Source organism: Cyprinus carpio, chromosome A14, assembly GCF_018340385.1.
Source record: "Cyprinus carpio isolate SPL01 chromosome A14, ASM1834038v1, whole genome shotgun sequence".
NCBI lineage: Eukaryota > Metazoa > Chordata > Actinopteri > Cypriniformes > Cyprinidae > Cyprinus > Cyprinus carpio.
In genome coordinates, this window is record NC_056585.1 from 20,872,926 (window position 1) to 20,945,014 (window position 72,089).

A 72,089-nucleotide genomic window follows, 5' to 3' on the forward strand; every position below is an offset into this window, starting at 1 on the left:
ATTTTGCACTTTTATTAATTGATTTTGTGGTCAGCAATGAAGAGCGGGTGTATGTTCTTACCCATCTCCATCTAGGTAAAACCTGTGCTGTCACTCCATCTTGGCCCCCCCCCCCCGTCCAATAGGCCCCTCCCCCCCACTGAGAGCACGAGAGAGAGCGCTTTGAGCGGATGAGCGAGACGAGAATGAGTGAGAGACCGCTTCTGACAGGCTTAAATATAATGCCCTGATTACAAAATCTGCCTACAATGTTATCTTTTCACAAGAACTCACCCAAAATAATCATCAAAACAAAACAAGCGCAAAATACATTTAGAAACCTGTACTCGCCATTTTTTTGTCAACCTATACAACAAACTCACGGACCCACCATTATCCCACCCCAATTATTTTTTTCTTGCTCTGCACAGAAGCAAATCAAGTAATGCAGGCTTTGGCTTGGCATGATATCCTGTTAAGGTACAACTGACAACAGATTTCATTTTTGGCTGAATTATACCTCTGAGAATGCTACATACACACCCATGAACACCCCATTTGCCCAAATATCTCTGCACACTCCCCCATTTCCAAAAAGTAGAATGTTAACCATAAATACAGTCGTCCTTGATTTCATAGCTGTGTGTTGTGAACAGGATGATACGAAAAAAATCTGGCAGGGGTTTAGGCTGCTAAGCCAACTAGATTATCAGGTATACCACACATACAGTTGAATATTTCTAGATTTATCTCTTAAAATCTGCTTATGATGACTTAATAATTTGGTTCACTTAGTTTATAAAGATGTGTTTGATGTTTGAGGTTTGTGAGTATATGTAGACTCTCCTGTTTTTTGATAAGTGTGCCACCTGTTTGAGAAAATATCTCACTCTGACTGGGCTCACCGACTCCAAACCTTGCTTACAGCCCTAAGGCAGGGAGAAGAAATTCCAGTTGCACTGCAAATGAATCAGACACAGAAGTCTGAGCTGGATTCATTAGGAGCACCATGCATGTTGTTCCAACACATATGCTGTTTTCTAATACACATTAAGTGTATTGTGTGTAACTGTATTCTTAAAGACAAAAGCAAAGCTATTGTGCGTTTCTACATAGCAGAAGATGGAACAAACTAAAGTGTCTCCAGAAACCACATCATAAGAACATGTGATGTATACATGCATAAAACATTGTCTCAATATACACAGGCAGCAAGTGCAAACACTTCCATAAATCTCACACAGACAATAAATAAATGCAAATGCATGGAATATTTTCACACCCATTATTTTTCAATACACTTGTGATTATAAACATTTATTTAGTAGAGGCTTTTGTTTCATTTAAGGAGTTTACCATGACCATGGCAATCCCTAAACATAGAAAGGCAGTGCAGTTAAACAAGAGTGGGTTGAGAAATCCTAGCCAGTTTGACTGTGTCCTCGGTCGTAGTAATGCTTGAAATCATTGCATGCAAATGTCTGTGTTGAGTGTCAGAGGCTCGGCCTCCTTGTCTAGGACCCTACTTGAGAGAAGTCACGGTTTCTTCATGTAATCCATCCCTCTCTCCCTCTCCCCGCACCAGGAGCACTGGGGCCCCCTTAACCAGGGGCGAAACTTTCTCTGGGGTGCGGAATAAAAAAATTAATCAGTTCCAGTACGCATTTCTGGAGGGCGAAACACTATAAAACTAAAAATCCACATGCATGATTAAAACGGTCTCACAAACAATCCCTTTTCTGCAGTCCTGCCTCTTCTTGGAATAGTCTCATCCTTGAAAAAATAAAATTAAGCTGATTACAATTTATTGAATTAGAAGTTACAGGAAATTATCACTCTAAAGATCTACCCAGAAGAGAATGGTAATGGAAAAAATGGGTGGTGGGTGAATTGATTATGTGATGCACTTAATTGCAAACCAGACACCGGTAGATTCTGCTTGACTCCTCCTGGATCATCTGACCAGTAAGTGCTATTTGCCAAAACAGCGGAATAAAAACTTCCACCTGGTGGACAACGGGGCTTTGTTATCTTTTTTTTCTCACCCAATTAAATCCAACTCTGCAGATAGTGACTGGGTAAAAAAAAACAAAAGGGGGGGGAAAGGGGAAACCTGTACACACAATGACAAAGCGCGTTTGGGAGCAAATAACAATTGGCAGCTGTATGCAGTGACAGTATGATAAGACACTGAGGAAAGCTCATACTAAAGACGACAAGCAGCGTGAGAGAGAGAGGAAGACAGAGAGAAAAGGACACCAAAGGGCTGTTATCAGTGCTTCTATGGAATGAAAGAGGAGACCAGTAACATTACCTGTTATGTGACTGACGTGTCCAACGAGAACAAGAAAAACGCAGAGAGGGTGTGGAAGGAGGGGCCATGAGGTTTTTAGGTTAAAGCTCCAGTGAGACTTTACTCAAAATAGTCTGAACATAGTGTTTTATAGAAGTATACACAGTATGGCAGGGCTATGGTGAAAGGGATCTTTGGTTATAATAAATACAAAGCCTACAAGAACAGCAATAATTTATCAGGCATTTTGGCTCTTTAGCGAATCCTCCCATAATCCTGGGTCTTTTTTTTTGGAACGCAGCTGAAATTAATTCTCATTCAGATTCACAGCAAAATTTGGAAAACATTTGGAGCACTACCAAATTATACATAAACTTGTGTACAGAAAAAGGTGTAGAGTAACTGGACACACATGGAGGGAGTGGGAGTAGGGTGAAAGAATGCGTGGAGAACTGCAACCGACACACACAAAAAGTGCAGATTTTCTTCTGCTAGCATTTTAGAAATGCACATTTTCAATTAGAAACTGAAATAAAACTCACCGGTGTTGGCTGCCAAATAGACTGCGCTCTGTGCAAGGAGTCACAAAGCCATCCACAGCCAGTTATCCTGCTTTAACACCAGCAGATGAGTCTGAGCAGCTCAAAGCTCAGAATGCTTGCGCAAGTTTACTGGGTTGAGGGTAGTAAAAAACAAAAACAAAAAAAAATAATAAATATAAATAAAAAATACACAAACTGAACATGCAATACTAATCAAGATGTTCTAGTGCAACTAGACTGAATTATTTCAGATCCATCCTCAGAATTCTGAATAATATCGTCCACAACATTTTCTCCACCTAGTAATTTTATTTAAAAGTAAGAGAAAGGAGATGATTAACCTTCAAGAGTGTGTTTATCACCACCTCAGGCGTTCCAAATAAAAATTTTTATAAGAGCATTTTTATTTTCCATTCATTTCTCAGCGTTTCACCATATAAAGGAAACTTATACTTAACACTACAACTTCTGTACAATTCTAAAATAAAATAAAATTTTCTTGCAGAAAAATTAGAACACAAAAGTTGGGAGTCACGACATATGTTGATAATTAAAAACAAGTTATTGATATGAAGTAATACTAATTTTACTTTTAAAAAAAGTCAACTCAATTCATTGACGCCAAATTTTCATTTTTTAGATTATTTCCGATCCTAAGGTCAAAAGGTCAAGGCATCTGAAGTGGGATCAAAAATCTCAATTTTTAATCTGATATACATATAAAACTATATTAATAATAATTAAAAAACAAACTGATAGTGTAACAAGAAATCTATAACGGTGTCAAAACAACAAGAAAACTAATTTAATTTGTGCTTTTAATGTCTTAAGGTCAAAGAACCGCCAAGTGTATCGTGGTTAGTGTAACGTGCTATTAATTCACAACATAAATCACGTAAATGTAACAGATAGCCGAATTTAAACACCAAATGGGCTCTGCGGTCTAAGATGGAGAGACATTTGCCGTGTATTTCTTTCGCCATATCCATGCCACACACCTATAACAAAACGCGTAGCGATCCCCAACTACTCTGAATGTCAGCAGATATCAAATATGTGCTCGATGTGTTGAATATTATGGTGGATGAGGCTGTAAGACATCGAGGCTGTGCGCGTCATGTTTTTAATACGTTCTACAATTCCTCAGCTCGAGCATTTGCTGTTTTTACGAGACAAACTTGGAATCTATGCATGTTAGATCTTTTCGGTTTCATAGTAAAAAACGTCGCGACAGAGTATGCCACATACCTAATGTCCTGCTATTATGTCTGTAGGCTGATTGCTTTATGCTTATGTAGCTCCAACACAGCTGTGTGTTAGTTTTTTTGATCAACAGACTCGAGCCTTGCCATTTCCAGTTCATTAAGAAAAGCAAAGGAGGGCGACTAAACATGGATAGTGCGCTTACCTGATGCTTCTGAAACGTTGCGAAATTAAAAGGATTCCCTTCCTAACCAATAGAATGGTATAACTGAAATCTTCCTCGAGACATCCTGTTAGTTTCTTTTCTATGATCACAACTTTGGCATTGGTCCCAGAATCCATTTAAAGGGGAAGGCAGACTACTGTATCGTGATGAAACCAGGACGACTTATTCTCGGCCGAGAAAAGTACAATGTGACCTTAAATGGAAGCAGAGTCGGATCGGGGCGAGTACTTCTGTGTATTAAAGCAACAGAGACATACTCTTTATGGTCATTAGAGGTTGAGTCACGGTATGCCTTATAAAATGCCATTGGTACACTTTTTTAATAAACGTAATAAATGCTCCAGCCTTCATTTACAAAAATGAAAGATTAAAAACCATGCTTAAGTCAACGCAGTACAGGACACCAGGTTAAGAGCAGTTTAATATAAACCAACATGCAATGTTAAGGGAAATTTACGAGCCATATTATAAACACAAACTGCAATGTTAAGGACATTTAAGAGGAAATACTTATAAACAAAAGTGTAATGTTAAATAATAAAGGACAAAGGTTCGGATAAGACATTTAATTATTTATTGCAACTATTTACTTTAATTTAATTTCGTTGTGCTACCTAGGGAACTTGCCACATTGTACCGCAATGACGCCTACAACGAAATGCAATGTTATGAAATGTAATTGAAGGGAGGGACAACACAAAGAAGTGTTGACAGAACAATTATTGTTTTCACAATGGAAAACAAACTAATGGTATCTGCCTAACAATTGTGCATTGAGTAAATTTCCCACGCAGGGGTCTGAGGTGGCAAAAGTATTCTCTGCTGCATAGCAGGGAAGTCTTTGAAGTACGGTGTACATCAGTTATTTCAAGGTCTTGTATTTTTTTGACCGATTGCTACCTTTTTTTTCTACGTTACATAGTTACGCCAGTAGGCGGCGACCAGGGCTAAGCACGCACTAAACAACCGTCTAGTGAACAAATATTGACAGTGTACCGAATGGAAACACTACGAACACTTAACACAAGAATTATACTTCATACACAAAATATATTAACATGAGGCTTTACAAACACAGGACACATTTCACACACAACGAATGAACGACGTGAGCCACTGAACTCACATTTGAAGGTGTTTTTCTGTAGCGTAAGAAGTTGACAACATCTACGACCGCTCCCTCCGCGACTCGAGCCGGTAAACACGCCCCTTCCGCTACGTATCAGGGCACGTTGCGAACGTCGAGGGCAGCGTTCCACACTGTTTTTTGTTTTTTTCCGGTTCATAAGGGTTCGTCATACAGTTACACGAAATGCACCTTTGATTGCAGTTTTTCACTGTGAACACACTACCTACCATCTGATATATATATATATATTTGTTGAGTGATTAGATTATATATATTATATATATGATAGATATATTACGATATATATATTATATATTATTAAAATGTATATATATATCTATCCTATATATTATATATATACTATATATAATATATATATATTTGGTGTGTGTGTGTGTGGTGTGATGTGTGTGTGTGCTGTTCTGTGTGTTGAAATGAGGAAGCAATTTTTTTTTTTATCAAATGTAAATTCCTTATGCCTCCCAGTCAAACGTTTTTTGGTTAAATAAAACATTACTTACACTACCAATATACATATATTATATATATACTATATATATATGTACTATATATGATATATATATATATAGATATATATATATATATATATACTCTATATAATGTATAAGCATTAATGTAAATAGTATTTTGTATATATCGTACTATATATAATTTACATTTGTTCCAAAATAATAACTTCAATGGCAGTAACAATTTAAACCATATATATTTATTGTGAACTTTAAGATAATTATAGTGAGTGTGTGAGTTGTTTACCTTTTTAAACGCCCGTAAGCTCCCCATTAAAGACCAGGTCATATGATATTTTAAAGTGTCCTAATATTGGGTAGGAGTCCCCAACACCAGGTTTGATGCATGTATCTACGGTCAGGAGAAACATTGTAATATTCTTAGAATATACATTTAATATTAGAATCATTTTTTAATTATTTCGCATGGAACAATCACAGATTCATTTAGAATTTATCAAATGCGTGAATATGTGATTAGTAATGAGTGTTTCATTGTTTCAAACATCTTCAGTACTGCAGGATTAAGGATGTTTAAAATGTTTCGAAATGTATTCAATTCATTAAACTTTTTTCTTTTTTTCAAGTTTGAAGTTTCATGAATATATATATTTACCCTATAAATCGTTAAACTAATTTATTTGTCTTACCAACCCTGGTATATATTAGTTCTTTAATTATTCAATCTGGTTTTTATTGCTTTTGCTATTATGTAATACTTATCATCATTAGACCTTGTTTGTTTGGCCAGAGTTTCCAGAAAAACGATTATGAAGCAGCAGTGCCACCATCCGTCCAAGTGCTCATTACACAGAAGACTGAAGAAATTTTGTGCTGAGATTATACTGGTTGTTGAGACGCCAGTCGTTCGAAGGCTGCGTGGGATTCACATTCTTTTGGGACTATAACTCACTCTGTCAGAAATTAGTTATCCGAACGATTACTTTCGGTTATAGCCGAATATTAAGTAAAAACTGCATTTATAGTAATATTCCGCCTGACGTCCAATGCAATGAACAAATTTAATTTTAAATTGTTTGTTGAGTGTTGCATCATTTATCAGTCTCTGGGTGATTTTTTCACTGAGGGTAAGAGATCTTGATATATTCTCATGCTTTATGAAACTGCAGTCTTCACTGGAATTGAACAACGCAGGGTTTATTTTGTAGAGTACAGAATTGAAACTTTGTCGACTGGTGTTTCAGATGTGATTTTGTTTACCTTTGCACTGGAGTTACGGACTAAGATCTTAGTGGAGAAATTGAGATTTTATTAAATGTTTTTAAAAGAACGAATTGAATATAAAGACGTTCATAAATAATAGTATGCATGGCTACAAACTGACAGACCTGAGCAACTTTTAAACATTGTTTGGTAATACTGTGTTTAGTCGGTGCTCCTTTTCCCGCCAGCTGTGATTCCCAAAGCACCACTGTCATTCAATTGAGCCTAGTTAGTCTATTTGGCTAAATGAGCAGTTTTTACAAAACATAGACTTAAAGATACTTGTTTCATCCTTGTTCACTATTTGATGTATAATTTCCATGATGTTCTAAACAACAGTTTGTAATTATAAACCTATACCCAGTAAATGACTGACTGTGTGAGCTCACCATCTGTGTCAGAGCCCTAATTTAAACTACAAAATGAAGAACTTCACCTCTGTCGTCATTCTCTGGGTGGATTTTCCCACTGTGGGAGCCCAAACAAGCAAGCAAGAATAAATATCTTGCAATGTATATGCTATGCAAGGTGAATTGATTATTCAAAACAAATGGCTGTTCATAGGAGCTTGCATATTTATATAATTAAAAGAGCAATGAGGTTTGGTTTTCTGCACAGTTTCCAAATAGTTTGTGTAAATGAGAACATGTTCCACACACAAACAGGACAGCTGCATAATGTTTTCCAGGTATTGTAAAGCAGTGTGGGTATTGACAAATGTTGAGTCACAGTCTTGGTATGCTACAACTCTAGACTGTAGACAGCTGCAGTCAGTCTCTATGAGTAGGAATTCTACATTTATATATTTAAATGAATGTATTTAAAATCTGGCCATCTGCTGATGGCGATTCCTTGCCTAAAAACCAAGAATCTGGGTTAAGCTCCAGCATTCCCTGACCCTACATAAGACAAACGTTTTTGTAAATTGGATGGATATTTAAAATTAGATCCCTCTAGGCCTGGCAACATCTTTGCATACCGTTGTCTTATTTCCATTTCATTAGCTTAGATTCCAATCTCCTTTTGCTCAGACATGTCTCAGTTATTTTTTTTAAATAGTAAGAAATACTAGCCTCTATAAAATTATTTTTAAAGATCTTAATCCAGTAAACATGGACTTGAAAACCCTGACTTGGCTGGATCTTCAGTTTTCTGTGTGCTGAGAGCAGCACCTTTTGGCAAATGCGATTTTGGCATTGGTTAAAACAATTCTATCTTAGATTTGGCTGACGTTAATACAAACTGTACAGTATTGAACTTTGATTGTGTTTTTAAAGCTGCATTTAACAATCTTCTCAGTATATTTTTCCTGAAAGTATCCTTATTTTTTTAGGGAAAGCTCATGGTTATAAACTGAAGAGTTCCTCCAATGAGTATGTTAAGAGGTTTGTGTATGGTGAAACCAGAAAAACGTGTGAGAGGAAAAAAATGATGATGGTGGTTGTGCTGCTTGGAAACAAAAAACCAGGGTGGTTGGGGATCTTTTTTCTCTACTGCTGAGGCTGCAGGATACTATGATGCAGCTGATTTTTTGCTATGATGTGCCCGGCCAATATTTTGACTCAGGATGACTTTTTAGTAGACTTTTTTGAGATCAAAACTTCAGGCTTTATGTTTTTTCTTTTAGGCTCAGCGTCTTCTTACCATGACACCAATGAAGTTGTGGATGAGGACGAGATTTATTACACCCCCCAGTTGGACTGCAAACGTAAAAATACACAAACAAATTATACAGTATGACTTATTGCGAAATGCTACAGTTACTTAAAAAAAAAAAAAAACATTTTTCCATTTTTTGTCATCAGATCCGCAGTGGTGCCACATATTTAAGCTTACGTCCCATGGGGAAGTGTCCTGTTCTTCTCCCTCGAGGCGGGCACCACCGGGGCTCGCTCGGAACGCGCTGTTGCCTCTCCTGTGATCGAGGATATAAACGGCTGGGCCAAGCATCTGTGCAATGCATGCCCAACCGCCGCTGGTCTGGATCCGCTGTCTGTCGAAGTAAGTATACTTATAGGGTGTCACAATAATTGTCAGAGAAACTAGCTCTTTGATTCAGAAACATATATTAGGCAGCTGCTGCAGAATACTTGACAATCTATACTTACTTGAACCATGTGTTTATATTATGTCTGAATCTCAGAGATACGTTGCCATGTTCTGCCTCTGATTGACCACGGTATGTACAGTTGCACCCGTGGTTTTGTGGTAGACTCCAGGTGTGACTACAACTGCTATGAAGGCTACCAGATTGAGGGAGATCGCTACCGGATGTGCCAAGAAGAGGGAACGTGGAGCGGCACAGAACCGACGTGTGCAGGTACATTTGAAAAATGTAGTCATTCATTGATAGTTTGCAGATGCTATTATATCATTATTTCGGCCAGAGAGAAGATGCTGTAACAATGACTAAAAATTACATTGTTTTCAGATCATGACGCCCCCCCAAACTGAAATGTCCTTTGTCCAGAGTGAAAGTAGCAGAACCCAGGAAAAAAGTAACTGCTATGGTTTCATGGGAGCGTCCTGTTGCTAAAGATACCGCTGACAGAGCACTACAGTATGCGCATCACATTTTAGGAAAGCCTTCCAACTTCCTCTGTGTCAAAGAGGCAACTTGTAAACTGCATTTTTGTCATCCTTTATCAGGGTCTTGCGAAAATGGACCGGAGTCTGGATCCGACTTTCCTGAAGGAACACATGTAATTCGATATAAAGTCTCTGACCAGGCTCGCAACACAGCCACATGCAAATTTACAGTGCATGTTGAAGGTAAAGCTAGTATAAAATTTTGATTTGCTTCTGCTGGAAAGTGCTAAAGAGATACTTTACTCCAGAATGAAAACTGTGTCATCATTTACTCACGTTTATGTTGTTTTCGACTTTTATTGGACCCCACTGAACTTTCATTACATGGTCCAAAAGCACTGAGACATTTTTCAAAATATCTTCTTTTGCATTCCACAGAAAAATAAAGCCATGAGTAAATAATTACAGAATTTTCGTTTTTGGGTTATAATTTTTTATATTATTAAAATATTAATTAAGGTTTTATCTCCCTTCTCTACATCCAGTCAGCTGCACTTTCGTTGTACTATACAGTTGTATACTGTATATGTCTTAAACTGAAATGTTTTTTCCCCCTCAGTGAGGCGATGTCCAAAGCTAAAGCCGCCTATGCATGGCTATCTGATGTGCTCATCTGATGGCAATAATTATGGGGCTGTATGTGAGTACCATTGTGATCCTGGCTTCGAAAGGACAGGTTTTGCAACTCGCGTTTGTCAGCTCAACCGCAACTGGTCTGATGAAGCAGCTCGGTGTGTATGTGAGTATGTGCTTGAGGTTATGTGTATTTTTAATTGAAACTCATAAATTCTAATATCTTTCTCAAATTGTTGTTGTGAAACATTTGCTTTATCTTTTAGTGATGGACATAAAAACAGACGTCAGGTCTGCTGGTGCTCTGCTTGACCAGTTTTATGAAAAGAGAAGGCTTCTTGTTGTGGTCTACTCCAGAAAACGCTAACCAGAAGTACAGGCTTCAGAATATTATGCTACAGGTAATATAGATACTTCCTTCATAAAAGCAAAAATAATCTTAAGAAAGGAGAGTTACAGTCCCATTACGAAGCATAACTATATGACTGTGGGAATGTTCTGACACAGAAAGCTGAGTGTGGTCTGGATCTGCGACATGTGACAGTGATCGAGCTTTTAGGAACTCCACCTCGTGCAGTGGGCCGCATCAAACAACAACAACTAGAGCCTGAAGTCATAGAGGGACTTAGGTAACTTACGGAGTATCTACAGTAGTGTTTACATGATCAGTACTGTATATTTAACTGTTGTATTTAAGGTCTTGCGTGGAAGTCATACTGGCAGATGACAACGGCAATATTACAACAGTCAAGTCAACATGAAATTAACCATATTTACTTTTTTAATGTTTCCAATTGATAAAATCAAGCTTTCTCATTGTACTGTATATCAAATATCATGTGATGAAAACGGGATTTAATGCTGACTTTAAGTTCCAGTAGAGACATATTGACCAGGCTATTTTTTTTTTTTTTTAAAGCCACATGAAATTCTTGGACAAAATACTTTTATAAGGTTTTGCAATAACAGGGACTCTATACTGAAGGACAATGTTTTGTTGATTCTCTTCACTATGCATGTGTGTTTCCAATCTAAAAGTAGTAAATTATTGTTTGCATGTGTTTTTTGTTTGTATGTAACAGACAGGCACTGCATATATCTACAGCGTATTTCACCATGGTGCTGCTGGATGAGTATGGTGTGGATCGGGAGCGCTTTGTTACCCCCACCACCTCTGATGAGCTCTACTCATACGTAGACGAGTATCTCCTCACAGAGGAGGAGCTAGAGAGACTAGCGATTAACAGGGACTTCTGTGACTGACCTCGGTCTGATCAACTCCAGATCTGATGTTGTGGGTGGGAGTTTTTTTTATTTTTTATTATTATAGCGACAGGCACCTCAAGAGCCTGTTTTATAGAAAAAATATTATATAATGTGATATTGTTGCAGATATTAACGGAAAAATCACAGCTGGAAATGTGATTTAGTCTGGGACAGCTTTTAACCTGCAAGTGGAAAACTGCCAGGTGGGGTTGCACAAGATATACATATTCCTGAGCAAAATAATTTTAGCTATGTATAATTGAGTGCACAGCACACAATGTGGATTCTTAAAATATTTAATATTTATTAAATGCTGGTACTTTACTTTCGTGTAGCTCCTAAACAGAAGGTGCTCAAAACAGAGTAAATCAGCATTATGACATTAAACTACATTGTGTTTAAACGTGTACATTTTTCGGCCGTACATTAAGTGCACATTTTAAAACCAAAGTGTTTTCAACTAAAACCTTTAATGTCTCCAAACATTAATTTTTAAGAACAGCATTCAAATGATAAACATCAGTTCAACTGCAACATTTATAGAAAATAAATATAATTAACATATACACACTGCAACAGTTTCACATCATTATTTGTGAACTACCTTAAATGTTTAAAAATATAAAAGATGCATTAACCTAAAAAGACTTTAAAATATTACTGTGATGCATTAACGTTCTTATATTGCGCAGCTGTAACAGCAACATACAGATGTTGTGGAATGTTACCCCCCTGTCCTTATAATGGCTTTGGTGGGTGGGAGGGGGGGTATTGTGCAGCGTCCTTAATTGCCCTTTCCCATGGGACGAGCGCAGTGGAAGAGTGCCTTCTGCCCAAGAGTCGGGGTACTGCATCATCTTCTTCCACAGCAAGATCTCCTCCCCTGTGGAGTCTGCCACCCACTCTTCCTTTCCTTCCTTAATAGTCACTGTGCAAAAATAAGTTTAAAATGACTTGAATATCTTATCAGCCCCAGTTTTAAAAACATTAATAATATCAATAAAGCTTGACACATCTTCTGAATTTGGTGTCTGGAGTTAGTGAATCCAGTAATTAAATCAATGTTAAAGGCTTCTGAATTGATTTTAACTCAAAGGAATATGTAGCAGCAGATGCGCTTACCTCCTCCCAACTGAGGCGAACTCCTCCCAGGAAGTCGTTGCTGGACAGGGTCTCTCTGTCCCAGACAGTGAGCTCCAGACATACATCCTTCAGCTGCTCCAGACTCAGGTGGTTGTACACAAATGTGTGGTTGTAGTTTGGGTTCTTTGTCTTCTTCACAAGCGGAGTCTTCTTCTTTGAGGAAGACTTGCTCTTTGATGGCAGCAGATACCTGAAGGACAGAGTTAATAGTAGAAATAAACAAGGGCCTTTTAAAACAAAACAGATGTAATGAAATAGATGTTTGCAAACCCTTTCACAAAGGAATCACATGTGCCCTCAGCTTTCATGGCTGTCAAATTTTTGGCCTCTTTGATCAACACGTGCAGCTCAGCACCATCCGTGAGTTTGGTCTTTTTTTTTCCTTCATTAAAGAATAGAGGCATAATTTACTATGTTAAAGACATTTTATAGATGTGTAAATTGTGTTTTCCCTCACCTTTTCCATTAGAGTCCTCTGCATGTGTCTTATTTGCTGTGACATACTTCAGTGAAATCACCAGCTCTCCTTTGTACTGATCAAATGGAGATGCTGGCTGGGCAGCTGCCTATGAAGACAAATGAAAAATAAAAACTGTAATGGTACTACTAAACAAAACAACAACTTGAGTACAGTGGCATATTTATGTGGCATCAAAACATGTATATACACCTTTCCTCTAAGAGCCATGCACTCTTGATGTGCAGAGTCAATGTCATAGCTATCCATTGGTACCTCCACCTCACCCAGAAAGGCATTGTGGCCAAAACGGTCGTAGTGCCAAACTGAGAGTTGCAGTGTTCGAGTCATGAGCTGGGTGCGGCTGATGGAATACTAAAACAAACAAGCACAAGACAGGTTGTCAATATGAAATATATATTTAAGTAAGAGGTTACCATGTAGGAGCTTTGGCCAGTGTGTTTAGTCTGTTTGTATGAACTACGCATGTTGTTTGCTCTAGATTAAAATGGGGCAAGCATATGAACTAATATTTATCTGACTGTGACTCAGTGATATCAGTGTACTTATCTTCTCTGTCAATACCAAGCCCATTCGAAACCTGAAGTTAGTGTGCAGAGTTTTAATTACCAGACATAAAAGCGCAGCACTATATAATAGTGTTGCTATTATTACTCAATGGGATCAGTGTCTGATAGTATTTGTTGTTCCAAACCATGAAAAATTAGATATTTTGGGGAGTTTGATTTTGCTTAGAATCAATTTACTGAAAATTCTACTATTTATAAATAGGATCTTAAATTAATTAAAACTATACCTTCAGTGTTTCCTTAAAACTGGGGTTAATGTTCTGTTTGATTGAGGTTTTCTTCTTGCTCTTGTCTGGGAGGAGGTAAGCCTTGACATATCTGTGAAAAGGAATCAACCAATCGTGAGAGTTTAGCAGTGATTTTCTCTCTGTAATAGGGAAATCCAGTCGTATGATTCATGGGTGAAAAATTATTATTATTCTTGGAAGACAGTAAAGAACTTAAGACCCTCTCAAGAAACCACATGGAAATCACTTAGCATATGTTGTGTGGAGGCCCACTTACGGGTTGCACTTCTTTTTTGCTGCATCAGCATAAGCCAGTCCTTTACACTCATGGACCACAACAGACAGGCTCTGGCTCGGCTCATCATAGCTGAGAGAGAAGAGAATATCTCCACTAACTTCCACACGGTCGTAGTCTCCTGCTTCACTGTACACACTCATTGTACTACCAAGAGTGGCCTGTGGAATTAAATAATAATAACAGCTGCAAAGCATATTCATGTGTCTAATACTAAATTTTATTTAATTTGTGAATAAATTTAAACAAAAAATGTATATTTAAATACTGTTGTATTATTAGTAATAATTTATTTACAATTCAACCATTTGAATATTACTTCATTTTAATAATATTTTATTTTATTTTAATTAATAATATTAAGGTGGGTTACCCTTGAGTACCCTCCCAGACTTCCCGAACTATCACCGAATTTCTGCCTGTGTATATTCACCAAGTTATCAATATCTTCCTCTTCCTCCTCCTCCTCATCATCCTTATGAAATAAGTCAGACATTCAGAATAATACAGTGCAAGCTTGTTTGGAATAGTTTGAATTTGTTTGAAATTAACTCACAGCATTAAGGCCAGGAACTGACTGGCTTCTGTCTCCCATAGAGGGTGTAGCATTTTCTGTTCCATCTTTACTCAAGTCAAGTGTGGAGGCTGGTTTAATTTCTATGACAAAACAGTGTTTGCATCTTTAAAACCCAGAGTAAAATGATAATAATAATAAAATAAATGTATGTACACTTCCGTTCAAAAGTTTGGGGTCGGTAAGATTATGTATTGTTTTTGAAAAACAATTCTCTTATATTGACCAAGGCTGCATTACTTTGATCAAAAATATAGTCTCAAAACTGTAATTTTGTGAAATATGTCAATTCAAAATAATTTTATTCTATTTTAAAATGTCGCTTATTCCTGTGATGCAGTTGTGCTGATTAATATTTTGTGGAAAACTGTGATACATTTTCTCAGGATAATTTGAGAAATAGAAAGAACAGCTTTAGTTTGAAACAGAAATCTTTTGTAACATTATAAATGACTGAACGGTCGCTTTTGAACTTGATGATCCCAGACTTTTGAATAGTGTATTTTCCCAATATAATGTCACCTGATAGTTTGTGCACTCTTCTAACACTTTTCTTGAAAAGCCTATCCACATCACGCAATGAGTCAGAGCACGCATTCATGTGATGAATTAACGAGGCTAAATTGGAGAGATGATGGTGGAAAAAGCAAGATAATAGGTGACACATGAACAGAATTAGGACAGAAAAAAATATATGGCTAAACAGGGTGAACTATGAATTAACACTTACTGTCTCACTGGTAGATGGGCTTTCACTGTTAGCGGGGACCCTCAAAATGGACACTGCAGAGCCTGCTGGACTAGTCTTGGCTGTTGGTTCCTCTTTTCTAGGTGCAAATCAAGAGGCTTGCATCACAGTACTACATCATTAGTCATGGATTTCTGCGTCTCATACACAGATTTTACCTTTGCATTAGGGGGGTACTGTGGGATGATTCGGTCTCAGCAAGGCTGCTGCCCAGACTGGCTTTTTCTATTGATTCTGTGTCACTACGCTGTTGCACTCGCACATCAAGTCCCTCATAATTCTCAATGGGTGAGCTGAAAGAATGAGACGGATGAAGTATAGAGTGCTGGACAAAGATGTCAGCCTAATAAATCACATTAAACACCTGGAGGCTGGATAAATAGTACACTCTAAAATATAAATTTACTTTTATTACTCATCCAAACATCATTACAAACCTAACTGCATTTTTTTCCCCCAGTGAAACACAACAATGATAAGATCTCAAACAAACAGGTTGGACATTATTATCAAATGTATTTGCTTTTTTGTGTCTCGTAACCAAATACCATTAAGTCAAAATGGCACCTAGTGGGGCCTTGATAGCCTGTGAAGACTGTTGTTGTACAAAAATGTGAATTATATCAAAAATTATATACATGTATGTGTAGTGTATATAAAAAGGAATGAAATGTGAATTATCTAAAATGTTGGGTGAACTCTCTCTTTAACAAAAAATTGGGCCTGCGTGATGTTTAATAGAACAAAATGAAATTGTGACAATTAAAATGATAAAGAACATTACATTATTTTCATAGCAGAAACATGAGACTAAATAAGTGCTGATGATGACACACCTCTTATTTGCTAGTGCAATGTCTTTCAGTCTTGGCTTGGGCACAGGAACAGTTTGGCTGGAATTCAACTCAGCTCTGTTTAACAGCATTTCCCCAGCTGTCTCATGCTTTTTACCTAGAACAGAGAGATGCCATTTTTAAAAAGGGGAAGTAAGTGATGTATAATGATTAATCTTAAAACACTGCTAGCCATTTAACTCTAAAGTAAACAGGAGAATTATTCCTATGTCCTATTCTCTTGGTGAAAGCACACACACACACAAAAAAAAATCTACTTTCCACCCTTTATGAAAACAAAAATTTCAAGTTCACACTGCTTTATCAGACTGTCTGGCATCTGCTTCCTGTACTCACTCAGAGGCCTTTTCCTGAGGGAAACTCGGACTAAGTCGTGTCCAGGAGCTGTAGAATAGCGGTTAACCCTATCGTCATTAAACCAGTCACCAGTGCACATCTTCAGATCTCTGAAAGAAAAGAAAAGTTGAGTTTCTGTTGAACATTAACCTTTTCCATTAAGCAAGGGCCTCATTTTCCAGTCTAATGTGCCTCTTAACAATAGGGGTTTCTAAATGGACTGAGGCCAAAGAGAGGGAAGCTGGGAGGCATGGGGTACACACTCACATCTCTTTGGCACACACACGGTGCACATCCAAGATCCGTTGGGTCGAACAGATTGACATTTTCTGCAAACCTGATGTTTGCATACTCTGCACTGGCTACCGCTGCGGGTCAGAAGGCCCATAGGCTCCTGGCAGCGGCCACAGCTGCGCTCACTGTATTTCCCACTGCCACGTTTGCACCCTTTCTTTTTGATTTCCAGCAACTCAGCTTTCAGCTTCCTATGAGTACAAAAATTAGCTTTTATTCATTCCCCAGAATTTTTTGCCTGATAAACATCCTTTCCATGGTACGAAATAGAGTCTAATATGATACATGTTTTCAGGGTTTTTACTGCCCCCAAAATTTTTTTTAATGGTAGCATTAAAAAAAAAAAAATAAATAAATAGTGTAATGTGATGTGTAATGAAACTTGGTTATTTTTTTTTTTTTTTTTTATTTTTTTTTTATTATTAACATTTTATTTTATTAATTTATTAACAGTGACACTCACTTCACACGCAGCTCCTCCAAGCGTCTCAGCTCCTCATCTCGCCGAAGGACTTCTAGTATGAATTCTTGCTCTGACTCAGTCAGGAAGGATACGTTGATCTCCATGTTCTGCACCATCCTCAAGAGCCAAGCCCTGCTTCTAAGGAATATAAAAAACAAGCAAATGGCTCTGGATGCATTAAGTCAACAAAATATAATATATGTCAACACAAATGCAAATAACAGAAACCCGTAGAACCACATACAACCGCTTACTGAGTAACATAAATGTTGCTCACAGATAATAATAGAAGCTCACCCAACCAAGCAGAGGTCATTTGCTTTTCAGAGAAGACACTAACATATATAATGATTGTTACACAAATAAAGGAAGTCTTAATGTTTAAAAAAAGGGTAGAGATCTGGAGATAGGGCTGAACTGACAAATAAAGGGAGTGACCTTTCACAGTTCCTCCATGCAGTGTCTGTCAGTGTCAGTATGTCAGAGGCTCCTCATCACCTCCCTGCAGGAGCAGAGTAATTAAACAAGCACGAGGACACCCTGTGACATGCAGCTCCACATGCAAATTAGTTGGTTACCAATGGCTCGCAATGCCAATATCGCAGCAGGGAAGTAAATATATTCACTTCCCAGCATCTACAACATAAATCAAGTATAAGCATATTAGCAGTAATAAATCATTTAATAAATCAAGCCAAGCAAATGTACGTATTTTGCAAAAACATAGGTACGCCTGCTTATAAATGGGACAGCTTCTCACTGAAAGGACGAAAATGTTTTGACCAGAGAGCATGAGAACCTTGTTTTGATTTGTCGCTTGTAAAATTACGGACAGCATATCAATAAAAATTATGTTGTTTGAGAATAAATAACTAAAGGCCAGCAGAGCCTGGGAAAAGGGGCAGAGCACTGGAATGTCATCAGGAAAAGAGGAAAACAACATGCAGTCAGCGTATCACAAGTGTTACCGCCCTGTATGAGACACACAACCATGGGTGGAGGTCTTCAGCAAACCTTCTTCTTTTACTTTTTTTTACATTTACATTTAGTAATTTTGCAGACACTTTTATTCAAAGCGACTTACATAAAGCGATTCTTCTTAAAGAGGCAAACAGTCACAGGAGGTGCTTGTAATACCAAGTTTTAGAGAAAGAGAAGGAATAAATAGATTTTTTTTTTTTTATGATGAAGTCAAGTAGCTTCGATAGTCGATTAGCTTAATGAGGCATTTATGATGATTATTACTTAGTAGCATCCAAGAGCCTTGTAAAAGCCCTTTGAGATCAAATGGTGGTAAAAGTGTGAAAAAAAAAATAAAAAATCAATAACCTTCCATTAAGACTGGTTTGGTCTATATCCAAAACAAATGGACCTTCTGTGATAAACTTGTTCCTCATGTTTGAGGAAAACAGAAAGGATTAAAGTGAATGCCACAATGAATGCACTTTCTTCCAGCTACACTGATATAAGGATCTGTCCTGCTCTAACACATGGACAATAAACAACAACATTCAATTCACATTACTAAATTATCCAACATTACACATAAAAAGTTCAATATTGAACAGAAAAGTAACAGTTGACGTATAGGAAAATAAAAGGCAAAGCGTATAGGGAAATAAAATACAAATGTTTGCACACTTCAAGATCTTAAAAGAAAAGTGACTACATCGACGCATAATGACAACAACTGAGAAACTCGCGACTCGTTGTGTTTCACAGGGAAGCGTTATTCTAAACTAGAAATTTAAACGGTTTAGTACAGTTTGTCGTATGCCTAACATCTCTTAATAAAATCTCTTCGTATGTGCTTTAAATGTTTACTTACCAATAGCGCAGGATTTCCCCACACTTTTTCTCTCGTTCACTTCTTCCTGCGAGCTCACTGACTTCCAGCTTCGCCAAATAAACGTCGTCCCGGAACAAACGGAAACTTTTCAGTCTCCTAAGCTCGCGTCAAACACCGTGCAACAGGTGCGCGTCCACGATGCGCGCAGACGTCACCGTTTCCTCCATGGAATGGAGGTCAAATAGACAAAAATCAAATGCTGCTTTTTGGTCCTCAGTGTTTTAAGATTTGAATTGACGTGAAGCTTGGAGAACATCTTAAAATTTTGTCAAAAACAAAATAAAAGACGTTGCGTAGAATTTCTCTTTTGAAACATGCACTGGAAAGCGCTGTAGCAATGACAAAGAAACTTTTGTATATATGCAAAGCTGTTTTGGTTTTTGATTAACAAAAAGAAAAAAAAAAAGAAAAAAATATTCAACCGTGGCCCGGGTACAAACATACGGCTACCGTCCAAACGTTTGTGATCAGTGAGATTATTTTTTGTTATTATTATTATTATTAATAATAATAATAAAAATTATTATATATATATATATATATATATATATATATATATATATATATATATATATATATATATATATAGATATTCATATTTTTATTTAACAAGGATGCATTAAACTGATCAAAAGTGACAGTAAATACATTTATGTTACAAAATATTTCTGTGCTATATAAATGCTGTTCTTTTGAAATTTCTATTCATGAAAGTCTCCCGAAAATAAATTGTTTCATGATTTCCACAACAAAAATGTGCAACACAACTTCTAAGAAATGTTTCTTGAGCACCAAATCAGCACATTACAATGATTTCTGAAGGATCATGAGACTGGATGGCCACTAAAAATTCAGCCATTACTGTTTTTAAATGTATTTTGATCAAATCAGTTCAGCCTTGGTGAGCATAAAATACTTTTTTTCAAAAACATAAATAATAATAATAATAATAATAATAATAATAATTTAAATGGTAGTGTATATCATATAATAAATATTGATGGTTAGTTGTAAGATAATTGATGTTGCTCTTCATCTATCATTAGAGATAAAGTGAACTAATCTTCGCTGCTATCTTCCACAAATAAGTGTTCAGGGTTTGTAAGTGAAAAGTAACCAAAACCACAGCCAGATTTTTAATTACTTTAATTACTGTAGTATTTTTAATTTTTTTTAATTACTACAAAACACTAAAATCATTTTCCATTTCAAACACAAAAACAAAAAATGTGGAAAATTCAGCAATTAGAGGGTAAAACCTAGAGCTAATTATAGACAGGGGGCATAATTAGAACAACTTTATACATTATTGTTTTTTTTTCCAGAACTACATGACTAATATGTGGTGCGTATGTCTTAACATGCTCTATGTGCTTGATATTTGTCTTCCATTTGCTTCCAGTGATGTCTAATAAAAGTGCACATATTCCTGGGCCAGGTCTGAAGCCCAGGCAGTCCATTCTTGCATATCTCTCTGGATTCTTAGAGAACATTCTTTTATAGAAGAGCCTTTTTCAACATCTATAGCAGATGAATGTTTAGGTGGTTCATGATGCAAAGGTGTTGTGACATTTTGATGAATATGCAGTATTCCACCAGTGTCTCTCTTTAGTAGACGACATGCCTGCCATCCCTCCTCTGAACTTGGTATGAGGCCCAAATTCACTCGATCAGCAAGATCACTCAATGGAAGCTAAAAAAAAGGATGTCCAAAAGTGTATTAATTCAACTGACCAGTTGTGCAAAAATCAAAATGACATCAAAAAATCAAAATCAAAGTGTTTATTATTAAAACAAGAACACATATCTGCCAATGGAGTCAAAAAAATCAACTGATATTCAAAGGGAAAACAAATTTTCTGATACCACTGGCACATGTTTTAGGCATAACTTCACTTAATTTTGTTAAATTTCACAGAAAACAAGACTTCATATTTTCATTTTGCATCTCAAGTAAATGTTTCTAGATTTAAGGATGTTTAAATGTTTGAACTGGTAAATTCAATTACTGAGGAAGGTATTTATTTTATTCCAGAATATGCTAGATTTAATGCAGAATTTATGATTTTCTGCTCTGATTTATAGCTGCGTTTTAAGACCTTAATTTGTGGAAGAGCAAAGACCTAGAGAAACCCTGATTTGGAAATGTTCACATAATGAGAAAATTATCTTTACCCAATGAGCTGATTATCATCCACAACATTTTTTTTTTTCTCTCTGAAATACTAGTAAGTGAACTTAAGATAATGTCAGTCAGCACTACTGTATCCTGACCTGTCTGTTGTCTTCCTAATGGACAGTGCAGCAGTGTGTCACACCACTGATCTGCAGATTTCTCTGTAGGGCTTCTACTGCTTCTGGTTTCCATTCACATGCATGCACATGAGCAGCCTTAGCGTGTACAAGATATGGAAGAGTGAAGTAGCCAATGCCTGGACAGTGAAGCAAAAAATGATCATACATCTTGGGTGATAAAACCAGTCCAACTCTGAAATGGTAAACACACAGCACTGCTTTTACCTGCGTATAAATCAACCACAGTCTCTCCACTGCAGTCAAAGGAGGCTATTCTGAGCTTCTCTGTGATATTCCCAGAGCAGAACATGCACTTGGCGACATCAAACTCATACCTGAAATTTCAGCCAGACAGATTAATTCATGTTAATATTTGTTTAATATTAATATTAAGTTATTTTTTCCCCCTCAAATAACATGGCAGCTTATGAATTACCTAATGTGGTTATCACTGTGTGTTATATAGCTGCTGTCTCCTAAAAGCACTGTCACTATAGGTGTGCGATATTCATCCTGGGAGATGTTTTTTCATTTGTGCTATACGTTTCACTCCCAGTGTCAAGGCAAGTGCAGTCCAGAATTCAGATTCAGAAGATATATTGTGATATTATGAGTAACTATGAGATATTATTCTAGGATAAATTACATCTTAATAAAGGATATACAATCTAATTACTTTATATACAAAATTTGACCTAGAGAGGGTCTCAGATTCATTAATACCCACCAAAATCTTTCCACGTTGCATGAGAGAAGAATCCATCGGCTAGGAATGTCTCTCTCCAGATCCTTACTCCATGTTTCTCCTTTACATTCTTTGAATTGGGTGCAAATATATATCTTTAATAATTATGAATACTCACCTGGATATCAACAATTTCACAAAAGCTGTTCCGTGCGACATGTTTCATTAGTGCCACTAGATCAAGCTTTTCTGGAACAGATGCTACGACTGGAGGGGTTACAGTCCCATCTGAGTGTTTCTGTGCACAGTACTTGCGGTCCAGAACACCTTGTGACAGTAAGTATTTTTCTGCAAAACAGTTATACATAGTAATACACCAGCAAGTGCCCAAATGCAGAAACATGTAAAACCATTCAAGTTAACTAGTTTTAACATGACAGCAACTTTTTTTCTTATTTTTACCCACCTTTCATGGAACATTTCAGTATTAAGATAAAAGATACTTTGTGTTGATAATTCTAAATCATTCACACTCAAGAGGACGTTATCTAATAACTGGCCAACTAACACTTTTTAAGAGATCTATTTTGGAATATTAGAGGAATATTAAAACATTTAAATGTAAAAAAAAAAAAAAAAATAAAAATCATCAACAGATTGCTTACATAAATTAAACCTATTAAATTTACGAAAATCCAGGAAATTATGCCACACAGATTTAAATACCAACTATTTGTATGTATCCTACCTGTACAGTGTTTCATGTTTACTTTTTGAACCTACACAGGAAAAACGTACTTGAACGAGCTTTCGAGTAATATAGTTCCTAGTCGTTTCCGAGTTCCTAGTAGGAATATTATCAGTGTTGCACTAGTAGAGCGCCTGGAAATGCTGGAAATAGGAAATAGTTCGCTGTGATCATATGAGAAACATGTTATTATAAAGTTCTGTGTGTATCTGTTCATTTTTTATATACGTTGTAATTATAATAATAATACTTGTAATAACAATAATGTAAGAATGCTGTCTTTTTTCGAGTCATCATCCAGCGAAACGGTAGATGGCAGAATACTTGGATTTTACCGCGAAAAACATCCGCGTGGTGGTGAAGAAATACAGCACGCCCAATCATAGTAAACACAGCTGTCCCACGTGACATTATAAACAGTTCTGAAAACAAGCAAGGTAAGATATCTGCAGATGATAAAGAAATTTATACATCCGCTATACCGTACCCTTTTACAAATTTACAGAGGTTTAATTCTGATAGCGTTGATTTAAAATTATTATTTTTTTCTGCAATCTTCAGCGTTATATCAGTTGGGAAAAGATTCTGAGTACAATTTATTGTAGGAGACACGTCTTTAATTCAACTTCAGTTGTCACATTGTGTGTTTACATGTAACGGCGTTACATAATTTAATTACAAAATAAATTTAACTGTGATCATTTACAGTTACTGAGAAAAAAAAAAAAGTGGAATTAAGTTAGTTACTTATGAAAATGTTAACTATTACAAAGGGGGTTACATCTGAATATTTACACACACACACACACACTTCTTTCCCGAATTGCAAAAACTGCTGTAAAATGTGTGACTCCAGTGTTTCAGGAGTTTAGTGCAGAGAATAGTACACATGCTTATTTAATAACTGTTGTATTTCATATTTGGGTTTATGCATATGCTTTATTTCTTAAGATTTAAGAAATAAAGCATATGCCCAATAGCCATTGTTAGTTGGCAGTATTTCCTTGTCATATGGTTATGCTTTGATTGTAATCTTAATACAAGAATGAAGGGAATGGAATGAAAGTCTGATAGTAATCAGTGTTTAGTAGGCTACTACTGTTAGGTTAACCCTTCCCTGTTTGATAAATAGTTTGAAATCAGTCGTTAGAAATGTAGAAAAGTAATCAAATGTAATCAGTTACATGCTTAATAAAGTAACTGAATAGTTACAATACTTATTGCATTTTAAATAGTGTAACTTGCATTCTGTAACCTATTATTACATTTCCAAAGTAACCTTCCCAAACACTGCTCGTCACAATAGCCCTGGTCTCCCTTATATATTAATCAAATGACAGTGCTAGTAATTGTCACCTGTGCTTTACACACTTTGTTTTACTAGATGTCAGCGAACAGTTGTGTGACAGCAATCCGGCTTGATTCCCTCAAGCAAGCCGACAAACCACAGATCCACCTGCTGCCTTGTGAAATAGAGCATGACGGACCTGCTGAAGTCTTCAAGTTCTTTAATCCCACTGTGAAGGAACGCAAAACACGGTTAGTCAAATACCAGTACACCACCTCGAGAATGAAAACAAGTTGAAGGCGCTCCATCCGATGAACATAACACTGTTCTGCAGAAACGACAGTGTCATTCAGAGGTCGGGGGCTGAAGGGTCAGGAATTGCATTGCCCAAATGGATACACGGGCCTAGTGCTAAAAGAGGTCCAGAAGCCTGCATCTGATCAAGAGGTACCTGCACTATTCTTTTTCTTTGAATTCACTGACAAGTCCTTTTTAGAAACACTAATTCTTAAACATTGTTTTTTTTTTTTTTTTTAGGACAGAGTAGTAGTGAAAGTTTCTTCAGTGTTTCATAATTTCACATACTGGAATCTGGAGACGCCTCCCACATCCGATGATGGAGTTGTGATGGCGATGACATGGCCTCATCTAGCAGAGGCAGTGAGTTCCTTTTGATAATTATTAATCATTTACCATCATTAGAATCTGCTTTACTAAAAAACATTTCTCTCAATTCACTTAAAATTTCTCAAGTGTTAATTAACTTCTAAAACAAATGCTCTTTCTGCAGATGCATGGACCAGTGGACGACTGATAATGGACATTGTTTGTGGAGATCTGCTTCTCAAGTACATAGTTACAGTTAAACAAATGTGAAAATGATTCTTTGTTGGAAGACAGTATAAGTAACTTACTGTGTTGTGGTAGTAACCACCATTTTTACCAAATATATGTTATAGAATATCACAATGCAACATGACTAACTATTAAAAAGTCTTGTTTTATCGGTTTACCTTGTGCAGAATTTTAATTTAGACATATTTGGCCATTATTTAACAGTAACTGATACATTTTGATCTGATTAGCATTAGCATGATTAGCATCCAAACGTTTGGGGTTCTTTTTTTTAAATAAGTCTCTTATGCCCACCAAGGCTGCATTTAATTGATCAAAAATTTAGTAAAACATTAATATTGTGAATGATTTAAATTTAGAATGTAATTTATTGCTGCGATGGCAATGCTATTACTCCAGCCTTCAGTGTCACATGATCCTTCGGATATCATTGTAATATCAGCAAATCAGCATATTGAAATGTCTTTTATAATATAATGATCTACTCAAGAAACATTTCTTAATATCGGCATTTTGAAATCAGTTGTGCTCTTTATTTGTTTTTTTTATTGAAACCATGATACATTTTTTTCAGAATTATTTGATGAACAGAAAGCATTTATTCAAAATAGAAATCTTTTGTTACATTATAAATGTCTTTACTGTCTCTTTCTGAACAAAAGTATTAATTTAATTTAAAATAATGTTACTGGCCCCAAACTTTTGAACAGTAGTGTAGCTTTCTAAACATTTTACAACAAATAAATGGACCAATCCTAAAAGCTGATTGTAATTCATAGCACCTGTTTAAAAGTCTCACCATCTTTCACACTCACAAAAATGCACGGAACACATACACAGCAAAAACCTTCTTTAGTCATTTATCTGTTCTAGTGCATCTTAATGTTCAGTGCTTGGTATATCAGCTACAATATTCCATAAGAAACATAAACATGATATTTTAAATTGCAAAACACCACAATGAATGGGGATTACCTTTAAAAAGTCTGTGTGCTGGAACCACTCTTAGTCCAATTAAAATCTTTTATATAAAACCAATATACTTTAGCAATGAATATTAAAACCAGGTTGTGTAACATTACAAATCTCAACAATATGTATAGCTAATTCAATTAAAACCAAAACCTTTTTTTTTTCATTTACATCTTTTCTATTTGAAAATGGCATGGAGGCAGTCACATGTGTCAAGATTCCCTTTTAAAGCAGCACTTGCCATTTTGAGGCATGAGCCACAAAAGTACAGACGTGGCAATTCATGATTTTGTGACATTTGCAAAAGCCTTCAGCAGTATTTCATACAAGTTTCTGAAGGATTGAGCCACAGATCACGACTGCGTCTGGGGAGGTGGTGACGGTGGAAGGTCTGACTCCGCTCTGCTGCGTTTCACTGGTAAGCCGTGATCGTGTGCCTTTCTGATGTGCCTGTACAAGTCTCCAGATTGTGTGTAACTACGGTAACAGTAGTAGCTGCACTCATAAGGTCGCTCCCTAGTATGCACAAGGCGTGTCTCCTCAGGGTGTAAGCACAGGTAAAAAGGTCTTTCCGCAAGTGTTACAAGTAGGCACGTCCTCTATGTAACTCCCAAGCCGAGTTCATGGAAAATCCTCAAGGTACATGGCCTCGGCCTGGCCTGGGAATTGGTTTGGAAAAAGAGATGATGAAAGCTGGTGGCTTCTGCTGCAGAAGTATTAGGACTTGCGGTGAGGGAGGGAAAGAAAGGGTTCTTGATGTGGAAGATGAATTAACGGGGTGTGCAGGTATGACAACGAGTATCAGTCGCTCCTCAACATCATGGTTGCTGTCGTTCATAATCATCCACGTGATCTATATCATGCACTTCTACTTCGGGCCGTCATGCGCGGGACCACAGTCTCGTCTACATCATCAGACTACTTCAAATCAGAAATTCACATGGCCTCCACTTTCACTTAATCGATCTTCATTTCATCCCTTGGTTGTTTGCGAAAGCGATTTTTTACGCTTACTTTGCATATTCTTGTATTTGTTTAAAGTGATCTCATGTTCTCCTTTCATTCTGGCTATCAGCGTGCGTGTTGTGAAGACCTGGATTCCTGCACCCTTATTCTGGATTTGGGGTTTTAGTGTGTGAACCTGAATGAAACCCCCGCTAGGTTCCATGTTCTTGGGCAGCAAAGCATTGTCCACACTGACTCAGAGCCACGGCAGTGGTTACAACAGGATGCGTCTCTGTCTGAATTAGTTCTGTTGTACTACAGAACTTGAAAGTGCCGACTCGAGGCTAGCATGGCCGTGCCGATATTCTTGTCTTGTCAGGTGAAGAACGATATGTGGACGGACCCGAACAAGAATTACGCAAAGGCTGGTTGCGAGTCCATGTCCTGGTTGAGTCGTCGTCCGCCATTTCTGATCTCTCTGCGCTGTGTGTGAGGAGATTAGCCGTACCTGCTTGTGTTTCAGACTTGGTATCAATATAAAGTAACATTTGTTGACTCGACTGAAGACAGTGTGCTACTGCTCCATCTCTTCCTGTTTCTGCACCACGTATGTCTTCTCCATTCGAGCCATCAAGTTCTCCAGGTTTAGCTGACTCGTTTGCGCCAACTTCTACTCTTGTACTATCCGCCTCAGCCAATCCTCGACCCTGAAGTCTTCTGTTTAGGCAAACTCGCAACCAACGTCATTCATATGTAGGAAGACTGGCTGCGGCGAGCACGCCGCCTCTGGAGGGGGGGTGGGCTGCTAACCGCAGAACCCCTTCGTACATGAACTCAAGGAGGACGTCACCCAAGGCTTGTGAAAAACAACCAATAGTTAAGATAAGGGGTCACGATATCTCCATTAATAGTGACCGTGTCTCTCCTGTGGCCCTCCGTGGATTGTGACTGGTATTCCCCATTGACTGATCGGAAGTAAAACATATGGAAGGAAAGGAGAGAAAAGAGGCCAACACGGACCACGATGGGATTTCCTGAAACGAGGTCGAGCCGACCTGCACGGTTGCAGCTCACATATTGCAACGGAACCCTGCAGGGTGAGAGGGGGGGGGGGGGGGGGGGGGGGAGACGCTGAGGGGGGGGGGGGGGGGGGGGAGCGCAAGGCTGGCCCAAGAGCTGCTGACGATGACTCCTGCGGCACGAAACTACCAGTTTCTACACAACCTAGTAGTAAAAATAAAGCCGTGGTATACTGCTTAATGGAATAGTTTATGCATAACTTTAATTCATAATTATAGAATCTATGTATTGTTAAGATGATATGTTTCTTACAGAGATGTCCAGAGTAGTGCTGACAAAAGTCCCCACGTCCACTTTAAGATCAGCTCTAGTGAAGCACCATCCTGTTTGTTTTATGGATCCACTGACATTCTCTCGACATCAAACAGACCTGTTTCAGGAATCCATACCAGTACATTCATATGTTTGTCACATGCTTGGAGCAATACAAACGGATTCCTCATCTTCTGCCCGTATTCTTCACACAGCATTTTTTCTATTATGGGTGTTATTACACCAAACCTTCACCGAATCACCCGTTATATAAATCGAAAGCAGCGCCACGTTTCCCTAAGAGGGTCCTTCTAACCAAGAGGACAGCATCATGGTATATTTTATTTCTAATACGTGATTGTTTCAAAAACAGTTGTACGCGATTCTACAATGTTTTTCTTTTAGAACAATACATCACGAGCACACACAATTCTACGTGCAGTACGTTCAGTTTGTGTGAACGAGTGTGCTCTGCCACCTACGGCTGGGAGGAGAACGAACGCGTACAAAGTGTACACAAATACACGAGGAATCTGTTGTGGTTTCGCCAGCTTTAAAAATACAGTCCCTCATTTACAGAAAACTGTTACAATAATTGTATAATCTTGGTGAGGGTAGTTATTCAAGAATAATTAAGGACATCTCTTTAATTACCATGATTCCTAAATTATAATAAGATCCCTCTATTTGATGCCCATTCACTAGTGGTCTTATTCAGCTTGTCTGGGCAATATATTATTTTCTGAGTTGATCACCTTAGGCTATTTATAAATAATAATAATAATTTAGATATCACCTTAATAATCATCATGATTATTGTTACATTATTGTTAGCTATTTAGCAATCTGTTTATTTAAGAGAAAATAGTATCGTTTAGTTTCGTTAAACTAAATTTGCCTCTGAAACTAGCTGAAATAAAATATACATACATACATATATACATACATACATACATCAGCTCGGATAAGTTTGACCCTCTGCTCGCTCGGTATTCCCACAAGTGCCATTGCCTACCCCAGTATCAGCGAAAAGCGGGCACAAAATACTTTATACTGAAGAATATTTAAATAAACATGTTGCTTGTTTTTTTTTTTTTACACTTTTCAATATAATAATATTGCTTTATGAATCTAATTTAATTAATTTTCTATTTTTTAATATAGCATAATTGAAAAAACTAAAATTTCAAGAGACTGTGGCCCTCAGTGCAGCTGAGAGGAAGACCTGAAGTCAGACCTGCACAGTATTTCATCTCACCTCAGAGATCAAACCAGGAGAACCGACCCCAAACATACCCAGGAGAGATCTGAACCCTCTGAGAAAGACGAGGAGAAAACATTCTTCTTGTGAACATGCAGCAGGACTAAAGGCTACCCAGATTAAAAACGAGTTTACTTGCTATGAATATCACCCAGAAAGGTTTTGTAAAATGATAGTGTATCATATTGATATGTATATTAACAGGTGAAAGTAATGTGTTAAAAGCTGAGTTTATTTGTGGTTGCGTTCATGATCTAAGGTTGTATACTCAACACACACTGCTTGTTTTTGCTTTGAATGACCACTAGGGGGAAGTAAGACACCGATACACTGTACGCATTATTTTGTAAATTTATCAAGGGGGAAAATTGCAATATATTTAACAAATATTCACATCACTGTTCTGTTAAAAGGCAAAGCCAATCTGTCAACCCAACTAATACGTCCAGCCAGTACACACTCTTATTTTCATGTCAAACTTAATTTTTTGTTAGACGTTTACCTGTTTTAGCGTTAAAAAATTGCAGGTGGGTCTCCATAGATTTCTAAAAACAGTACAAATGGGTTAATTGAGCTTTTTTGAGGTTGGAAATTGTATGTAGCACTCAAGGCTTTTTATCTAGACATGTTTTTTTTTCCTCGCTGCATATATTAGCCATATACACATTAGTTTCCTCATGAAGAATATTTATATATAAACACTTTCTCTTCACTTTTTTAAAATCTTAAGAGTCTTCCATGTGATTTACTCAGTCGCATGTCCTTTATATTCATGTACTGAATATATATAAAAACGATACAAAATAGACACTAGAAATGTGGCCAGTTTCCTTTTCCTTTATTAAGCTCAAGTTTCTTAAAATGACATTAATTTTATGCCAATTAAAAAGTTCACTGACAACGGATCCAGTGAAAATGGGACATGTGGCCCGTACTGCTTTCATCCTATTAACTCGTGCAAAGCTAACGTGTGGAGTCAGGTCCTAAGCGGCCTCTTTTTTAAGACATGAGATTGATTTGAGAGGAGATAAAAACAAGAAAGCCTCACAATGAAAAATGGAAATCAAATCTTTATTGTCATTCATAAAATATCATAAGTACAATGAGTCATTGTATGAAATAGAAAAACATATTAAACATTCTCAGTGGAAGAAAAGATTTCTTTTTTTTGTTGTTGCTTTCTGTAGATTTGCATAAACCTATAGTGTTTCCTGTAATACTCCCCAACCCCTAACCACTCAATAGATGAGATCCTACAGAAGCCAACAGACCTGACTACAAAAACCTAAATCAACCCTTCAGAAAAAAAGAAACATGGAAGAATTTGGTCGTTTTGCTTGATAAAAATCCTCAGAATGGAAGGAGGGGGCCTCAGTGAGCTTCAGCAGACACTGTGGACAGCAACAGATGATTTCTGTGGACAATACAGGCCGATGGCCCTCTAGGCCCCCTGGACACAGCATCCAACTCTTTGCTACCAGGCTTTACAAACACACAGCCTCAATTTACACTCAGCATAAGCAGAACTGCATAAAAATATGAACCCATATCAGGTTCAATTATATTTCATCTCCTTTAGTCACCCAAAATCTTCCTGATAAGTCGACCATGCAAAAAAAACATTTAAAAAAAGCTGCCACGTAAATGTACTCTACTGTATACTGTATATATATTCTTTAACAGTACCTTTAATAAATACTGTACTTTTCATATCGTTTCATATAGATTTAGATTTTTTAGAAAAAAAAAAAATAAAAAGAGACTAACAGGCACCATGTGTTTTAAGGACAGATTTTACATTTTCATAAAGATGCAGATTTTCACTGAAAAAAAGTACAAATGAACTATTTAAGGCTTCAAAGGTTTGGATTTGGAATTGTCATTCTATCATCTTGATGTTTGAGTACTTCATTTCTCTTCAGAAAATGGTTATATGAATAAAAATCAAATACAAAAAATGGCAAGTGATCACAAACTTTACTCCATACAAAAATCCTCACCATCATAATTCATCAATCTTGTAAGTAATAACTTATTGTCTGCGTGCAAAAATATTTACAGGTTATCTTAAGGCAGAGTAGAGGAAAGGCCAGAATTGATCATTAGGATTTTTTTCTACAGCATTAGGAACCCAGTACTTCCTGGGTTCAATTAAGAAGTTATGTGAGAGGACAAAGTCAACTGTCATTCGCGATCATCATATTCCTTAAAGCGATATCCCGACGCAATGGAAACGTGAGGGATGTGTGTGTGCAATGACTGAAATGATTCTGAGCACAAACCAGCCACCCTCGATAGGGCTCCTTGGTACAGCTGATCAGAAGAAAATTGAAAATAACAATCATCCAATTGTACATCAGCATCATTCAAACAAACATTTCCTGTGTGGCTTTATTTGACATCTTTCAAGTAGTTTTTGTCTTCTAGCTCTTCATAGCTTCTTCATGGTCATATCTAGAGAAGGACTGTTCACGTAATACTCTGCAGTTCATTTCCCAAAGTGGGCAAAATCTGCAAAGGCATCTTTAGGCTGTCCCATGGCAGGGCTCATCCCCATAAAACCGGCTTCCCATACCCATGTTTCCTGTCATCCCCATCTGAGCTGTAGACATGCCCCATGTTCATATTCATTCCCATCATGCCCTGATTGGACTGGCAGCCCTCCCATGGTTGGCATGGGCATGGTGCTACCTGTCATGCCAGGCTGCATGCCCATGTTCATTCCTCCCATCATGGTGTTGGTGGGCGGTTTGACCATTGTAGGGGCAGCCTGCATGCCCAGGTTCATTCCAAACAAAGCCCTGAGTCATCATATTCACAGGAGTCTGAACTCCTATTGCAGGATAAATAGAGAGGGAAAAAATGAAAATAAGGGCTACCAATATATTAAACTATAAATCAAAAATCAAACTATCTTATCTAATATTATATATATATCTATATATATATATATATATACATACACACACTACAGTTCAAGTTCGGTAAGATTTTCAGAAATGTTTTTAAGGTCTCTCACTAAGGCTGCATTTATTTGATCAAAAGTAAAAGCTTAATATTAATCTAATACACTTTTCAAAAAACATTTCTTATTATCAATGTTAAAAACTGTTATACCACTTTGTTAACAGATATTCTGCTTAATATTGTGATTAAAAAATGTCTTTACGGTCACTGCTTCTATGCTTAAAAGTATAATTAAATACTCTTCTAAAATAAATAAATAAATAATCACTTACTGACCACAAACTTTTGAACAGTAGCGTAACTGTTTTTATTACTTACTTGTAAAAATTTGACAATATAAAATTAAATGAAAACGCAGTAAGGTTTCAAACTCTAACTCAAACTCAAAGTGTCAAGAGAACAATCTTTCATGTTTTTGTATCTGAATCTAGTTTGCTCTTACTATTATACTTTTATGTTATGTTATTATACCTATACCAGTGTCGTCCCCAAAGACTTGCACTCTATGTGTGGCGGCACTTCGCCCAGGGGGAAATATAACAGCAGATTATGACTGATTGATTGAAAATGAAAATCCTTCTCTGCCAGCAGGAGGTGCTTTAGGAGTGGCAGGAAATAGCGGTTTCCCTGGTAGCGGCTGTAAACAAAGCAGCGCTGCGCTCATAAAAAGCTGTGTTTACCAGGCATTATAGGAAAGGTTTAAATGAAAATGAAATTGAAACTTTTGTAAAAGACAGTCAGTTACCTCAAAGATACATTTATATAAAAACACCTGTGCCAAGTTTTGACTTTGAAAAGTGCAGTGATCATATTTATTCAACAAAGTCAAAAGCCTTTTGGAAAATCTATTTGTGGCCGCCACAAAATAAACCAATGTATGGGAAACTGTACTGCTATTTATATTTCATTCATGTCATATTTTTTTGTTTAGTTTTATGTTTAGTTAGTTACACATTTTCTCCGCTCGTCATATAGACCAATTGTTTGAATTCTTTGAGCTCATTTGATTTTCTAGACTCCATGTTCAAATCCTGTCCCAGACACTTACCTTGCTTGCATCATGTTGAGTGTGGGTTGAGAAGGTTTGGGTGTGCCTGCATGCCAGGACTAAGGTAGTCCAGGCTTATGTCTACATTAGAGTTGGACCAGGTGGACGGCAAAGAGGCTTTGGTAGTGGGCTTCTGGGCCATCGGTTGCTGGGGCATCAGTGAACTCCCCATTGACTGAAGTGGCTGCAAAGACAAAGAAAATCAAATCGGTTTTAGAACAAACCATATTTGATAGTACCCATATGATCAAAAACAATGTTTTCTCTGATTTTGTTACAATGATACTGCTCTGCTGCAGTTCAAGCCATGATAATTAAAATTATCCGATGGCCATGAATTTTGCCAATGGCAGCAGAATGACACAAGTCAGAGAAGATGAAAGGCAGAATTAATACTCCAGAACACTACACTGTGGTCTTCCAGGGTTATCAAGACTCTTGAGTTAAACAAGACAGAAATGTCTAGCTAGCTAGAGGCATTGTCTTCTAAAATTATTTCAGCATGTTAAAATGCATCTCAAGTCCCTCTAATTATACCACGGGGGGGGGCTGCTTTTTTCTAAAGCCAACAAAACTTGCCATTTTAAAGTAGGTTCAGGCTTTTAGCATGCAAATATTATCTTTGTGCAAGGTTTTTTGTTTCAATTTAATGGTTTTCTGACTTAAACTTGTTCCTCCTCATTCTGCCATTCTCTGTGATGGGCGTCCCAAGGGGACTGGGGTTGATGGGTAATGAGGAGGGGGTGGGTGGAAAATTGTGCCGATGCTGCGTGTTAACCCTCGCTTGTTTCGCTTTCATGTTGCCTGCTCTCTAAACCACTGGCTCTGAAACTCGGCCAGAATTGTCTTTTCTTGCGTAAATAGTGTTTAGTGTGCAGTTCCACTTAGATGAGCTGCATTAAGTACTCCACAGAATGGGGGGATCTGAATGAAAACCACATTATCTATGTATAACTTTACATCACTTGGTTTCATTTTTATTCTTTTTTTGTACTGAAAACATAATGTTGAGGGTTGGCAATGCACACAAAAATGTATTCTAGGTGCACTACCTAATGAACAGCATTATCAAACGGTTTTTTGGCTTTTATTTGTCATCTTTGTGAATCTTATTTGTTGAGATTGCTGCCATTTTTTGTACTCCTAAAAGATGACTAAATAAACCAGTAGTTGTACACATTTAAAATCTACACTACCATTAGTTACAAACCAAGTTTGTACAAGTCTCTTCTGTTCAACAATGCTGCATTTATTTGAACAAAAATGGTGAAAACAGTAACATTTTGAAAATATTATTTTTGTAAATAACTGTTTTACAGTTAAATATATATATATATATATATATATATATATATATATAATATATATATATATATATTATATACTATATATATATATATATACATACCTACATTTCAAATATATATCTATATATATGATAATATATAGTATATATATAATATATATTAATATATATATATATATATATATATATACATATATATACATATATATACTAATATATATATACATATATATATATATATACATATATATATACATATAGTTATATATACATATATATATACATATATATACAATATATATACATATATATACACACAAACACATATACATATACATGTATAATGTTATTTATTCCTGTGATTGCAAGACTAAATTTCAGCAGCCATTAATCCAGTCTTCAGTGTCATATGATCCATCAATATGCTGATTTGCTGCTCAAGAAACATTTATTATTATCAATGTTGAAAACAGCTGCCCCCCCCCCCCCCCCCGCTTCTCTGCTGCTTAATATTTTGTGAAAAGCCATGACACATTTTTTTTTTTCAGGATTTTTTTTAAAAATTGAAAAGAAGAGCATTCACCTGAAAACAGAAATTTATTTAATATTAAATGTGTTACTCTCACTTTTAATCAATTTAATGCATCCTTGCAAAATAAACTCAATTACTAATTATTAATTTCTTTCAAAAAAGGGAATGATACTAGTGTATAATTTTTCCTCTTCTCAGGAAAATGAACCAAAAATACTGATGACTCTCATCTGTAGTGTGTCATCCAATAAAATTCTCTAAGGATGAGAACATACCACCTGCAACACAAAAGCAATAGCAAGCAGCAAATAGTTTTGATGATGTAAACTGAAAGCTACTGGCTATATAAAATAAATACGTTTCAATAGGAAATCAAAATGGGAAAGAAAACTGTGCTCTTCAAAGCATTTCATAAGGTCTCAATCTAAAAAAAATATGACAATATAATATCATAGGTATGATAAATATATAATAGATACAGTGAGAGGTATCTCTCCATTGAGAAGGTAGCAGGCACCTGTGATTTGGACGATGGCAAGCCAGTGGTCTGAGAGGAGGTCATGGAGAAGTTCATGCTTTGGGAGGTGCTGAAGTTAGTGGTCTGAGATGAGCCCATCAGGTCAAAGAGGTCAGATGAGGGGGATTGCGGTGGATGCAGGAGCTGGAGCAGGGGCCGGGGCCGCCTGCAGACCTGAGAAAAGGTCTATTCCTGCAGGGGTTAACAGGCTGAGCTGCAGGGATGGCTGGCTGGGCTGCAGAAAAAGTGCTCCAATCACCAAAGTCTCCATTCCCACTAGATGCTGGGGCTGAGAAAGACAAAAGCACAAACATTTTAGAGAAAAACAGGGAACACAGGAGAAAGTTTGTAATAGTTATGTAGCTTTTTGATCAAAAGGCATATTTGTGCTTTTACTGCACAAATTCCACAATCTTGCTTCATGTCAGAGCTTTAGTATCTAGCACAGGATGTACATTTGCATGCAAATTAGCAATACAAAAATCTAGAGAAATGCAAGAGAACCAGTAATGAAAACTATCAGGGCACTGAAAGATGCATGAAACATCAAAAGAATCTCAGACTCTCCGATCGCTTCAGTTAGTCCCAAAAAAAGCAGAGGGTGACATGTCACACCCCAACAAGAACTGAAATGTGTCTGTGCTCATTAGCTTTTAGCACAGCAGCCCACCATATCGGCTTTCTGCTTGGAGTACTTCATAAACAGGCTGCTGAGGATGGTCCCGCAGAAAACAAAAAAAACAAAAAGAAAAAACAAACAGTCTTTTGTTATATTCCCAGAACTTTATTTAAATAACCATATAAAAAACACACCACATATCACCATTTTGTGTCCTTTCAATTTGCAACTCCCTTAAAGGCTTTTTATTTTAACACATGAGGTTTCATTTGAAAAAATAAAACAGGACTTTTAGCAAAAGCCAAACAAGGCGGTTTTTTTCCCCTCTTGGGTGGCATATCTTTTAAAGAACATACGTTACAGTATATTAGGGAGAATGTAATAATAGGGCAGTGATGGGTTGACTAATCGATTACTAACTTCAACAAATTTATCTAATTTCTGGGTACTAGTTTCTGATGTTATTAGTGGTGGTGCATAAAACATTAGTATAAATTAGCATCCGGTTCTACCTGTTATACAGTTTCACAGTTAGACCTTCTCAGAGTTGTGTTAAAATTCTTCCCATGCTGCTACATACATGCTTTTTTTTTCTCTGGAAGTTTAAAAGTGTGTCATGAGACCCTGTTCTGTTCCAGTCAGTTGCACTACATTCAGCTGTTTCTGAACATGTCTTATTTAAACGTCCCTGAGAAAACACACCTGATTGGGGTAATATGAACCCAAAAACAGTCTAATTATACAGGATTTTCTTAAAAACCAATTAACCGATGAGTCCCTTCAGAAAACACACTTACTAGTCACACTATTTTTTCAAAAGTTTGGGGTAGGCAAGTCTGTTTTGCTCACCCATGCTGCATTGATTTGAGCAAAAAATACAGTTGGTGAAGTTTTATTTTTTTATTTACTACTTTTTTCAAACTTATTTAAAATTTTAAATAAATGTCTTTGAAATATAATAGATATCTAATATATTTTAAAATATAACTTATTCCTTTAATTTATTCCGGCAAAGTTGAATTTTCGGCAGCCATTACTCCTGTCTTTCAGTCTAACGTGCTGATTTGGTGTTCTGGATACATTTCTTATTATAAAGATTTGAAAACAGTAGTGCTGCTTAATTTTGTGGAAACCATGATGTTTTTTTTTTTTTTCAGGGGTCTTTGATGAATAAAAAAATAAATTTTTATTCAGTTTTGAAGACGTTGTGCTGCTTAATATTTTTGTAATACATTTTTTAATATTCCTTGATAAATATACATTTTTATTCAGTTTTGAAGACGTTGATTTACTGACTCCAAACTTTTGAGCAGAAATATATGTTGTAGTAAGTAGAAGTAAAAAATAATCAAGAGTTTTGCAGGTTGTATATTTGACCTGATGGTTTGTTAAGAGGTTACATAAACATACCAGCTGATGATGGAAGACTGACTGCAGCTGCAGGAGAAGAGAAATCGGCAAAACCTCCAATCAGGTCAGAGCTTGAAACTAGAACGAAAGAAAGAGATTCAATTACTGTTATGACATTCTAGATTGGTAAAACATATCAATCCCCGATTAATGTCCTAAGGAGGAAAGACAAAAATGGAGAGCGCAGAAATAAGAAAACATCTGTTGGAGTCTGTAGGGGCACACACACAATAACAGTCTCCGGTCACGTTACATTCCAGCAGCCTGTGGCTGGAGTTATATGGAGGAGGATAGATGCAGCTGTTTGGCCCTGGTGGAGGAGAGAGCAGGACAGTGAGGAGAGGAGAGGGATCTTACGCATCTGCCTCAGCACTACACACCCACCAGGGACTGCTTTGACATCTGGCCCCCCAGTGACTTAATGCGCCAGCAAGAGCACAGGAGAGCGCATATGCTAAACTTCACTGTGCGCCCCTCCCTTTCAGGATATGTCCATAACGTCAAATTAATGGCATAATGCTTCCTGCTACTTTCACTTATTTCCTCATTCCATATCCATTCATCATGTATATCCAACTACACCTTGCACAACTACTCATTATTAGTATTTGACCACAAAAAGTAGTTTGACGGAAATGTTTACCTTAAAGGGATAGTTCACCCAAAAATGAAAATTATGTCATTAATGACTCACCCTCATGTCGTTCCAAACCCGTGAGACCTCCGTTCATCTTCGGACACAGTATAAGATATTTTAGATTTAGTCCGAGAGCTTTCTGTCCCTTCCATTGACAATGTATGTACGGTATACTGGTCCACGTCCAGAAAGGTAATAAAAAACCATCTTCAAAGTAGTCCATAGGTGACATCAAGAGGGTCCCGTTAGAATTTTTTTGAAGCATCGAAAATACATTTTGGTCCAAAATATCAAAAACTACGACTTTATTCAGCATTGACTTCTCTCCCGGGTCTGTTATGAGCGCGCCGTTCACAGGCACATCCGGTTCGCGAACGAATCACTCGATGTAACCGATCTTCTTGAACCGTTCACCAAATCGAACTGAATCGTTTGAAACGGTTCGCGTCAACAATAAGCATTAATTCCACAAATGACTTAAGCTGTTAACTTTTTAACGAAACCAGAGGCTTCTTATGGGTTCAGATAATGATATTTCAATGAGTTTTTTATTTAGTAGAGAACAGAACTGCAACAAAACCGAGCCAGATAACGAACGATACATTGACTCGTTCTCGGAGTCAAGAACCGTTTCTGTCGGACGCGTCCGGTTCGAGAACCGAGGAGCTGATGATACTGCTGGCATGCGTGATTCAGACTGACACACAGCGCGTCTGAACCGAACTGGTTCTTTTTGGTGATTGATTCTGAAAACCGATTCTGTGCTAATGTTATGAGCGCGGGTAAACCGAAGGCTTGAAGTCAAGGGCAATCATCGCCAATGAAGTCATTACGTCGAGTGCAAAATAACTGGTGAACCGTTTTCGGCAACCGGGTTATTGAATCAAACTGTCCGAAAGAACCGGTTCGCGGAGAAGAACAGAACTTCCCATCACTAACCGGTGATTCCGAAAAAACCGATGCAACCGGGTTCTTGACGCGAGAACGAGTCAATGTTTCGTTCGTTATCTGGCTCGGTTCAGTCAGTGTACTGTTTGAGTAAATGAATTACTCCGGGGTTTTTGGTTTATTTGAACTCAGAGGGAGTGTCAGCCATGTTAAAAAAGTTAACAGCTTAAGTCCATTTGTGGATTAATGCTTATTGTTGACCGCGAACACGTTTCAAACGATTCAGTTCGATTTGGTGACTGGTTCAAGAAGATCCGTTTTACATCGATGGTTCGTTCGCGAAACGGATATCACTCTAAACTGCAGTGTTGTGAACGCGCTGATAACAGACCCGAGAGAGAAGTCATTAATAAAGTCGTAGTTTTTGATATTTTTGGATCAAAATGTATTTTCGATGCTTCAAAAAATTCTAACGGACCCTCTGATGTCACATGGACTACTTTGAAGATGTTTTTATTACCTTTCTGGACGTGGACAGGATATACCAGTACATACATTCTCAATGGGAGGGACAGAAAGCTCTCGGACTAAATCTAAAAATATCTTATACTGTGTTCCGAAGATGAACGGAGGTCTTACGGGTTTGGAACGACTTGAGGGTGAGTCATTAATGACATAATTTTCATTTTTGGGTGAACTATCCCTTTAATGTAAATGTAAATGACTCTAAAAATACACATCAGTGTTCTATTTATGACAAGTTCAATGCTGTATTGACTGTCCACTCCAAGATTCATGCTGCTTGCTATGAATGTCCCACTCCATTGTGGTTTCTGTCAGCCTTCTGGGCGATACTTGATTACTTTTAGGGTGGTTTTGTAAAACCTCATAACATGTTTTTGTGAGCATAAAGCACTCTTGGGGATTTATTTTTACTGTTGCGACAAGTGGCAGAATTTTATCGACTAGTCAGTGCAACCCTATTTCTTGCATGTTCAGGGATAATTTGTAAAGGTGCTACAACACAATCAAATAAAATAAATATTTTTTAAATATTTAAAAAGATGACATTCGATCTTAAATATTTTTCTCTGCAAAAACTGTAGAACCACCATGATATTCTTAACTTAGAGTAACCCAAAAGAGGATGCATGTTATTACTGTTACCTTTGGGAAGCAGGTTTGAGCAGTGCAGGATCTGCTGAGAACAAGTCCACCAGACCAGAACTGGGCTGGCTCACTGCTGATGTGGTCTATGGCAACAAAGGACGGACAAACTGAAAACACTCTTAACAGCTACCACAAGATGCCAGTGTAGAGTCTACATGGTTTTGAATACAAGTTTAACATTTCACTTCACTTGATTTATTAACAAATCTCTCCTAAAAGTTGCATCATCTATGTGTCAAATGCCAGAGATGTTTAATTAAACAGGAAAAGGACTAGTGCTGGTAGCTAGTGTCTCTCGCATCTACCTGGCTTGTGTTTGTGTTGGTGGAGGGTTTATTGCCAGTGTAATTTGCAGCTGCTCCCAGATCTCTATGGCTTTGGATGGAATGCCTCCTCTCTTACGAGTGGCAGTGGTCTCTGTGGAACTGGACGATCTGGACGCTTTTGGTTGTCACTGTCTCTGCCTCATCTTTAAATTCTGATTTCCCTGACTGCCCGTTTCGCGTTCCCCGACGGTCCTCATCTCCTTCACTATACAGAGAAGATAAAGAATAAGATTGAGCAAGATCACTAACAAAATGTTTTCCTTGCTTTGAGAATAAGCAGATAATACCACAATCAGTCCATGACACAACTGTCAACAATCTGTTCATATAATTAGTTATAACATTTATGCTATTTGCATTTCAAAAAACAAAAGAAGACTTGACAGAACAGGAGTTTTCAGGTGATCTGAGAGGGGAAAGTGAAACGGCCTGGGGGTCCTGACCTGAATCTTTCAGGCGAATCGTGCCCCGGTCTTTTCTGCGGAACATGTTAATGGTGTCATCATGGTGCTGCTTCCGATCTTATCGCTGATCTCTCCCAGTTTCTCACTGAAAAGGGAAAGCCCCCTTGCCCCAGTCCTTCATCCCATTTTGAGTGTGTATCTTTACAATCAAACCTGTCCTCCGCTGAAGAATGTATAAACAGGACAGGAAATGTGTTATACTATATACACATATTATAAAGTCAAACTTCAATTAAAACCTATATAGGGAAAAATATAAGGAATAAAACATGAATCCCAAAAAAAAAAAAAAAAAAAAAAAAAAAAAAAAAAAAAAAAAAAATGTCTGGGTAATTAAAATCAGAGGGAGAAAAAAAAAGACATTTTTCAAAAAGAAAATGAAGCTCATTGATAAATTAAACACATTTTCAGACCTATTTTAATTACTGTAATGCAGTTAGATGTTTTACTTCAGAGGTTGTTAGTAATTTTCATTATTCTTAATGGCTATGGTTAGTAGTTCTCATTAGAATTGAATTACTTAATTAGCATACATTAAAGGCAGTACAATAAATATTACCATGAACTCATAATAAATAGTTAATTGATTAATATACCAGTTTCTCTTTTTGGTGATTATACTTTTTTATAAGGGTGTGCTTAATTGTCGAGAAAATAATTAAAAACTTAATTCTGTTATGCAAAATATAATTTCTTTTTTTTCCCAGGGGTGTGGGGTGAAATATGACCCAGTGTGAGATTCACCCACTAATTTGATGTCAATGTAAAGAGAAGTGAAATCAGGATATGATGCTTCCTCTCGGGTATATTCCATAAACTAAGAACTGTGTTTGGACTGTGGTTAAATTACTGAATAAATGTTGCAAGCCACCATCTCAAAACACACAATAAAATACATATATATCAAGTTTCATTAAACTTTAGAACTAAACGACTTTCAACTAAATATGATAGCAGGTAAATCAGTTAAAGCTGAAGTATTACAAATAATGAAAGCATGTGTTTTTTTCAATCCCAATCAAGGACATCGAAAACATAATTTATGCTCTCATGTGAAAACGCAGGCAATGCCGGGTATCAAAATGAATCTACAGTACAGTTCACTCTCTCATCTGGCAATGCAAAACCCTCCAGGGACAACAACAGTGGAGAGGAGACAGAGGACCTCCTTGTTTTCAGAGTCCCGATTAGATATATTCCTTATGATAAATGTGTTTTCTGCGTGATGTAAAAAAATCCTTGCAAACCTTGATAAATGTGACAGTGAAAATGGTGTGTGTGTGCAAGTGAGAAAGAGAGAAAGTTAGGGACTTACAGTATCTGAAGCCTGACATACTGTCAGAGGACAACGCCTATGTACTTGTCCCTGTTTTTTTCTTGGCCTTTTTCCTCTCCTCTCTCAATCTGTCATCATCCTGGACAAACTCTATCAGCTCCTTCACTTTCTGACGAACATTGACAACCCTGGTCCTTGCCATTTTCTCATCTGAAACACAAACCCCATTCATCCCTCACTGACTAGTATCTGAGAGACATCAAAGAGTGTACATGACAGATGAATTATTATATAAACTTTTGCTTTTGTGCATTTCACTCACCTACATAATGATAGCTATCAATTGAACGCAAGTCAAACAGGTGCTCTCTTGCACTAGTGACAACCCGTTCAGAACCATTTCTGATCAGGTACGCCAGAAGCAGTAAAGACTGAGATAGAAAGGACAGTCAAGTTCATGACAGATGACAGCAAAACAAAACCTTTTCAGTCATATACCGCCCTCACTAAAGCATACCTTGTAAACTCTTCTCCAGTTTTTCTTGTTGTCTTTCAGCATTCTAGTCCACAGCATGTTCATTACCTCTGGAAAATGCTCGTACATGAACGTAGGCCCTGAAATTAAACAGAAATAACAAAAGCTTATCTTAGGAGACTCTTCATATTGGAAGAAAGTGTAACTGTTGACAAAGACAAGGTTCAGAAGAAAAAAAAAACCCTCCACTTGCCTGGCGATTTCACCCATTAACTGTCCAGACGGTCCCCAAGGGTCATCATTTGTGGCTTCGCGAACTTTAGACTCAGTTTCTGTATAGTTCATCACAACATTGGTTCTGTAAGAATAAGATTAAAACACAACCTCCTTTCAGTAAAGTCAACTTCCCTTATTTAGACTGATTATATGATAAAATTATATCAGCAGGAAAAAGAGCCTTTCAGCAAAGACCAAATATATAAAAGATAAAATCTATGAATTACGTGGCAGAAAACCAAGGAAAATAAAATTCATATAATTTATTTGTAAAATGTATTTGTTTATTGAGAAACAGAGCAGACAGTAGTAAATCCTCTGTGGTTCATGGGGTGATAATTGTTATAGGGCACTGTAAACGGAGGTCGATAATGACCCCACCATAGTATTGTTTTTTTTTTTTTGCACATTTATTTCTGACAGTGATCTTGTGCTTTTTCCATACACAAAAGCATACAGTGAGCAGGGGCTGTTAAGCTCCAAAAAACCAAAAAAAGCATAATTACAGTATCAAACATTTATTCCATATGACTTAAGTGCTACATTCCAAATCATTAAGTCCATTCTAAATCATAACTAGTCTCAAACACACTTGTGCTCATTTAAAACATTGTGCATCACATTTTGGTTGCTAAACACATGAGAACATGGACATTATGCAAATAATCTCTTTGGTGTTTCAAGGCGGAAAATCATATGGGTTTCGAACATCATGGAGGTGTGAGAATGATGAGAGAACAGAACAGAACCTGACTATGCTATACGGGTTAGGCTATTTATTAACAGTGATAATAAACACACTGAAAATCACTTCCTATTTAAACTATATATATATAAAGCATATATTTGTTTATCATGCTCTCTGGTAAGTACCATTTTAAAAATCCCCTAAGGTTGCATCACTGGTGTCAGTAAAATTTATGTTTTTATTTCCATATTAAAAAAAGGAAAGCTAGACCAGTCATTTAAATAATGTCTAAAACAATCATAAATCTCAGACCCCACCTTCATTTGATTACTGGACGGAAATAAGTAGCACCAAAAGCTCTTATTATGTGAAACCAGTTTAGCACTAGAGGGACATAACCAGAGTGACATAAAAGTGGTTATACAAGACCACACGAGATCTCAGTATATGGGCGGGTGAAGGACAGGCTCGCTGAGAATAGAGGGTGATCAAATAAAAACACCCTATGGAGTCCTCAGTCTTTCCTACTCCTAAAAACCACTTTTTGTGATTTTAATAGAGACTACTGCCGTTTGCTTTAGAAAATGTGGTAGTGTCTCAGTTTACAGCTTACAGGGAAAAAAAAACCTGAGTATTGTCCTGCTCAATGGAAGTGTAAACAGAAGAAAGCTGAAATGAGTAAAAAATAAATAAGTAAATACAATTTTAAAGGGGTCATATGATGTTGCTAAAAAGAACATTATTTTGTGTATTTGGTATAATGAATGTGTTTGTGCGGTTTAAGGTTTAAAAAACACCTTATTTTCCACATACTGTACATTATTGTTTCTCCTCTATGCCCTGCCTGTTCTGAATCATGTCGATTTTTACAAAGCTCATTGTTCTGAAAAGCGAGGCGTGCTCTGATTGGCCAGCTATCCAGTGCATTGTGATTGGCTGAATACCTCAAGTGTGTGACGGAAATGTTACGCCCCTTAACATTCTGTGATGCATGTCCCGGCGCGACAAGACAAAAACAATAAAACCCATTATAAACGAGGCATTTGTTGCATCCAGTGGGGACATAATTACTGATTATAATGACTTATACTGTCTTTTTACACGTTGCGTATCACACTGCGTAAACAAAACCATGTCTGCATTTGTGATCGTAGAAACGACAAACAACAGCGCTACTCTACACTGCTCAGAACTCATGGTTTGAATCATCAGTGGCAAATTCTTTAAATATGAAAACGGACTTACAGGCTGTGAGTCAGAAGCGCCAGACTGTCCTTGCAAAGTTGGAATTACCTCACTTTATAGAAACAGACACTGGCATTGTAGGCTACTCTCACAGGAAACAGTCCTCGTCCTCTGTAAAATGCGCTACACACATCTCAATATTTGGTATGAACTGTTCTGGAACAGTGTTGTAAATACAACTCAACAACTGATTTCTAGTTGTGTACACTTTTGGAAGGCCAAACAAAGTAGTTTCGCTTTCACAACGAAACACACAGCATCTCCACAACATGGCAGCGGTGGCGGCAACAGCGAGGATAAAAGTTATATCATCTTTCTTTGTGTGAACTTTTGGGCGGCCTTATTCAAATCTTCCCACATCGTGACGTAGAGATGTGGGGGCGTGTTAGAATGAGCAGTTTTAGGGGGGCGTGGTTGACTCTTAACTTTTATAAAGAATATCTCTTTGGATTTGAGACTTTTGTCTTTGCAACTTTACAGATCACCAAGAGCTTGTAACACTCCAAAAAGAAAGAAAAAATTTAAACTGCATCAAATGACCCCTTTAACTGGTTTCACAGCTTGAGGAAAATGCGGGCTGCTCTGATTTTTATTTAAGGCGCTAATGAAATTCTTTCAACAGTTGCATATCTGTGGCTGAGTGATAATACCATCTACTACACTAAATACGGTAATACTGAAGTCTTCCTGTGGCATCTCAGGACTTTCACACCATTTAGGAACAGACTCATTGCTTTACCAGCATGAAGCTAAATTCCCACACACACACTTCGTCAATCCATCCATGGCTACACTTGGCAGACTGATTTTGGAGGTAATAAGCTGAATTTATTCACCTTGCTACATTGTTTCAAAACAGGAAATTATTTATTTATTTCATTTTTGGCAAGTCATTATGAGTGATGGATATCTAGAATAGATGGTAATGATTATTTCTTTTATATATTTCTATTGCTTCTCCAGAGATTTTTTGTAGTCTCTATTAAGTGGCTAAAACCCCTTAACATCCAATAGAATACACCATACTGTCAAATACTTCATATAGCATAGTTTTACGAAAAGTGTGTAAATGACTGTTTCAGGGACGTACCAACTTATTAGGCAACACCCTAAGGTTTGTGCAATTCATATTTGTGAAAAACAGGTTCAGAGTCCTACAATAACCTTTTTAATGATCATATGCTATATGTCATCATTGAAGCTAAAATCAAATATAATAATAATAAAAAAAAGTTCAAAAAACCATAAAAGCCTAGTGGTCCTTCAATCAGATGAGTTAACAACACTCAGATACACTCAGAAAGTCTAAGAAAAACAGACAATGACAGGCAGTTTATTTTAAAGGAGATGATTTGTCCTTGACCGTGGGACTTCTAAAGAAAAACATAATTCTGAATTACTGTATTTCCCCCACTTAACAGCTTTGTAAACTATTCATAAAGACAGTAGTATTTGACAGTGTGCATGACAGACAGGGTAACCCTTAAATGGTTTCTGAGATAGTGATTGGGCCCAATTTTTAAGAAGATATTGAAAAGGGGGTCCCAAGAAATACCTACGTCCAAGAGACTTTGTAAGAAAACTGACGCATCATCCTAGAATCGTTATGTACAAGCCAACATGACAGCGTGGCATAGTGGACTAAAGCACTGGATGCGCAGAACACCACTGACCTATAAGTAAATGTTTATCATCTAAATGTTTTTATTATGGGACACAAACTGAAGAAAAAAAAAAAAGATAAAAGCAATCACTTGAATTAAAATACAACACTGCAGTATTTTGATTTGTGTTGGAATATAACAAAAATATTTTTCTGGGGTATTATGCTCCTGTCCTTTAAAGGGTTAAAACACAAGTTTCAGTCTAACAAGCAACAGTTTCCATGAAACTCAAAGGCTCCATTACAAAAGCTATGCAACCATCTTTGCCCTTACAGCCTTTGTAAAGGGATTACAACAATAAAGTGTAAACAGGTTGCCAATTAATCAGCATTTTGACACCATACACATATGTACAATGAGTTGTTTTTCATTTCAGGCTAGCTGATTAGCTTGAATAGTTTATTATTTCAAACATGAAAAAGTTGTTGCCACTCCAATGCCAAGTAAAACACGCACTCTTACTTTATATTTAAACCTTTTTCTCACTCAGAAAGATTAACAATAAACACGTTAGTTTGGTGTGTAAAGCACTTTTAAAACACAAGCGCCACACAAGTTTAGCAACTGTCATGAAAATTAGCCGCTGAGTTAACAGCAAGGAAGTTTAAGGGCGACTGTTTGTCTCGTAAACAAAATTAAGTCGTAGTAAACAAGTGAAAACATCTGATCTAGTAGCGTAACCGACTCGAAAACGAAAGTTGCTACATACACGGACGAAATATGTTACTTTTAAGGGGACAACAAAGCTGTAGTTAGCAACTGTGCTAGCTCCTGTCGAGAGTGCGATGTGACGTCAATGAGTGCGTACGTGTCTCATTTTCAACAGGTATGAGGACAGGACACCGAAATACTTTCGAAAACATTCGGAATACTCACGCTTTATCAACCAGCTCCCTCACTTTCCACATATTCAACATCTTGGCTGTGTTGCTGGGGGCCTTCGGTCGGGAAAAACAGGTGTTCCAGCCCTTGAAATCCGCTGGTCGTGCCAGTCGAGCTGTCACGAAAGCCAACGCATGAACTCTAAAGTTGCGCTGCTTCAGGCGACGGCGGAGGAGCGCAGGCCGGACAGCTTTACTACGGAAATGCGCTGTCACTTACGGATATTTCGTAGGCTGCTTCAGCAGAACACTACATCCTTGATGAGGATATGACACAAGCCACATTAACATAACCTCACAGAAGTGGTTAGTGAATGAGAATAAAATTAAGCCATGGGTTTGTTTAAAACGATTGTGAGAATGAATAAATGAATGTTTATTATTATTAAACAATTATATAAATTGAGATCCTTGTTAATTCAATTTCAGTTGTCAAATATGCACAAGCACAATTACAATTACAATTTTAATGGGAATTTAAAGAGATAGAATTAAAGAAGCAAGTTGTCACTGTGTTTTACATGTAATTAATTAAATAATAAATGTAATGTATAAATGAATATTAATCAACATTTTTTTGTTGTTGTTGGGTTAAATTAATTTTTTTTTCTGTTTCCCGAACAGTTTTGTTACATTATTTTACTTTATTTTTCACTAAATTTTGCTGAAAGGCCTATAACGTGAGTTCAATTAGCTGTAGGCCTATTTTTTTTTCTGATGATAGATTAAATCAGTGGAATGTTGAAAGTTTTTTTTCTTTTTTTTTTTTTTAAGCCAATACTTTACGGTATGTATCAATACACAAATTGACTATACTTAATAATAGCATATAAATCCTTTATATAATAAATAATAAGAATAAATAACCCTTTAAATATTCAAGTGAAAAAGTATATTAAGTATGTTCTATATATATGTAAAATTTAAGGTATGCCACTGACAAGTTTTATCAGTCACATCTGCATAAGACAAGTATAAGACATTAACATGGTACAAAAAGGAGTACGCTTCTGGGTGTCAGCTCCAATAGGTAGTCCATTTCTCAGGAGCTGAGATGCCAAGACTTTATGTGTTCTGGTAGATGGGCCAAAATGAGAGTGACGGGTGAAAATGGAGGCCCTTCCACAAATGACAGCCCCCTGGGAGAGGAGAGCCTCTCATGGAAAACAAGCATTAGGAGCAAAAAAACAAAACAATGAAAAACATCACAGGAAACTGACAAAAAGAACCTATTTAAAAAAAACATAGCATGACAAGAAAACAGCACTTAACGTCCCCAAATGCACATATACCCATGGGATCTGCTTCAATTACTGCTGCAAGTTCACTGAAGAAAACCATAGACAGCCGAACTGCGAAGATCGAGCATATGAAGGAAATGCATCCAGAACCGAATCTGTCAGAAAACATTTACGTTTGGACATTAACATGTGTCTTACCTTTGTAAAGTTTTTATTAAACAACAAAATTCTAAATCAGTTATTATGGAAGAACGTAGACTTACCACTTAGCAGTGATTTATCCATCCAAAAAGTTTTCATTATATGGAGCTTTATCAACCATAATAGCTTGCTAATTTTACAGTTAAGGTTGTTGTGATATTCATTGTTTTATTATACGTATGTGTGCATGCATGAATACATGCAGTCATCTATTATTTTACAAAATGATGTCAATGTAAATTGCTATAAGGACGTATATGAAATTCTGTATTTACTTAAATGCATATTTGGCAATTAGTAATTGTCATTTTGTAAAAAAAAAAAAAAAAAAAAAAAAAAAAAAAAAACCTAGTTTTAAAATGTAGACTATAATTACTGAGAGCAAAACCATTAAGTGGGTAAGTATGTTATGGTTGTCTTGATTTTATTTTGGCCTTGGATATAAGCAGAGTCATACTACTGAAATTAAAATAAATGTACAAAGGCCTCATTGTCTAAAATGGTCCATGAAAATAAAGTGGAATATTTTTAGTCTTCTGTGCTGTGATATTTGATTTTATGCCCCAAAATCAAACATTCAGATTTTAAAAATGAAAAGTTTTGTACTGATAAAACAGTCTTTTTTTTTTTTGGCCAAAAATAAATGATTGGAGGAAAAGTAGCATAGAAAATAACATTTTATCATCATTCAAAAAAATTGGCATGATACCGTAACCGAACTGTCAGTAGGGGGCACTGTCACAACAAACGTTAAATAATTTCTTCTCCTTTCCTTCTTATCATAATATGGAAGGCCTTAATCATATTTCAGTCAGTATGTTCCCCCATGTTAACATTATAAACACCCTGAACTGTGGTGGTGCAATAATAGTTGGTCAAATAAGGTGCAATAATAGCCTACCTATTTGTAATTATAGATAAGGGTATGTAATTAGCACAGAGTTTGCAGTGCTTGGCAAGATACTCTACTAAACTGTATTTAGATGAGGTGTTTTACAACACCATATAAACCCCACCGTCTTAACAGAGTTTCATATCTGCATTATGAACTCCGTCTCAGCTTTATCTTATATTATAATTAGTGTCCAAAACTGCCTTACAGCACACACACAAATACAAAACACAGTGCATCCTGGTGGAACAAGCAGAAGTGACCTGTCATGCAGAGAGAGGTCAGATGATGGATGACGTGTGGGGTGGTTCTATCGCTTGGGCAAAAAGACCCAGGGGCTGACTGTGGCCTGTGCAAGGGCCAACAATAACATCCTTAAATAAAACAGCATGAAAAGAGTCCCCGTATGCCCATAGCCAGCCTAGCACTGGACTAAGCAATGGGTAAAAAAATGGAGCAAGAGCTGTTAAAACATAGAGCAAATCCCACAAACAATGAAACATTGTTTTTGTAATGGCATTGTAAAATGGGGAAAAAACCCAACTATGCTGAGTTTCTGCAGATTGAAAACCATGTTTGGTGAATAAAATAAAGAAATAAAAATATCAGATTTCCCACTCCCACTTTGAAATGATGTGCTGACCACATTTTCATGGGAAACGCTACAGCATAAACTGCAGAAATTAACTAGTGATCATTGTCCCATGGTCTTATTTTATAAAAAGACAGTTTTCACTGGCCTCTTGAGGTGGCACCATACGCTGATTATCAACAACATTTTGTTTAACAAATCTAACAGGAGTTATAAAATGCTGTGTGTCAATAATACACACATATGCAGTAAAATCATTCAGGATAAATAATTGAAAAAATGGTCAAATGCCTAAAACGTCCCTGGAGGGACATTTTAAGAATCATATTTAATTGTGTCATTCCTGAGTATTACAATTAACAAACAAATACTGATTATTGTAAATGGTTTATAATCTCTAATATATACAGCATAATACAAAGTCCTGGCATAGAATGAGTTAAAATCCACTCAGTGCTTTAGTCCAATTCCCAACATGTTCCTGTCATTTTTGTGCCCCTGACACATTGTGTTCTGAAGCAGAAAGCATCTGCTCTTTTATGGGCAAATTCAATTAGTAATTAAGCTGAATAAAAAAAGAGGAGTCAACATCTGTAGCCGTTACATGGTAATGTGTTAAACTGGAAAAAAGAAAGATAGGAGAATATGGCAGCGTAAAATGTTCAAGGACATTGGTCTCAGAGATACTTCTTCACATGTTAAGTTTATCAGCTGTAGAGAAAGGGGTTTAAATGGGAGATGTCATGTTTACAGAGACCCTAGAGAAGAGTGCACTTTGAAAGACAACTTAAATAATACTCTTTTTATGAAAACTGGTGTATGGGGTTTGGATGCAAAATCACATTCATTCTCACACCCCAGACACCCCCATTCACTAAAATAAAGAAATAGACTGTGGTATTGTTGGCGTGAGGAGAAGGAAAGATTCCATAGTAGAAAAACTGAGGGGAATTGAGATAAGACAAGCAAACAAGACCCAGCTGTGGAAAGGTTCCGTTGGCAAGACTCCAGAAAGCATGGGGAGGGTTTCATCTACACCCACAACCATTACTTAATTAGTCCATAAGGTGAAATTACACCTATCCAACAATGAATACATAATCATCCTTGAGCATTAAACAAATGGATTGCGGAACAAAAGGGAAACAGACCACAAATAAGAATTCCATCATGTTCTGAAGATCTTGTGGGATGCTTTGGGGCAAGTACAGAGTTAAAAACACACAAGAAAAGTGTGAATGATGTCACTCGAATCTTGTTGGTTTCTCATAAATGGCAGGGTTTTATTGAGCCATAGAAATAAAGATAGTCAGTTGCATTTTTGAAATACGTGTTTCCTGAGCAAGGTTTACTGGAGACGCCGTGTGCCCAGACTACAATTAGATATGTTCTCTACATGGAAATATTTAAAAGTGAGTGCAAAGTACGGGGGGGGGGGTGGGGGGTATGTTTATTTAGTATGAATTCGCATATAAAAAGTGTCTGTTGGAAGGCTTTGTGAATTCTGAATGCCGTATCCACTTTCCTCATTGTTGGCACCATTAATTTAGGTCTTCAATTTGTAATGCAGCTGCTAATAAGTATATAAAACAACTCAGAGTAATTTTCTGTACTGACCCCCCTGACCCCTCTGGATCTGATAAATCTAAACTGAAAATTGTTATATACATATCCACATTATGTTTGTCATGATGGACGTGAAAAATCTTGCACCACCTCAATAATGGAGACTTGATCTGGGAGATTCAGAAGTTAGCTTAAGCCACACTGAAATTGATCAATACCGTGCATTTTCCCTCTCTCGCAACTTTTCTTTCTCCCAACTATCAGAACATCCCTTCATTGGTTTTAATTTGCCCCCACAAACTTATGAAAATGCTCCAAGATGATTAACACAGACTTAATGACCTGCAAAAACAACAGCTCGTGAGTTTCTTCAATTTGCTATTGCCCACCTCCCTTCCCATATAAGGGAACAATATCCCCCTGCCTTGCTCTCATAAGGATTCATTACCCTGCTCTGAGATTTCCAGGCCAGGCGAGGGAAGCGTTATTTCCCCTGTGTTGGCTCTCACATTGGTAGGGCCATTACTCTTAACACTTCTGCAAAGGGGCTAATGGGGCAGCTTTACTGACAGAGAAGAGGAAGGGGAGGAAGAGGGGGAGGGGGGTGGGTGGGTGAGAAGGGGCTGAGATGATCTGGTAATCAGAGAGGGAACGGGATTTGGGAATTTCCGAGTGCATGGAAGAAGTGGGAATTGAGAAGTAAAAAATGTGATTTGTTGAACTTGGGCCAAAATTACAAAGCTTTGAAAAATGAGATAATGAGGCAAACTATCATTCCATTTATGCTTGTGATTATATATATATATATATATATATATATAAAAGCACTAATTCAGTGTAATGCCATTCTGGTAATGTGGATACTCATTTACCTCTTTGTAAAAACAGTCTTGAATGGTGGAAGGTGCTAAAAGGTGAATGGGAAAGCAGTGTATGATTACATCGATGTAACACTGTTTCTATTTTAAGCAGACCCCCTCAGTTCCAGAATGAGGAGACATTAAAGTTGTTTTAACCATGCTACAGTGAGCTGCCCCTGCCAATATCCAAGACCTAGTATAACAGGCCCAACCAGACAGGGACAATTACAGGGGCAATTAAACTCAAACGTGGAGATGTAAGATTGAAAGTGAAAGTGAAAGTGACCCAAACTCAGAATTCGTGCTCTTCATTTAACCCCCAAATGGGGGGACCTCCAAATGCTGCAAGCATTCTGAGACATGAGGTGGTCAACAATCTGCCTAGGTCAAACTACTTATGTGAACATGAACGTGGGTTTTAGAGGGAAAAAAATGGAATTAAAAAACTTGTTTACAAAAGTTTAGAAATGGAACAATATAAACAAATCTTGAAAGATAAAGAGTTTCCATATGTGATGCAGAATTGTCAACCAAACCCAAATAAATGGATTGCATGTGCTTGAACGCATAGAGAACTGTATTTACCTGTAGTAATTAAAATGGATAGCCATTCTCATGCAAAATAATTCCTAATTTAAACCTTTTTTAAATAAACTGGTGTTGTGGTCTTAATCTTAATGCTGTTTTTGTTTGTTCTCAACAGACTGTGTATTAGTGATTAGTCATTTTTTTATTATTATTTTTTTCTGCAGATCACATTGACATGACAGTTGGCAGCAAGATACATTTTTTTATTAATGAGCCAAACATAATATTACATGACCAATTAATTTTAAATATAATTTTCATTCAAATGTATTTTTACAATGAAACTGCAATGTAAAGGTCTAAACAGATGCGTGGATCAATTATTATGTACATTAATTACAAAGTATAAATCAACCCAGATCATGTAAACTAGTACATAGATGACAATAACACTGCTCTTTGTGTACTAAAGTAATAGATGTATTGTTACGCTCACAAAAACTGCTGAAAATTGGATTTCAAACCTAAATGTTTAAGATCATCCTTCAAGAGTCTTCTGTCCCTTTAATGTAAAATCTGTGTCTGGGGAAAAAGGCGAAGTCCTCTGGGCCCATGGTGCATAATGTCATAGTCTCCCACAATGCATTGCTTAGCACGGTGCCCTTGACTTCCCCCCAGTCCACAGTCTCAGCCAATCAGCCGCCTCCTCCAGGGACTAAACCTCATTAACTGCTTACAGAAAAGATATTTTCTATTTAATTGCTCCTCTTAATAGACCCGAGTATAGCATGGAGGAGTGACAGCTGTATACATACATGCACACACACACTCACAAAAATGCCACAAATCCAGACACATATAATATTTAATTAATATTTATATATTATAACCTAAGAATGAAAGAAAAGAAACAGGGAATCTCGACCCCGAATGTTTTGGACCCCAAGTCTTCATACAATTGTAGTCCTCCACAAACCATAATCCTAAATTCACAGGCACCATTTGGCAGTCATTCCGTTAATCCCATTCTGCCTGATTTGCAGGAAAAGATACAGGGGAGATGTGGGAAATAAGTTACAGCTCTTACTGCATCTGCCTTTGGGACAACAGCTTACAGAAAGCTGTCATTTGGGAAACCAGGCTGTAATTGCTTTTTGTGTATTAAAGAGAAGTGTCAGGGCAAAAGACAGAAAGGGCTCGCTTGTATTCCACAAGAGATCCCATCCCATGAATGCATTCATCCTATGCCTTTCATTAAGAAGATCCTTGTGCATTTCACATTTTCCAAACAAAAGAGGAATTAAGGAGCTATTGGTGAGGTGGCAAACAGGGCGAGTCTTTGTGAAGGGACACATGGGACAGGAGAGCTGCATTGTCTCTCTACACACATTGTTTTCCTGTAGTCACAATAAAGCTGTGAGTCAGTTTGCAGTCAAAGCCAAGGTCAGACCTGAGGACAGACAGGGCCTTAGAGGCACAGCGATGTTAAACGCCCTCATTTTAACCACACTGTACTTCCTCTTCAAGCACAGATGGGTGGTGACATTCAGGGAGAGTGAAGAAACGTAAAGCTGTCCTGTGTGGAGGTTAAAAAGGTATGTAATTATGAATGTCGCATGACAACATATCATGAAATAAATTTTCAGTCACTCAGAGCGACACACACATTTGCTGGTTGATTCACATTAGCGCACAACATTATGCATTTAACAATAGACATTTTTAAGACAAGAGTCAAGAGTTGGAATCTTAAAATATTTCCTACATTGCGAAAAATAATTATCTATATTTTGTTTTTCTCAATAACTTTTTTATATCACATTTTTATGGATCAAGTAAATTCATCTTATTGTAAATATGTTTAGATGTTCTTAGAGGGCAAAAGACAAAAATGATAAATAAAATAAAAAAATATTCTAGCACTGCACCATGCTAACTAAATTTTGTTAACTTTTTGTTGCCTTAAAGTGCAATTGTTTGGTTATCTTACTGATGTAGATCTATTAAATTGTTAAAGGCCTAGCTACTCAAACATCCCTAGTTACTGTTACATGATTTGTTTGAGTGCTGTGCATGCCGTGACGACTGACATTAGGAGATGTTGTCCCATCACAACAGTAAGTGCTAATAGGTATAGCCATGGTCAGTTAGATTTGTTTCCTGCTGTTTTTCTTGAATTAACTGAGTTGCTTTTATCTGCATCCTTATATGCCCTTGGGGATATACAAATGCTGATTCCAAAGCAATACATACATATATGAGGTTAGTTTCTTACACTTTCTAATATATTACAAAAGGTATGAGTGAAAAGTATGCTTAAGATTTTAATCTCAGATATTTATGTGTTGTTACAACTAATCACAGTTTTTTTTTTCTCTCAAAATCTCTTAATCCTGGCAGAAAAAAAAACCTAAAAAAAAAGAAAATGATCTGATAATTCATTCTCATAATCTCCCAAATATATATGACTTTTTCTTCAGATGAACACAAACACTGTATAATAATCCATCTCTGTGAGTCCATAAAATGCAATTGGATGGGACCCTCAAAGTTAATGCTTCAAAAACCATTTAAATACTAGCATTTTTTCACAAAAATCAATGGTTCTGGCCTTTTACAAGCGATCATAAGAGAGATGGTGTGAAGAGACATCATCAGCAGACATTTATTCATCCACTTGGCTCATATGAATTACCGTCACAATGTGTTTTTTTTGTTTTTTTTTTAATCAATTATGTATTGACTGACAGAGATTAATTATTTTCCTAAAAATTTTTTTTTGTTTATCTGTATTTATCTCCCTATTTTAGGAAACTGAGGTTACTCTTCAACACACTGCAGTCCTCACATTCCTGTCCAGCTTGGAGACAACATGGAGCGGAAAGCTGTTTCGTGTTTATTTTCATTTTTCTCTTAATTCAGTTTTCAATTTTGTTTACCTGTTGACACAAGCTGACATTGCAATACATGTCAGAGGAGTTAGACAGTATGAGCAAATGTTGTAAGCTAAAGTATATTAAGTATTATTCTTCTCAAATGTACAACTCTTAATATTTAATGTGGATTTTTTTTTCATTAATTTTTTCATTGCTTAGCATTGTTAATGAACAGCTATTACAATTTGCTGATTTAAATTTGCTTTACTAGGTTATAGTGTTTTTTTTTTAAACTATAGTTACTCTCAGTGTTCCTCAGATCACAGATTCAGTTAAGTTTAACAAAACTTAAATGGGTTTAAGTAAATAGGACTCAAATAAGTAAGCAATACTTTTAATATATTAGTAAATAAGACTTAAATTACACTTAATACAATTAGGTTAAAATTACTTAATTGAATTAAGGCAACAAGCCTGCAGAATTGAATTAAGTAAATGGAACAAATTATTTTTTACAGTGTGTAGGTGCAGAACTCTCTCTCTCTCTCTCTCTCTCTCTCTCTCTCTCTCTCTCTCTCTCTCTATATATATATATATATATATATGTGTGTGTGTGTGTGTGTGTGTGAACTTTTTCAATATTTTCTTTTATTTTTTTTATATATATATGTATGTGTTTATCTCTTCTCTCAGCTCAGTAATATCATTATAAGAGCATCAGAGAATTCTAGGTCTTTTATAACTCCAGATTCCACTTTATGTCAATAGATTCTGAGCTGTGACAAAAGGTTGGCTTCCATTCACTTCCAGTTATGGACTAGTGAATGGACTGTTGTTTGTCTCTGGATGATTTTAATACTTAAACAGATCCACTACAATGTAACCTATACATTTCAAAATACTGTATCATACAAAATAACTCTGCACCAAATGCACTTTAAGCAGCTGGTAAATTAAACAAAACTGATTTCAATTAGGAAGAGGTGAATTAATATTGTATGTTCAGGGACACAATGTAATGTGAGGGGCAGACGAAAATTAACCTCATATTTAATCATTGTCACACCAGACAGAACAACAACAGAAAATGACAAAACTCTCTCCCATGATGCTGCATAGTATGACTGGAAAGATGCTTGTGACAGGTTGCTGTAATCTTGGGAGATTATCCAGTTTTTATAGCGGTAATTAGTACAAAAACCCATCACAAACAATTATGTGAATGCATTCCGCATCAAGAAGCCAGTAACGTCGTGATCCATGGGAAATTCAATCAAGTCATTTTTCTTCTGGGGGGGGGGGGGGGGGGGGGGGCATTTTTAATACTTGGCTGAAAAGACATCTGAGAGACGTTCCACGCCTGAATGACACTGAACGTGAATATTTATGATAGGACTGGGTTACCTTTATTTCTTTAGGAAACCCAAAAGACGTTATACAAAAAAAATTGATCATTTCATTTTGGAGGGCTGGGATAAACAATGGTGTCTCAGGAAAACTGCAGGGTGCTGAAACATACACCACCATTCAAAAAATAAAAAATAAAAAATACACACTAAACTGATCAAAACAAAACACACTAAACTGATAAAAGTAACAATGAGGACAGTTACAATGTTACAAAACATTTAAAATAAATTGATATAAGAAATTTCAATATTGATAATAATGTTTCTTGAGCACCAAATTAGAATGATTTCTGAAGGATCATGTGACACTGAAAACTGGAGTAATGATGCTGACAAGTAAGCTTTGCCCTCACAGTAATACATTTCCTTTTAAAATACATTGTTATTTTTAATTGTAATAATATTTCACAACATTACAGTTTTCAATGTATTTTTGTTTAAATGAATGCAGCCTTTTTTTTTTTGAAAACATTTAAAACTCTTACCAACCCCAAACTTTTGATAGTGTATATAATTTACAATTACATGCTGACAGTACACATTTCCATACCATCAACGTTTCCTGCAAAATTCTTAAAGATGGGATGAAACATGTAATGTATACCAAATAGCTGATGTGGATATCAAATATCAGTCAACATCCATTGTTAACTGTGTCAAAGTCTTTGTTGTGGCACTAGTGGAGCGATCCTGAACGTAAGGAAGAGGTGGTGACCTGCCATGCATGCATGTCTGAAAGCACGTTGAATACAGCCCCACAAGCTGCTCCATATCTATTTACATAATTTACCCATTGCACCCATATGCTAGCAGGAGAAACACCATTGTTCCTGTAAGGGACGTCTGAACACTCCTTCTGTGTTCCAGTCTTTGGAGAACACACAGGGAGAGGCTGCCCAGTCATGATTAGCTATTCTGCTACTCCTCCCAAACAGTAGCCCAGCTAATGCTGTTTTTGTCCATCTGTATTACTAAGGAGGAACTGGCCCCTAAATGCCACTGATAAGTATACAAGTGCAAAATCGGATCAGCAGCTTTCTTTCTCTCTCTCTCTCCCTCACACATACACACTCTAACTCTCTTTCTTTCTCTCCTTAACATCCTTAACGGGACTTGAGGCCTCCAAACAAGTGTCGTCCCTGGTGGCAGTTGGTGGCTAAGAGCTCAGTGGTTGTCAGCGCTCAAAGAAGGGTGACTGCCACCGAGAGTGAATGAATTCCCACTGTTTCACAAAGCAGCACAGATTAGCGCTGTTGAAGAAAGAATACTTCTGTAAAAGAACCAAAGTACAGCCAAAATGGCTTAGATAAGTGAGGGTAATGTATATGATTAAATTGGAATTTGAAAGGCCCACACAAGCTCAAATGTCCAAAACTGAACAATATCCAAAGCACCACACAGTTATCACTGCCTCTATATATTTTTTTCTTAAATCTGCATAAAGGATATTTATCCCCTACAAAACTAAATGAATTCTTTCCTCTGAAACAAACTAACTAAATGAATGAATAAATTATTTAATTAATTAATGCATGGATAAATTATTTAGTATAAATGTATTAGGTCACACAAAAAGATACAAGATGTTGTAAAGATGAGTATCTATTTGTGTGTTACTTGTATATTATAAATCTATATTATAATTCAACTATAATTATATTATTATATAAATTAAATGTGAAAATACATTTTTAAATAAACAAACAACATAACTAATGAATAAATAAATTAAAGATAAAAATGAAAAAAAAAAAGAGTTTAGAAATCTGTTTAAAAAGTAAAGTGAAGATTAATTATTGATTTATTTATAAATAATTATTTAAAATGTATTAAAATAATAATTTAAAATTAATCGTTTATATTTTTATATTAAACCTATATATTATATTAGTATTATAATACTATAAACAAAAAATATTTTAAATTTAATAAAGTAATTGTGTATGTATTAGAAGGGTATCAAAAAGACGTTGAACTGTGAGCATTGTTTATAATGTATAATTAGGTCATACAAAAGGATAAAATATTAAGAAAGGTTTGCATTGATTGTTTTAAGATAATATGAATTCATTTTAAAAATACACTAAAATTACAAAATACATTATTTTATAATATAACTTCAAGATTTTAAATAATTAAATATACTTACCACTACTTTGTACTTTTCTGTGACCCTTGGATGACATGATCACATCAAGCCAAAAGAGGGCAGCATAGAGCTACTGGGAAACGTATCCTGTATTGACGCTGTCTGTCATCGTCCGATCAGGCTGTGTGTCAAAACTGAGCGCTTGAGCAAAATTGTGGTAGTTCATCAATGGATTTTACTACACACATTACATTGAAATGTGAGTGTACCTTGACACTTGACAGCTTACTGCAACATAAATGTGCATGTGAATTGCTAATAATCAATAACACGAATAATCAACGTAAACGAATAGCCTAATTAAAGAAACAATGCTGATAAATCCCAACACATATTACAACATTTTGTGCCTGTTCTGTAAAACCATGTTTCAGATCAATTCTAATTCTAATTCTAACTCCAAATGTGTTATTGCACAATGGAAATCATTTTTAGATTACATTTAAGAAGAGTAGATCAACCTTTGCAGTACAGTATGTTGCTTTTTGATCTGTAGTCTACATTTAATATCCTATACAAAACATTCAACATAGATTATGCAATTTTTTTTGGGGGGGGGGTTAATATTATTCTCCCATAGCAGCCAATAAAAAATATTTTACAAATATTTTTACAAGTGCATTGGCAATAAACAATATTCCTAGCATTACATTTCCATTTTGTTCCATTTTGTTATTCAAATGGAGACATAAATCTACTCCTGATGTTTTGATCAGCACTTTAATAAAAATGAGAAAATATTTAGTGCAGTGACAAAGAATCCTCAGTCAGCATCTTTAGTTATGGCTTGTCTGGCTGAGGGCATGTGAGGCACATGATGGGGCAGGGGCTCCTGCAGATGACAGATCAGTTGAGATGTAAACAATATTCTGAAGACATTTATGGACCGTGCTGTGTGGCAGTCGGCATTGTTTATGTTCTCCCTCTGTAGTGAACAGAGAAGTCATATTTGACTTGCGTGCAGCACAACATCATACAATTTTAATGACACTTATATCACATTTTCCTCCCCATACTTCTAGAAATGAAACAGCTTTATATGCAGCGCCACTTGTTGGATTGTAATGACATTTTTATAATTCCTGCCAGGGCTCTGCTATTTATTTACGTGCAATGGACCTTTTTTAGTTGAAAAATGGTGCAATCATGCCATGGCATAATCGCTGGCATTTCAGAACGCTGACAGATTTTAAGTGCCCATGTGCCACCAGAGCTTTGCTACAGTGCAAATTGTGGTTTATTTATTGTTGGTGCATCCGTTCAATTAGAAGATTGCAAAAAATGGTGCATTCAGAGGTTAAATTGTTTAAACTTTCTTCCAGGTTATGTCCCACTATCACATTAAAAAAAGATGTCACTGGGTCAGTACCTTGTTTTAAAAGTTATTTCTTTGTACCTTATTTACCCCTAAAGAATCATAGTTGCACCTTAAAGTGGAAAACAAAGGACTCCAATAGACTAGCACTAGCAACTTTTGTCCTGTGAGATGAACAGAGATACACCAAAGAAGCCATAACCTGTGAAAACTCTCTTAGTGCTGTCTTCTCTCATATGAGTGAGGCTATATAAGGCTAACAGGGTTAACAGGTTCAGGTGCTTTGCCATAAGTGCAGGTAACGGCTGGATTTGGCACAGTTATGGACTCGTGCTTTTCAGTTGAGTCAGCCAGCGAGGGATAAGGATGGGACAAATGCCCCTTCAAAAATAGCAGGGGGCAGCTGGTGTGTGCGGTCTTTCAGCAGACCCCTCCTGGGCCAGGACATGGAAGCTGGTACATTAACTCTGGTCCTGTACGACCTCTCCTCAGCTATGGGCCAACACTTTAAAGGTTAATGTGGACCCCAAGGTTTCACCCAGCCATCTTCCATTACGGCTCTCTAACAGTATGGGTTACAAAATCGCTCCCAGTTGACAAGGAGGAGTGCTTGTGTACCCTCGGTGAGACATGGAAATCATTTACGCCCATTAGCTCTCTGCCCCAACATGTTGTAGTGAGCCAGAACAGTGCTCATAATGTATTAATGCTTACTAATTCATTTGGTATGCCCTTACAAGTCTGTCCCTGAAGCCCACCTGCATTTACTTGTATAGTAACAATGCATAAAAGCATGTTGTGTGGTTTAAAGAATTAAAATGGTTTTGAAGAGCCTATAATATGTACAGAATAAGTTTTACAGTAAATTGAAATGTGTATATATATATATATATATATATATATATATATATATATATATATGTGTGTGTGTGTGTGTGTGTGTGTGTGTGTGTGTGTGTGTGTGTTTGTGTGTATAAAAATTGTATCAGAATTAGCTTCACAGTAAAATGAAATATGCAAAACAAAATATCTATTTATAATTATTACATATTTATTATTAGATTTTTATAATTTTTCAATTATTGTATGTTGGCCTATGAAACTTGTCACAGAATAAGTTTCACAGTAAAATAATAAATTTTTATAAAATTTATCCTATAATATGTCAGCATAAATTTCACAGTACAAATTAATTATGCTAATTAAATATATAGATTTAATATCATTTGTTTTTTTAGCCTATAATACATATCTCAGAATAAGTAGGCTATATTACACAAGAAATTAAAGAAATATGCAATTGCATAAATTACTTAATAAAATCTGTATCTTTTAAATAGATACATTTATATTATTATAAATGTACTTTATCATAAAATTAAATTTTATAAAATTGTATAAAATACTTTTTATAAAAATATATAATTTTTTTATTAGTAGTAGTATTATATAGCTTATTTTTCTTCAACAAATTAATTAAATATGCACATTTTATAATCACCTCAAACACCTTAATTCACACATTAACTTTTGTGAGCTGATGTGATAGAACAGTTTCTAGTTCTAATGCCCCATCAGGCTAATTGAGACATATTTTCTCAACAGTTGTGTGTTCTCATGCTGCCAGCAGATGTCCCCTGGTACAGGGTTTCACCATGTTTTTTGACAGGTTGGCTATTCACCTGTCAGTCAGAGCAGAATTTAGCCATGCTCCCCCTTCATTTGAGCCCTCACGGTGAGCCAGCTATCAAGAATCGCTCTTTTTAAAACTTTGTTTGGAGTAGTCGGGCCACATGTGTCTCTGCGCCACTGACAATACTATGTGCAAGTGGTGACTGAGCCATCATGACAAATACATTACCCAAAAGCCCCCATACTTTAGATCTGGCAGCCAATGTCATCATGATGTGTTTCAAAGCAGCTGTCTTTCTTATTCCACTGACTGAGGTGAAAAAAGTGGAAAAAGAAAAAACATCAAACAGAAAGCCGGTAACCTGGAATTGAGTTTAATTCATTGTTTTAAATTTTTTTGTGAATAAATGTTCAATATAAGGCCTGATACACAGAATAAAATGTTATCTTGTTGGAAATCAAAGTGACATTTTCAAGTTATATTGCCAATCACTGTGTCATATCTTTATTTATTTTATTTATGCATTCGATGAAACGGCATGAGATTAATACTGTAAGCTCCTGGTACGAATCTCTCAATATACGTTTTTCTCAGTTGGGCAGAAAGTTGGGGTCATGTGGGCATTTATGTAACTCTACCTGACAGTGCTGATACTGTGATGTGTTGTTAAAGTGAGGCCTATACTAAAATGTGATGACAGGGTCAGTACTGGATTTTACAACATCTCAGGCAAGAGCTTCCTGTAAAAACAAAGCTCTTAAGCAGTCAATTTATGGTCCCTTCGCAATCTGGAGTAATGCCTATTTCTCTTGTTACCGTGGCAGTGAGCCTCTGGCACATGCTGCGTTGTGTTTGAATGGTAGAAACATACATGACTTCATTGTGCAGTGATACAGTGAGCTGCCCGTGGCAGAACAGCAACAGAACAAGAGCAGAGGAAGATCTGAGTTCCATTCTGTGGCATGAATAATGCTGCTGAATGGAAAAGCCAGATGTTTATTTAATGGAGGACCTCGCAAAACCCACCAGAGTGCTTCTATTATTTTAAAGCCCTTAACTCAGGGCCCTTCAATATGGTTTAAACAGTTTAAACATTCATCAAACTGCAATCAGCATTCTGAAGAGGCAGATGAAACACTGACGGACGAAATTAGACACAATGTCTTTCATTAAAACACTGTGGATGTATTCTGTAAAACAAAGTGGATGTATGATGAACTGAAACGAATACAAAACGAGAAATTGCCCCAGTTGAATTCCTACCATTAAAGTCAAATCTGTCTTTTGCTCCACTTCGTTTTTCTCTCGCCCCCTCCTCCCTTTAGTCCTCTCTGTCTTTGTTTCCCTCTAACTCTTTGTTTCCAAATCTCTCATCCCCCCTGTTTGATTTGCAGCTACTAGGGCTGTGATTGCTGTAAATTGGGACTTTTTGGGAAACAAAGCAGTTTAAAAATGACCTGACAAAGTTCATTCTGGTGCCCCCATGTCATTCACTCCCTTTCGATTCCATCAGCCAGCTTCTCATTTATGTGGGACGTTCAGACTGTTTTCATTGGCTGGGCATGTGGCCAGTGCCACAGGAGTTATGGACAGGTGTCACAAGCAACTTCTGTCTCTCCTGTCTTTCCTGTTTATCCCAAGGGGGCAGCTGGATTCTGCAGACTAGACACTGACTGAACAGAGGTTAACTGCAGTGACCTTAGAGAGCACAACAACCTGCATCTTACAGAGCTGGACCTCAGGGACCTGTGGGAGTTTTTCTGTGCGTCTTGTATTGAAGTTGTCGGGCCGTGGGACTGGAGTGATTCAGACTATTAGATGGTACTGATCACAATATATGCTTAAGACACAATTGTAAACACATTAAACTCATTTTGAACTTAAGTCAGTCAGTAATTGGTATGTATGTGATAGTTTAACACCACCAGGTTAAGACATTCATGCTGCTTGTTTATTTCTTGTCTTTGAGCATCATTAGTACGCACCCCCGACCCCCCCCCCCCCCCCCCCCCCGACTCTGATGCATCAAAATATATACATTTTTATCTAAATGTGCACATACCATAGACTTCTACAGACTCACCCTGACCAATCCTACTCTTAAAGGAAATGTTTTGCAAAATAAAATAATGATTAAACAAAACCACAAAACAGTATTTAGTTCTAGTTCTATTTATTATTTTTCCAGTTGAATTAAATGTTCCTGAATCTCTCCAAAGAAAGGTTTTGACATATATGTCCTATACATTTTGTTTAATTTTTTTTGACAAAAATAGCTAAATATATTCAGAAGCACGCAGCTTTTTTATTTTGTCATTGTGGGTACTCTTTTTGCACTGACTTCAATTATTTTTACTTTGCACTGACTTCTATGCTCTCTAAAGCATCTTGTAGACGTTGCCAACAGTTGTTCTGGATTTAGTCTGACTGAGTTTGTTCCATTTCTTCATGTCATTCCAGACGGACTGGATGATGGTGAGACCAGATTTCTGTGGAGCACTGGCTGCTGTTAGACTCCTTGTGAAAAAGAAAAATCAATAACTGGATTATTACAATTAATGGCCAAATGAAAGTTTGCAAATGTAAACTGATATTTCCTACTGACACACTACAGCAAAAGATAGAAATAACCATTTTTTAGCTGGTGAAAATACTAGTGTTCTAATAATTTTGGCCACCACTGTATATATATTTGACAGTATACAAGTGTACAATATGTAACAGATTACAGCCTTTTTTAAACATCTTTAGTTAGTTTAACACCCCTCCCCACACATATAAGAAAGTTACAAGAAGGAGAGAGGAAAACAGGAAACAGATGTGAGAGAGCAAAAGAAGGAATGAACATGTTAATCACATATGGAGGAGATAAAACAGCCCTGACACACATCACATCCTGATAAGGGAGTTGTATGATTGCGTGTTGCATAAGTACAAATCAACTCCAGTCTTACACATGCTCCCTGGCCAGAGGTGATGTCGCGAGTATGTGATTGGCAATAAAAAAAAACGTGGTTGTGGCAGTGCATGTCTTGTTCTCCTGACATTTTGCACAGAGCACTGTTTTGCACAGCCAGGGGTGAGTCTCAGATGCACGGCCCGACAGAGAGAGAATCCCACCATTTTCTGATAATGATGTGCCATGCTTCCTCAACTGTCTGAGCCTGCTCTCTAAAGGTTTTTATTTTTATTATGACATATTAGCTCAGAGAACTAAAAGGCTATTTAAAGCTGTCAGGACCTGACAACCATTACCCACTCATTTACATGTCTCAAAGTATGTCTCCATCAGGACGACTCACAACTCTGAAGCACCTAGTTCAGGCTTTAATGAACTACATTAACTCCTTTATTTGCTAGTTTTGCAGTGCTTGGTAACAAGAGATCATATACGAGGGATGAGCAAAATACACAATTCGTGAAGTGAAATGATGCCAATTCAGGGGGAATTTAAATTGAATAGGCTGCACATATGTATACAGTATGTGTGTTTTTGTACTCGCGCGCACACACACAATAAATGTTAGAAATTTACAAATTAAATATGGTTAATTCATACTGAAAAATTAACGTCTCTTGTTTTCTCATTAGGTACCGAGTGTGAGCAAAAGAGTTGGAATGAAATACAGATTTTAAGAAATAAATATTTTACGTTACCTTTAATCTTTTAAAGTCCAATACTGTGTTCTACAATAATATTTACTTTTCACTTTGATAAAATATTCACTGCTAAAATCTGTAGTAAAAGACTATTTTCCTAATGAGGCAAACCTCCATAATGCAGCATGCACTGACACACATCTGTTTGGCTGTGGTTGATGGCATTAAGATGGAGAAAAGGCCTGTTTTTTTCTGTTTAAACTGCAGTGTGCTTATAGTAAACAAAACATTATTGCACTTTGGTGTGCACGCTAATATAGATATAGTTATCTTTATAGTTATCCTTATTGATCTGAACAGGCAGGCTTTATTATATCTGGCTGATATAAGTGTAAGGATGTTGTTTGGTTAATAAATGTTTTTCTCCATCATTGGTGCATTTGAACTCTAAGACTGACGATGAAGCTTGTGAAAAGTTTTCTTGCCAAAGTCACCCCACTTCTGCAGCACGTTCAGGTCTAACATAAATAACATTTGCCCTGTCTGTGTGACGGATGATTGGATATAAGCAGAAAAATATAACAGGGCGCACAAAATACCCTTGACTACCTTCAGTGGTTATATCTGGCCAGTGCACTGCAGACACTTTTGAAGTGCCATTACTGAGTTTGCTGCATAAATTCCTTTGTGTTGAAATCCCTCTGGTTTTCTTGCTATAATCACCTTTAGAATATTGGATCAAATTTCCCTCCTCTCTGACCTTCAGCCTCTTCATATTCTCCATCCTTTTCTCAAGCAGTGCAGCCCACCCCTTGTTGCTTGTGTTTCCATCTTGACAGGTCCGTGGTGTTACTCAGAGGGTTGTGCCTCCTGCCCGAAAGCCCTCTATCTCCTCACAGAAGCAGCTGTTTTTACACAACTGTATCATCCTCCGGGGCTCCGGTGGGACTCCATGCAGCATCGTTAATCACAGCACCTCGTGCCTTCCTGGAGCTGAACCTCTTCTGCGGCACCATCCATCATAAAAAAGCAGAGTATGTGCTTTGGCTTTTCAGAAATAAATTGAGACACAAGAAGAAAAAAAAAAAGCAATTAAGAAAGGTGTTTGGCCTATCATTCACAGGCTAATGTATCAAAATCCAAGATCAGTGAGCGGGAATCGTTTTTTTTTTTTTTATGCTTTTGATCCAATCAGTCCAATGAAAATTGATAAAGAGAAAGTCAAATAAAGAAATATGAAATATGTGATTTGCTTTGGCACAACTGAGTCCTACGATGAACAGCATTTTTGGCCGAAGTTTAAGATTAACTTTGCTGGGTTTGGCTGGGTGCTACAGTTGCAGGAAGAGTATGTGAACCTTTGGATTCACCTGCATCATTATATAATGCATGGTTCAAAAACAATGCAAAAGCAATAACAGTGGCTTTGAAAATCAAAGATATTCAAAGATTTTAACTGAAAACCTTTGTGAGAGAGAAATAGCAGTGTCTGATTCATGAAGTAATCATCTTTTCTCTGAGTAGGATCTTTTAGGTGAACCAGTTGATCCAGTTTACAAAACCACTCTGAATTATTTGTTCACAAATTTGATTCAGTCTTTTTCATAGTGTGTTTTAAATAACACACAAACAATGACATCTTCATGTCCTCATGTAAACATTCACAGTGCAACATTGTGAACCCTTGGATCAAATATAACTGGTTGGCCTGCACAGCATTTGGGATAGTCGTGGCCTAATGGTTAGAGAGTCGGACTCACAATCGAAGAGGTGTGCGTTGCGAGTCTCGGGCCGGCAGGAATTATGTGGGTGGGGGGAGTGCATGTACAGTTCTCTCTCCACCTTCAATACCATGACTTAGGTGCCCCTTGCGCAAGGCATCGAACCCCCAACTGCTCCCGGTGCGCCGTAGCATAAATGGCTGCCCACTGCTCCGGGTGTGTGTCCACAGTGTGTGTGTGTGTGTTCACTGCTCTGTGTGTGTGCATCTTCGGATGGGTTAATGCAGAGCACTAATTCTGAGTATGGGTCACCATACTTGGCTGGAATGTCACGTCACTTTCACTTTTTTTTTTTCACTTTCATTTAGGTTTAACTTTTTTTTTTTCACTAAACCAGCCCACCTAGCTCCTGCTCAGAAACTACTATGGGTTGTGAATCACTCTCTTGAGGTCATGCCAAAGCATCTGATTTGGGTTAGGTCATTTCTGTTGAAGAAATTATGTTGTTGGTTTAGTTTCCTATGCTTCGGGTAAATGTTGTGGTTTGCATTACCCAACTTCGTTTCAAGCGTCAATTGGTGGAACAGATGGCCTTACATTCTTCTGCAAATGTCCATATAAACATGGGAATTCAATGTTCTGTCGATGATAGCAAGCTGTCCAGGTCCTGAGGCAGTAAAGCAGTCACAAACCATCATGGCCTCGCCACCATACAGTACTTTTACAGTTAGGATCAAATGTTGGTGTGCTGTACCTTTTTTCAATTTTTTTTTTTTTTTAAACATCTTGACATTGGTTTAATCTTTTGATTTCACTTTTAAATAGTTTAATGCATTTGTTTAAATTTAATGGATCCTTGCTGAATAAAATGATTATTTTCAAAAACCTTACTGACTCCAAATTTTTGGATGGTAAAGGCATAAATACAAGCATACAAGGATCGGTAGATTACTCCTCATGAGGGACTCATCAGAATTAGTGTGATATCAACATTGCTTTGAATAAAGTTAAACTCTCTGTTCTCTTGTTTAGCATTCATGCTGGCAAATAATCCTCTGATCTTTACAGGGGAAAGTGAGAGAGAGAAAGAAAGAAGAGAAGGAAGAGGATTTTTGCTGTGTATTGAGAAGAAGAGTATGCTGAGTTTGTATGCCTTGAAGTCATGGGCAGCAGGGAATGTGGAATGGGGTAATGAATTTCTCATTAAGTCCTGGTTAAGGTGGCGTAATGAAGGGCTGATATTGTGTAATTATCTGTCTACATTATACTCATAGTAAAGTGTTCCAATGCATTTGTTTCAAATTGACCATGGTAAGGAGGGGCGAAATAAGGGCAATTTTCATGCGTCATTAAGATCTTGCAATATCAGCGGGAATGAGTCATCTTAACAGTGCATGGTCAAATGAATATTAGATTAGTACAATTTTGTTTTCACATTACTTTTGATTATTATCTTATTTGAAAAGGCAAGGTAAATCATTAAAATAAAAATATTTGTATATACTTCGGGAACAGACTAAAAATATAAATTGCTGTTCATTGGAAATCTTGATAACCACCCAAGCTTTCTTCTGCATGTTAATTAAACAAGTAGCAATGTCTGATTCATGAATGAATTGTTCTATTGAGTCAGATCTTTTCAATGAATCATTTAATCCAGTTCACGAAATCGGTTTGAATGATTTGTTAATGTTAACGAATGAGACTGGTCTGGAACTTCAGTTCAGAATTTTCATTATTTGATGAACTATTGGATTAGGTGGAGTATGTAGGTTAATGAGAACCTGTCACCTGGCTTGGCTGGCCAAGAGGTCCTTATTTCACAAGCTCTGATTAGTTGACATTTCACTTTAACCTTGAGCTCAGAGAACGCGTTTCTGTCACTGGGAAGGAGAGGGACAAAAAAAATAGGAAGCGACTTGAATTGAAAAAAAAAAAAAAGAAAAACAGCAAAGCGGGTTGACTGAAAGTACATGGACAATATGGTTTGCAATACATGTTAACTTGTTCAAACATGACCATCTCTGCCAGTTCCTACAAACATTTTAATGGTCCTCTCATACAAATGACCACATCATTTGGTTGGACCACAAATGTGATATAATAACTCAATCAGTTGAGATGTTAGTGAAAATGAACTCCAGCCCGTCCTTATATCAGACTTACAATTACTGGAGATTACAAGAGAATTATTTCCACATGTTCTCAATAAAAACACCATAATCTCTCTCTCCCAGCACATTAAGGTGCTTTTGTTTGGCATTCAGTTGAGAGAGAGAGAGAGGGAGAAAGGAGGCTGAGGATAGAGAGCATAGTGAGTGACAGACCTTAATACAGCATGCTACTATCGTAATTATAGCTCACAGATTTATGTAGTGTTGGAAAAATCAATAAATATCAAATATTGTACTGAAATGTGTTTTAGAAAGGGAATTTGGCTGAGCGTCCCCTGTCCTTTAAGCACACGTGTGTACATATTTCAGATTACACACACACACACACACACACACACACACACACACACACACACACACACACACACACACACACACACACACACACACACACACACACACACACACACACACACAGTTTATAGCACACTAGAAATCTCACTCACCAGCTGCATGGAAGTTTTAATGCTTTTAAGAGCTAGATCAAATTGTGTACATCTAAATCAGGCTTGAAAAGCTTATACGCTCATTCAGCAGAGAGGCAATTTATAAATGTATGCTTTTGTATGTATTTGAAATGAAATTCAAACATTTTTACAAGTGTCCTAAATATCTTTTTGGGACCACTGTATGTCACCTTAAGTCCTTCCCTAGTGTTTTCTATGTATTTGCTAATATCTTAATATCTCATTCAGATTCAATTCCTCAGCCGTCTAAAATAAAAAAAACAAAGACTGTGCTCTGGAGTTTAATCTAAGGATGCCAGTGTGTAATTTAAAGTGGTATGGAGAGAGTTATTGATAGATGAAAAGTCTAAATATGGAAGTACACAAGAAAATTTGATCCCATTGGCCATTGTGTGTGCATTGGCCATGGGCAACTCTGTCCATCTGGCCTAATACAAGACAAACTACAGTTCTAGGGCCAGGGAAAAACAGGTCACTCCTGATGAGAAAAAACAGCACACAAGAGCTTCTTATTATGCTTCATTGTTATTAGGATGTTTCTCCTCAATAGAGGACTTGGATGCTTTGTTTTCACTAAATTTCTATGTGATCAGACTGTGAGTTGAGTGTTCGAGTGGGTGTGTCAGTGATACTAAGGCAGCTTTCATAAAGGAAGTAAATGCATATATGTTAGTTCAGCTAAAGTGGCATGGAAATAGGAGCCTGATCCCC

General features: G+C 36.8%; 2 protein-coding genes and 4 pseudogenes across 2 annotated transcripts; 2 read left to right on the forward strand and 4 right to left on the reverse strand.

Moving 5' to 3' along the window:
• The first annotated feature begins 8,501 nt into the window (after positions 1 to 8,501).
• Positions 8,502 to 11,632, forward strand: LOC122133920 (annotated as a pseudogene).
• A 511-nt stretch (positions 11,633 to 12,143) lies between these two features.
• On the reverse strand, positions 12,144 to 19,628 carry LOC109101463 (synaptotagmin-like protein 4). The gene is made up of 18 exons (XM_042770543.1): positions 19,364 to 19,628; positions 17,536 to 17,673; positions 17,046 to 17,263; positions 16,779 to 16,886; positions 16,425 to 16,539; positions 15,747 to 15,881; positions 15,567 to 15,667; positions 15,363 to 15,458; positions 14,823 to 14,923; positions 14,640 to 14,741; positions 14,249 to 14,427; positions 13,972 to 14,062; positions 13,368 to 13,529; positions 13,155 to 13,263; positions 12,968 to 13,079; positions 12,682 to 12,887; positions 12,283 to 12,488; positions 12,144 to 12,158 (listed from the first exon to the last, which is right to left on the reverse strand). Exons 2-18 carry the CDS (start codon positions 17,649 to 17,651, stop codon positions 12,144 to 12,146), a joined length of 2,172 nt encoding a protein of 723 aa, XP_042626477.1. The 5' UTR covers positions 17,652 to 17,673; positions 19,364 to 19,628.
• A 948-nt stretch (positions 19,629 to 20,576) lies between these two features.
• On the reverse strand, positions 20,577 to 23,334 carry LOC109101820 (annotated as a pseudogene).
• Positions 23,335 to 24,682: 1,348 nt separating this feature from the next.
• Positions 24,683 to 25,412, forward strand: LOC122147527 (ribonuclease H2 subunit C-like). Its single transcript, XM_042770544.1, has 4 exons — positions 24,683 to 24,692; positions 24,735 to 24,847; positions 24,938 to 25,060; positions 25,191 to 25,412. Exons 1-4 carry the CDS (start codon positions 24,683 to 24,685, stop codon positions 25,212 to 25,214), a joined length of 270 nt encoding a protein of 89 aa, XP_042626478.1. The 3' UTR covers positions 25,215 to 25,412.
• An 862-nt stretch (positions 25,413 to 26,274) lies between these two features.
• Positions 26,275 to 28,722, reverse strand: LOC122147528 (annotated as a pseudogene).
• A 5,068-nt stretch (positions 28,723 to 33,790) lies between these two features.
• On the reverse strand, positions 33,791 to 40,242 carry LOC122147529 (annotated as a pseudogene).
• Positions 40,243 to 72,089: the final 31,847 nt, after the last annotated feature.

Coding starts and splice junctions, on each gene's coding strand:
- LOC109101463 (XM_042770543.1), bottom strand. CDS start 17,651: ATGGTGCAGAACATGGAGATCAACGTATCCTTCCTGACTGAGTCAGAG. Junction 17,264..17,535: donor TTGGAGGAGCTGCGTGTGAA/GTGAGTGTCACT, acceptor TTGTACTCATAG/GAAGCTGAAAGCTGAGTTGC. Junction 14,063..14,248: donor GCAAAAAAGAAGTGCAACCC/GTAAGTGGGCCT, acceptor TCCTTTTCACAG/ATATGTCAAGGCTTACCTCC.
- LOC122147527 (XM_042770544.1), top strand. Junction 24,848..24,937: donor AGCCTGCATCTGATCAAGAG/GTACCTGCACTA, acceptor TTTTTTTTTTAG/GACAGAGTAGTAGTGAAAGT. Junction 25,061..25,190: donor GGCCTCATCTAGCAGAGGCA/GTGAGTTCCTTT, acceptor CTCTTTCTGCAG/ATGCATGGACCAGTGGACGA.